The sequence below is a fragment of the Aedes aegypti genome, unplaced genomic scaffold (genome assembly GCF_002204515.2).
Source record: "Aedes aegypti strain LVP_AGWG unplaced genomic scaffold, AaegL5.0 Primary Assembly AGWG_AaegL5_hic_scaff_15_PBJ_arrow, whole genome shotgun sequence".
NCBI classification, from domain to species: domain Eukaryota; kingdom Metazoa; phylum Arthropoda; class Insecta; order Diptera; family Culicidae; genus Aedes; species Aedes aegypti.
Window position 1 is genome coordinate 1 of NW_018735053.1, and position 68,329 is coordinate 68,329.

General features: G+C 40.0%; 1 protein-coding gene and 1 pseudogene across 2 annotated transcripts; both read left to right on the top strand.

Moving 5' to 3' along the window:
- The first annotated feature begins 2,384 nt into the window (after window positions 1-2,384).
- Window positions 2,385-5,196, top strand: LOC5572714 (annotated as a pseudogene).
- A 5,841-nt stretch (window positions 5,197-11,037) lies between these two features.
- LOC5572710 lies at window positions 11,038-39,449 on the top strand. Of its 2 annotated transcripts, none has more exons than XM_021856375.1 (6): window positions 11,038-11,216; window positions 11,282-11,384; window positions 11,451-11,721; window positions 16,235-17,197; window positions 38,836-39,126; window positions 39,187-39,449. In XM_021856375.1, the coding sequence occupies exons 2-5, from the start codon at window positions 11,295-11,297 to the stop codon at window positions 38,919-38,921; spliced, it is 1,410 nt and encodes a 469-aa protein (XP_021712067.1). In that variant the 5' UTR covers window positions 11,038-11,216; window positions 11,282-11,294; the 3' UTR covers window positions 38,922-39,126; window positions 39,187-39,449. The 2 variants fall into 2 exon arrangements, with proteins under 2 accessions (XP_021712067.1, XP_001660530.2); XM_001660480.2 differs by having other exon boundaries at window positions 11,285-11,384.
- The last annotated feature ends 28,880 nt before the right edge of the window (window positions 39,450-68,329 follow it).

The window sequence follows — 68,329 nt, forward strand, 5'->3', positions numbered from 1 at the left end:
TGAAGAAAGACAGGCTTTGTCCCAGTTGGGACGTAACGCCAGAAAGAAGAAGAATGCACAGGGCGGAGGCATAGATGCGCACTATATCGAATTGCCTCGTGACTCGGCGAAGTTTGTCAAAAATTTAACTTCGCACGATGGTTCACCCATTTTTAGTCGCGAAGCAGTATATTATTCACAACATTGTCAATTCCTATTTCTCAGTACAGTGGGGATTCACTCGTTGGGGGCCCGCTACATGGAATGACTCGATGGTTGGATGTTCGCTGGTTGGAAAAAAAAATCCAACTAAAAAGCACTCGAATGTCAGGAGAAGATGTCAAAACTAATTTTGACGTCTGACTACCGTCGCATTGAAATCTCCATTATAGAACAAATGTGTATGTAGATGTGCGTTTCGTGAGATTTGCGCTCCAGATGCGTTAAGGCCGGTTTGCTACTAACAAGAAAAGGAATCGCCTATCTCGATGCGTGGAAAATTTCTCCAAAAAATAGTCAAGAAAATCACTTTTTTCTGATCGCAGTACGCAGTTGTGAAGAAATGTCACTTCAAGTCAAGGAATTTCTTTACTTTTCTTGAGCGAAACAGCATACTTAGCTTTAAAGGCCCAAACGCAATGACAGCGGAACGGCAACGGAAAGCGGAACCGGTTCGCCAGTATGAACTATAGTATGCTAGTCGACTCAGTGTTGGTTCACTTTCATTCATTGACAGTTCAGTCGAGATGGTGTGATTCATGCTGGCGAACCGGTTCCGCATTCCGTTGCCGTTCCGCTATCATTGCGTTTGGGCCTTAAGGCCGGTTTGCTACTGACAAGAAAAGGAATCGCCTATCTCGATGCGTGGAAAATTTCTCCAAGAAATGGTCAAGAAAATCACTTTTTTCTGATCGCAGTACGCAGTTGAGAAGAAATGTCACTTCAAAGGGGGCTCTCTGTAGAAAATTTCTTGACCCTTTCAGTCAAGGAACATCTTTACTTTCTTGAGCGAAACAGCATACTTAGGCCCCAAGCACAATGTGAACGACAAAGCGGTACAACGGCAGAACGGCATGCCCTTTTTGATCTACACTTTACTTATCAATCCAGTGTTGACTAAATCCTTTTCAATATTGACTTGACTAGTAGAGTGTAGTTCAAGATGGGTTTGCCGTTTTGCCGTTGTACCGCGCTGCCGCTCACATTGTGCTTGAGGCTTTAGCTTAATCCTTTATAAGAGAGATTCGCGGAAGCTGACATTTCTGTCAAAGTGTAAGCCAATCGAGCTGCGAGAGCTGTCAAAGTGTGAGCCAAACAAACATGCGTTATGTTTGTTTTGAACTTTTCTTGAGGAGTAATGCAATCCACTTGAAATTCTAGAATGATTCGCGAATCAGGCGAAACTGACAAAATGTACACAATTTAAGAAAATATACGTTGAAATTGTAGCTCGATTGTCTATTCACTGCACTTGAACTTTTCCCATATCGATAATTTAACTATTCAAAAAACGCAAATTTGTAGAAGACGAAACTTCACCTCATGCCAAACCACACACTTTACTGGTTACGCCTGTGTTGTTGTTTATCAAAGTGATGGGCGCATCTGAAATCGAAATCAAAACACGGCGAGAGTAAACGGCGACACTGCAAACAAAAAAAATAAACAAGGCGTACATGGCGGGCTTAATTGAAACCAGAATATAAACACGGCGCAAAAGTAATAGACGACACTGAAAATAATATCGATTACAGGCTCATAACATTGGGCGATACTGGCATTCTCGAGTACGTTTTAGGCGAAACCTTTAAAGATTTTTTGAGTACGAAACAGCTAGGGAAATTGTAGGAGATGTGTGTGGTATTGATGAGGTTTTAAAACTTGGTTTATGAAATATGTTTTAATGTGAAAAGTTAAAGTTTGAGTATATTTTCTCCAATTGGGATTTAAAATTGCACATGAAAGTTTCATTGATTATTTCCTCATTGTAATTGGTTTGTCAGATAGGCCCTAATCGCGAATTCCTCTAGAATTATTTCGGTAAAAGTAATTTTGCATAAAGCAAAACAATAAAAATATATTTTTCTTTTTTAAATATTTGACAATGCGACTTTTAGTTGTTGATTTTTTCGGCTGTTTATTTGTTTGGATATGTAGCTCAAAGATCTATAACGAAACAAAATACACTTTTTAGCAAAGAGGAAGTCATGTCCGTGTTACAATATTATTCTCGACGCCGAGCAATATCAGCACTGCTAGTCTGTTGCCAAATCATTCCATTTTACTTCCACTTATCTCTCTATAAAGGATCACTACTTTTAAGTAGATTTGAACGAGCGTGCATATGAAAACATGTTGATGATTCCATGATGATGATGATGATGATGATGATGATTTTTTGCAGTGCAAATTCTGATGTAAATATTTATTTTTATCAGTTGCTCTTCCAAGATTTTATGAGATTACAGAAATTAATCTTATTAGATAAAAATGGTGTTCAAGTGCCAGGAGGACAGTTTTCTAAAGGAATACATCGCTAAGGTGGTAGCTTGTGAAAAGGTCGTCAGTGGCGGATTCCAAGTTACGTTCGAAGACACCGTACTTTTCCCGGAAGGCGGCGGCCAACCCTCGGATCACGGTTGGCTGAACGGAACTGAAGTCCGGAATGTTATCCGTAAGGGAGCGACCGCAGTACACTTTCTGGATGGGGAGGAATGCCATTTCAAGTTGGTGAAGAAGTTCACCAGAAGATTGACTGGGACCGTCGATTCGATCACATGCAGCAGCATTCCGGCCAACTTTGATTACAGCCATTTTCGACCGGGAATTCGGATACAGCACCAAGTCCTGGTGGTTGGGATCGGAAGATTCCTTTGTGGATTTGGATACCAAGGACGTTACCAAGGAGCAACTGGTAAAGTGGAGACAATTTGCAACCAACTAATAGTGGACTGCACCCCTGTAGATGTTAAAGTTTATCAACGGATGATCCAGCTTTGAAGTCGGAAGCGACTCGGACTCGTGGGCTTCCGGAGGACGTTAGTGGGCCTCTTCGAGTTGTGACCATCGATGGAATCGAAAGCAACATGTGCTGTGGCACACATGTAAAAAATCTAGCCCAGCTTCAAGCAATTAAATTTCTGAACGTTGAAAAAAGCAAGGGCAAATGTCTGGTTCATTTTCTTGTCGGAAATCGTGTCCTGAAGAAGCTCGGAGATTGTTACGAGCGAGAAATTCAATTCAACACTTTGCTAAACGGAGGACCACTGTCGCACGTGGATCTCATTAAGAAAATGCTGACAACGATCAAAAACTCGCAGAAAGTTTGCAAAAAATTCACAAATGAACTTGCTCTAGTAGAGGTGGCAAAAGTAAATGCTTTGAACCCTAAACCCAGATTCTTCAGCGTTCATCGTCTGGACGGAATGGACTCGGACTTCATCGGCACCTTTTTGAGAAATGTTAACATGTCGGAGTGCTTCTTCTTCCTAACAAATGGCGATGAAACCCGAAAAGGTCAGATGGTACTCCAGGGAAAGCCGGATGATATTGCCAAGATAGGAGACGCAATTTGCAAAGCTCTGGATGGAAAAGGTAGTGGCAAAGGTACCAGATATAATGCCAAAGTTCTCAGCTTAGTGTTCTTGAGCACTTCCACAGTTATTAACTGAGAGCTTTCTTTGCCGATTGACCATTTTTGCATGTGTACATCGTGTGGCAGGTACGAAGATATACTCTATGCCCTGGGAATCGAGGAAATATCCTTTACGAAAAGATCCTCGACCAGCGGGACTTGAACCCACGACCCTCAGCATGGTCATGCTGAATAGCTGCGCGTTTACCACTACGGCTATCTGGGCCCTGTGTATTATGCGCACTATTGAGAATCGAGTTGCGACACGGCGAAGTTAGTCAAAAATCAAACTTCGTACGTTGGTTCACCCATTTTTAAGCTAAGTATGCTGTTTCGCTCAAGAAAAATAAAGAAATTTCTTGACTGAATGGGTTAAGAAATTTCCTACAGAGACCCCCCTTTGAAATGACATTTCTTCTCAACTGCGTACTGCGATCAGAAAAATGTGAATTTCTGGACCATTTCTGGGAAGAAATTTTCCACGCATCGAGATAGGCGATTCCTTTTCTTGTCAGTAGCAAACCAGCCTTTAGTCGCGAAGCAGTATATTCAAATCGAATTTTATCAGAGTCAACGATCCGAGAATTAGCCCTTTCGAATTGTTACGCGAGATATATGAAAATACTACTCGGTAAAAAATCAGCACGTTCGATTGAATGGATGACTTTTACTGTGCGCCGTGTGTTGGTGCTGTCTCGCTCTCTCTCACTAGGCAACTTGAAAACAGGGTGCACAAAAGCCAAACATTTTATAGCATGCATAGGCTCATATACAGTGCGCCTTTGTTTTGATGCGGTGAGCACTGGCAAAAACTACCGTTCAATGAACCATTCAAAACACTTATCACCATGACTTGAAGAGTTCTAACTTGGGATATGCTCTACTTTCTGACTTTGAAATGAAAAGTCGTTGATTTTGAACATCATGTTTTTTGTATGATAGCAACCATTGACAGCTTCGTTGTATAAAGTGATTGAGATCAATAGGGTCCTAAAGCCCTGTCTCAAATTTTAGTGCCCAAACGCTTAGGTTTAGGCCAATAACACATGTTTACTCAATTTTCTAATGTTTTCCGTTGGTTTGAGTCCAAAAAACATTTTTTTAGGATTTTGTCACAGCTCCTTGACTTTAACGTCAAATTTGGGTGTATTTTGTTTTCCGTGTCCCTTCCGAAATGTGAGATAGGAACAACCCCAGTGGTAAAACTAAAACCCCTGTGGTGTTTTGTCGACTAAGCGAACGTCAAATATGATCTTAAGTGTCAAGGTTCTTTTATGGACCCTGTTGCTTGACAATCGGACCGGGGGGGAATTCTTTCGTAAAAATAACCTCCAGAGCAAATGTGGCTTAGCTCTGTATTGGGAGATTATAAATTTCCTATATGGAACAGTTTGGAGTAAATGGAGATGAACAAAATGTAAATTTTACAGTCGATGTCAACAGTTTAAGTAGTAGGTATTAAGTCTCATTAGTTTATAGTCTAATTATCTGTCTAACGTCACTTACGTTTAATATTCCTTCTAGTCATATGTCCGGTAGTTCTGTCAAGTCTTGTGTCGTTTTGTGATCAGAGACGGCTGTAAATGTTTTGAGAGTAGGACTATAGAATTTTGAAGATATTCTAGTTTTTCCCATAGAGCTTAGTGACATTTGAACACACGTAGACTAGCATACGCTCGTCATACACAGTTTGTTTTTGTTTTCCTCAAAGAAACTTGCACACGCTTTCCAGACTCATCAAAATGCATATGGAAATATTACCTAATTTGAAAAATTTACACCCGGTTTCTGGGTGTTTTTCGAGACTGAGTGCATATTGTTTTCCTCTAAGGTTCACAACTACATCTACACTAGGGCACCCATACCATTGGGCGTGATAACCACTAATAGACAGATTAGCAGCTTACCAACTGTGCAATGCAAGAGTTCAATATTACAAATTGGGCAAGCTCCGTCACTGGTTGCTCACAAGTATCACGAATGCTGATAAACTAAACTAAATTGTTTTAGGTGATCCTTTCGTTGGAATTCAAAAATATTTCAATTACCTAGCGTTTTAAAGTAATTCACACAATTAGGAAAGTAGTTAAGGTAAAATAATCAATTAATAGTTATAATTCACTTCACTCGATACGATGCTGCATGGATTCCATTTGTTTTTTCTGTCCAATTTTGCTACTCACGGTTGATGACAGTGGCAGCTGTCACTAGAATCCAGGGCTGTCGGTGTTTTCAGATGAAGTTTATGAAAGGGCGCGTGCTGTTCAATAGGGGCAGCCAACAGACCCAATTTTTAAATTAAAGTTTAAACATGATACCGTGCACCCCCGCTAATTTGAACGGTACCTCATGCAAACCATCGGGGTTCATTTTTAATTTGAACTTCTACTCACCCTACGAACAACAGAAAATCGTACTTCTGGTTACCCCTTTGGCTGTTTTGTTTTGATTCTGCATTCCGTTCCACAGCGTTCACTTTGCTCCGTTCCATGAACTGAATGACGTTTGAACCATTTTTAATCTGAACGATGTGCAAATTAGCGGGGTACAAATTAAAAAAGTGTTCAGATTAAATGTGGTCAAACCAACGGGGGTACCCGGTATAGCCGTTTTTTGAGCGGGAAATATTACTAAAGTAATTGCAAGTAAGATGCTCTTTCGTGTTATTGAATAAAAACAAGATTTCATTAAAAATTTTAGGACCCCAATTCAACCCTCTCATCAGATGCGAGTTGGTGTCGAGGTAAGGCTTGCACACCGAAGATTGAGAGTTCAAATCTGGGTTAAAGCCTGAATTTGCTGCTGAACAGGAATGCGCTAAAGAAATTTCTCGCCGATTCCTTGCAGAAATTTTCTACAGCGACTCCCGTTTTGAACTGACATCCTCTTTTTCAACTGCGTACTGCAATCAGAAAAAAGTGCGTTCTTGATCGATTCCTTCCAGGAATTTTCCATGCATCAAGATAGGCCCAAGAAATTACTTGTCAGCAGCGAATCAGGCTTTAGGCGGAAACCTACACTCAAGATAAACTTCCCATTTGATTCATGTGCCAACCCATATGGATTTTTTGCAATGGGGGTTTGCACATACATAGTATGTGCGAAACCAATACATCATCACCAAAATTGTATCTTCATTGAAACCATGATTACTTCAATATGTAATCCATAATAGAAACACATACTTTTTATAGCTGGCTTCAATGGAATATATTGGTCACCTATATCGATGTTTTTCTTTGCATTAAAAGCAAGAATTTCAACTTTTCGTTCCTTGGATCAGAAGTATTTTATCGGAATCACACACATTCATGATTCCAATGAAATAAGATCCAAGAAACATTAAATGATGAACAGTTATGATGAGTAAACGAAATGGAAGTTTATTAAAACAAACTCATATATTACTAAAAGACATGTTATCACGCGGCAATTACATCTGCATATCAACATTCTTGGTGGAACTTGTGTTCGATTTCGGTTTATGGCTTGCAACATTTGGTCTCGCTGCTATTCAGGAATCTCTGCTTCATGGATTCCCCCATCTGCAACAAATGTAAATAAGAGTTGTAAAACCACTAAAACAGTTTTTGTTCTTTTCTAAATACTGTATATTCAATCAAGTCATCGCCGAATATTGCTGTTTGAGTACACCAAGGAGATCACAATCGCGGGATCATTTTTCGGGAGGCCATATTTGTTTACACAATGTGTTCCAGAAGGGTATGAACTTTGCACATACTTTGAATGTTCTTCAAATGACATAGATGTGTTACACAAATACATGGTATTAATTACGAGCATAATGAATATGAGGCACATATACAATTAATGAGAATGAAAATTCGACCAATGTATGTGCAAATGCACCTTTATTTAAGGGGGCTGTTTTCTTGAGTGTAGATATTATCCCACTTGATGTGCCGTCCGAAAGCCAGCTGGAAGGACACTGTCCATATCGGTAATCACCGAAGCGGGACAAAAAATTGAAACGATATGGGCCCCGTTTATAAATTTCATAACGCTGAAAGGGGTGGGTGGGTGTCCCTCGTAGCGTTACAACCCATACAAAATTTTGAAACAGTCTTCCATACCAAAAAGCGTTACGAGGGGGTGGGTGGAGTGGTCGAAAATGACCATTTTTAGCGTTATTATGTATCCGGTTGAAATCAAGACCAACATTTATTTATAATTATTGATTTCTTGGGCCCCGTGCGTCGCAGCTAATATGTGAATAGTGCGCTGTGTTCCATAAAAATCGTAAGAATGCAGCGCCACACTAAAAAACTGATTTCAGAATCGCGCGAGTAGAGGCGCGTCGCGAGTCTCACTGGCGCGATCCGGTTTGGTGGCGGTGCGACAATATGAAGTTTATGAATGAACCCTATCCATAACAGCAAACACGAACTAACGAAATCTGTGCGCTTTTTTCCAAAGGGGCGTAACTGACAAAAATAAACAAAATGAGTTAGCAGCAGAAATGCAATCTGCTTGTTACGTAGTTACAATACAATACCACGCAATTTCAAATTTATATAAATTTTTCATTAATAAAACATAAAAAAAAGATGGGCGCAATTGAACTTTGAGTGAAAATGTCTTAGAGTGATGTTTCGCCCTTTGTTTTGCATACCAAACCAACAGCAGCAAAAGGGCTAATCTGGGAAACCAGTTCATTTTGGGCACTTAGCATTTTTTGTGTCTATTTGCACCAAATATATTCAATAATTGATCCATAAATTGTATTAATGATAGTAAGACCATTGTTTCAATTGTATTGGTAACTGGGGCCCCCCATAATTTCGTTTTTGTGAATAACATCATGAGGTACGTCTGTGCTGCACTTGTTATTACCTCCCACACCTCACCGTACGTAACATAGTAATTATGTATTGATCAATCGTCCCTGAATACCACACAGCAAGAATACGGATTTATCCGATAAATGAGGAATGATTGTCAATACCAAAATGTTGGTGCATTAACATAAATAATCGACTGTTCGATGAGAATGTGCTGAATGGTGTGGGGAGTGATTGGGAGGGTTTTACGGACACTGCACTGCATTTTGGTTTTCATATACCCAAGTAACCACAAGCATTATACCATTGCATTAATTTGGTCGAAAGTCAACATTTTTTGCATTAATAATGTTATCATGCATTTATTCAATAACTGTCAAGCAATGATGCATTTGATTAACATTGTAAATGCTTTGTAGCATTATTTTAATATAGCATTATGCTAAGCGTTTAGAGTGAATATACAGTTATGCTGTCATACAAGATTACATAACCTCATTAAACGCACTCGAATCTGTAATAAATAAGTAAGACGATCGAGCACGTTCGCACTCGCTCATTGCGTTTTGTGGGATATGGAAGAATAATGAAATGACTTTCATTCATCTCGAACCCCCATTTCATGATCTAAGGATATATGTATTCATTCAAAATTGTTGTATTTTATCTATGAGACTCTTTTATTCATAAGGAGCGAGGGGAAATATCGATCAATTTCTCTCCCCGTAAATGTTTTCAATGCGCTAGGGCTTTGTTTTGTGGGTTAAGTTCTGTTATTTCCTCTACGAGAAAGAATGGTGATCAAATTATTTCTATTCATGTTTCATTTGGTGAGGAAAGGAAATCAATCGCCGAAGAGAATTCTTTCTATTCGTACTAACTGGGCGAATAGTAATGTTAACACACACAGTGGCTTCGTTTATAAGGAACTTTTATCCTACCTTATTACATCAGCAGCTTTAGCACAGGACACCAACGCGCCAGGCATCCAGCACACCATCATCCTAGTTTGTGGGTTCGGAATCCTGATTCCAACAAAATAAAATCATTCAGATGGTGAAGAAAACCATTGGAAGGTAGCCAATGGATTCATTGTTTTGTTTATTTTGAACGCAAGCCCTAAACATACATTATTTTAAGCTAATATACATCATGAACCCTAAATATACAAACATAAATGCTTTAGTAGGGCTTGTGCATTAAAAACTGCTTTACCAAGTATTGCATTAATTTGGTTGTTGTGGGGCCCTTTCCCACTTTAATTATGCTTTATAAAGCTCTTAAAGGTTATGTCACTTTAAAACAAAATCTGATAGCATACTATAGAGCAAACATAAAGTATTCATATATAGCTTCGTGGTTACTTGGGTAACAACATACCTATATCATTCAACTACTATATAATGTAGGAGTCTGGAATGCTATTCTCTTGGTCATCGGCCGGAACCCAAAGCTTATCCTCAACAGCAGCAGAACTATCAGAGCGGACTTTTCTAAAGTACCACCAAGATACAGACGTTCATCGTTGCTCTTGGAGGTGCAGACGTTTTTTTCCTTCTCCTTAATTGCTCCACGGTTTGACCTTCGCAGGAAATGAGCACGGATTTCTTTTTCGGAACTTTCCTAGGCTAATAAACACCAAAACGCGAAAAACTAACTTTGCGCAGAAGGGCGCCTTTAACATTGTTGATAGCATGAAGACAAAACAAAGGGGCGACATTGGACAGCTGATATTGTCTGTTTCATTCGCAACAAAACGCGCCGCCAACTTTCGAACAGACTGAAAAAAATCGTCGCCAGCAAAACCAATCGAAGGAGGTGATTTGCCTTTGTGTTGGCAAGACTGGTGAAACGTCAAATGCCAGAAAAAAAATCAAAGGAGGTGATTTGCTATTGTGTTGGTAAGACTGGTAAAACGTCAAATACACAGCGGTTGCTTGCCTGGCGACGATTTTGGCGACGGTTTCACGGGCGACGATTACAAATCGTCGCGTCCGATAGGGTGCAAAATTACAATATTCCAATTGGAATCGACTAGCGGGCTTAATAGGAATCAGGTTTGTCAAAAGGCGGTAATCATAAAGGGCGTAATCAATGCGATGTTCCAAAAAGGACGCAGCGATGTTTTTGTTAAATAAAAGATGTAGAATTTGAATTGAAACTATAGGATTTGGTAAAATTGTTAAGTAACTCATATTGAATGTGTTAGATAAAAATACAGGTCAAAAAATATGTTCATAGGAAATAGCTAATAGATTTTAGGTTGAGAATTTTCAATGGTCGATTTCTCGGTTTCACCAGAATGTCAATTGCGCCCATTTGAAGAAAGTGGCCAGAAATAATTCTTGATCTGTCAAAAATAAGTTTCCTCTGGAGCAGACTTATTTTTGACAGATCGAAATCGGAGGGAAATTAATTTCCGAAGTGTCAAATTTGAGTTCAGATTAATTTTAACAACGCAATTGAGACAGACCCTAAGTCCGCTTAACTTCAAACAGATTTTGCTGAGAATGTATTAATTTTCCCATTCGCCCTAATTCTGACTCTGTATTGAATTTGTTTTTCCGTGTTAGATTTTGGTTAGTTTTACTTGAATTCGAGTAAATCAAAACGAGCGTGTTAGCGTGTGGTCATCCTGATGGTCATCCCATCCGCCCGCCGCCGGCGACCCAAAGGAACAAACAAACAGCGCGAAGTCAGCGCAGAGCTTAAAAACAAATCTCGGAGCACCAAATTTTAACCGTTTAATTCTTGTTTTCAACGATTTAATCGTTTCTGATTTTACAACTGATATAACAAATGTTAGTTTTCTCAAAATAATGTCGAAAATGTTGAAAATCCGATAACTAATTCGCTTATTTTTCAGCAGCTAGGTAATCATGGACTTGCATCGGCCGGCGGATGGCCGTTTCTTCCTGGAATCCCTGATTCAGCGCGGAATGGCCATTCTAAGCACGATGCTTCAAATGGTAAAAAGGCACTTGTTGAGCGATAACAAACTCATAGTTGTATTTATCATGTTTCATCTTCTACAGCTAAATCAATCGCAAGTATCATTGAAGCAACAAATCAACATGATCAACTCGATTTACCGTTTTGTGGAAACGTGGGAAAATGTTCTACCGGCGATATCCTCTCTAGAGGTGGAACGAAATTTGATTGATCTTACCGTAGACAGCAATGCCGCAGTTATAGAACCCAAACAGAACAACTTGGCACTGGTGGCCGATTATCAATCTACGACGTCGAAAATCGTAGAAGCAAAGATGCCTGAATTTGAGTTCCCGGTGGTAGCTTATGATCGATGTGAGTATATATTTTGTAATTTGAACTTTATTATAAACGATAACCTGTTAGTTGAACTTTCATCGGGTCAAGGAAACGTACAGATATTACATTTAGAAACATTGGAAGGTAATAAAAATTTCAAGTTACAATTAAAGCTAAAGTGTACTATTGAAAACTAACAAAAGACAAAAACAATTGAAAACAACTGTATTAAAAAATTAGGCATAGTTGCTTCCGTTAATCCTATTTTTAAACCAAGCTTCGTGACTATACGCGGATATACTACTCCTAGTTTTAAGTGTTTTTTTTTTTTTTTCTAAAAATTCCAAGTATGTTTTTTTTTTGAAATATAAAGCTGGGATTTTCAATGCGAAACCGCTTAAGTTTTTACATTAATTGTTCTATTGATGATGGGAACGAATGTCTTCAAGTCTAGCGGGGCCACTATGGTGCGGATCCCATTTTCCGAATCCTCCAGGGTCAATTTTTGTACGTTAATACTACCTTGACCCCACAGTTATGGATCAAATAGTGTGGAGTCCAACCTATAAAATTCAATAAAACGACATGGAAAACGTAAAATTGTAATTTAAAAGCACGAATTGAATCGTTTCTAATAGGAACTTCGGTTAGTAAACTGTTTTGAGTGTAATATATTTTTAGTACGTAGGCACTAGTTTATTTATCGAGCAATCATCACTGGTAAAGTGCAACTTATTTTCTCTTAATTTTCGTATTCTTCTTAAGTGCGCATAGTAAGGAACCATTTTTCAACTATGTTCCTTACTATGCGCAGCAGTTAAAAAACGTTATTTTCAATATACAATCAATCCTCCAGAGGTTGATATTGTAGGGAACCATCGACTTGTCGACACAATCGAGATATGGAATAGAAATACTTTGGAAAATTGTTTGAGGGGATCATCATAGTAAGGGAAGATTAAAAAATGACGTCCATCATATTTTAAGGATTTCTACACTCCGTCTCCACAATCCTCTGTCGCGATTTTTACAGTACTTATTACATGCATTGTCACATTTTCGTAGACTCCTCCTCCCCTGAACGATGGACGTAATTTTTGAATGCTCCCTAACCATGCAATAAAATAATTTTGATTTTTTGTATAGTTTCATGAGTCAATATCGAGTAATGAAACATCGAGGTTTAATCGTATTTGCTATATAGAAACGCCAATAAAGTACTGTTATTGATATGTAATAGCAATCGTTCATTAATTACGTCACGCTTATACAGAGTGACGATATTTCTCGATTGAGTGATGAACAATACATTAAGAATGGATATACCCTTTCGCTCAAACTATTCTTCGTATTTAGTAGAAATGTTCGGGTTTCACATATAACAAACCAGAACCAGGTTTTTTTTTTTATTTTCTTCAAACCCGAATCCGAGACAATTATTTAATACCAAACCCGGGCCCGAACCGAACCAAAGAAAATTTGGTTTTTATATTTTCTAGTGAAAATACATAAACAGTCAAAGCCAGCCTCCTGACACCGCCCATACAACCCCATTGAAAAATAACGAGCAAACATCTTTGGTTCCCACTGGGAAGTGGTTCCCACTGACAGCTCAATGTTTGTAAACAAATAACCGTTTGAGGAATAACAATCAATGATGGCGAAATCTTTTTCTTCGAAAAATTTCTTTTCCCGCATAACAACAGTTATTCTAACAAACAAACGGTTGTAAACTATTGGATCGCAGTACAGCAAGTCAATTTGGGTTGATGTGATTAGCTAAAAACACATTTTAGTATTGGAGAAAAAATCCCCTAATATGATTAGGCCGATGTGCGTTGTTGCTCTTGAGTTTGATGCTGATCACGAAAACATGGCTGCCTAGCACCGGGTTGGTCAAAGCTAATTTTCCTCTACACGCCAAGGGTGAACGCAAAAAGACGTAGTTTGTACCCTTTTTGTATGCTGGTTTAGATTTTAGAAAACTGAGTTAATTACATGTTTTGGAAATCATATGATGATTTCGACTATTTTGAGAGTTGCACTTAATGGCATTCAGTAACAGTAATTATCATGGATTGAATTATAGATACAATTTACTTCACTTAGTAAACTTTAGAGACATTCCACGCTCCACTGGGGGCGTAAAGCCGTATAAAGCAAGAAAATGAAGATTAATTCAGAGTTTAAATGCTAATAATGTTTTTAGTAAAATACTTCAACTGTTATAAAGAATTTTTCGAGTGCGCAGAAATAGGAACCTAAATGCGCAGAATAATGGGCATTGCAAAAATGAGTGCGCAGAGTTAGGAACATGAACACCTTTGAGAAAAATTAAAAGTTTGCAATAAAAATCATTACTTAGTTTTCCTTATACATAAGATCAATAAGTATTTGCTCCCAAAATTTCAGAGTATTGTGTTTTGTTTTCAATTAATTACAGCTGTTTGATATTTGAAAAGCCTTAAGTGCGCAGAGTATGGGACCTTCACGGTACCTATGTAAATAAAATAAACATTTTCTTGAGAAATCATTGTTCAAAGATTCAGAATTTAAGACAAACCGTTTTTTAATTTTATTTTTGAGACTATGCTTATTTCTTTTTTTGTTCTGGCGTTACGTCCCAACTGGGACAGAGTCTGCTTCTCAGCTTAGTGTTCTCATGAGCACTTCCACAGTTACAGCTGAGTGCTTTCGTTGCCAATTGACAATTTTTGAATTCGTATATCGTGTGGCAGGTACGAAGATCAATTATACCCTGGAAAGTTGAGGACATTTCCCTTACGAAAAGATTCTCGACCGGATAACAATGAAAGAGACATTTAATTTTATAAAAGTAAAAATAAATTAGTATTATTATTATTTTTGAAAACTTTCCACGAGTTGGAGCATAGTTTTTCCGGCTTTTCTTTACGAATTTTATCAACGGTGGAAAATTTTGGGGAAAACTTTTTCCAGTTAATATTTTTTTTTATTCCTGAGAAAATTTGCTTTCATTTTCATAAAAAAAAACTTTGTTTCTACGATGCTTCTTTCTTAAGTTATGATTTTTCAAAGTAAGTAGTGTCAGAGGAAAACAAAAAAAAAATCCAACTGAGTTTTCCGGGAATTTTTTTTATTCATATACAGTCGACTCTCCACAACTCGATGTTCTATAACTCGATATACTCTATAACTCGATAGATTTTTCTGTCCCTTCAAATTTCCATACATCGTGCTCTCCATAAGTCGATATTTCTATAACTCGATATCTCCACTAGTCGATGTCACGTGAGAGGGAAATTTCTCTCCATAACTCGATATTTATTTTAAAATCGTTCTTATTTGGGGAAACATGGTTAAATTCTTATTTGGAGATGAAAAAATACTTGCAAGTTGTAATAAACATGAAAATAAAACAAATATTGTCAGTCAAAATAATGTGATTTTTCGAGCATTTCGTAAAAAGTTTTCAAATAATAGTGTGTAAAGTACAATCAACAGAATAATATTATTTTCTTACAGAGGTGATCATTTATACATTAGAAATACAGAAATTTGTTCCTTCGATTTTGTGATTTTTTGTTTCAGTACATTCTATAACTCGATAATTCTATAAGTCGATGGTCCCTTGAATATCGAGTTATGGAGAGTCGACTGTATTGATGAGCCCTGCCTGTGAAAAAAGTTTCATGAAAATCTGAGACCCTTCGGCCCGCTTATAAATAAAAAAAATCCCCTAAATTGAAAACATTTTTCTCTAATAAGCAGGTGAATCAACTCACCTGTAAAAAATCTGAACTGCTATGGTAAAGGAAATGTAATATGTTGTTAACAAAATGGTTATAAAATCTGAAATTTTGTTTTATAGAATTAGGATGTGTCTTTGATAGTGTTGTCAAACACAGAACACCTAGATATAAGAAATGAATAAAATGTTTGGAATGATACTACCTAATAAAGAAATTAAAAAAAAAAAACATGGAAAATGGGATCCGCGCCACGTAGTGGCCAAGATGGACTACGATTCGTTCCTATCGTTATGGAGCTAATGAATATAAAACAGTTCAGCCGGATTCTTGAATATCACCGTTTTTACAATTGGCCATTTCGAAACACCTATTTTGTTTCTGGAATAACTCCGGCATCATGTGGCCTTTCCTAAAGTTTTGAAGAAGGCATTAAACTACAAGGATATGTGCGTCTTGTAAGGGGCCTTCCTTAGCCGAGTGGTTAGAGTCTGCGGCTACAAAGCAACGCCATGCTGAAGGTGTCTTGGTTCGATTCCCGGTCGGTCCAGGGGCTGCCACACGATATACGAATGCGAAAAATGGCAACTTTGGCAAAGAAAGCTCTCAGTTAATAACTGTGGAAGTGCTCATAAGAACACTAAGCTGGGAAGCAGGCTCTGTCCCAGTGAGAACGTAATGCCAAGAAGAAGAAAATGTGCGTCTTGTATCAAAATTTGGCTCAAAAGTATTTAAAAAAAATAAAAAATATGTGTAGTTAAAACCCTGTTTTTTCAACTTTTGTTTACAGAAAGGTTAAAATTTTATATTTTGTATTGCAGATCAACCTGGCCAGATTGGAATATGTGATATTACATATATCTGCAAGACAGAAGCTGAGTTTTACATGATTGACCAGAGCGCGACCGGTATCAATTTCGCCGAGATTTTACAAACACTTCAAAACGTAGACACGGTATTGGAGGACTTGCCCGAATCGTCTACTCATGTTTTTGGAGTACGTGTTGAGGGAGCAATCTTTCGTGCCATTCGAAGCAAGCAGAGCGATCAACCCTTTGTCAAGCTTCTGGATACAGGAGAAATATTGGTTTTCGACGATTCGCGTATGAGTTTATTGGAGTTGCCGCCTTTCTATGCGAAGCTTTCACCTTTTGCCGTCAAATGTTCACTGGCCAATGTCGAAGGCTGCGCTACGATCAACGACTACCGCAAGTATTTGGATGAGAACCTGTATAATCGACTAGGTTACAAGGTCTTGAATGTCAATGAATCATGGCTCGAAGTTTCACTGATGTCGTTGGCCTGTGTGGAAAAACCACGTCTAATAAAGGAGGAAAAGCTAGAGCAAGAGCACTACAAGGTTTCTCTTGATACTCTAACGCAGGCTCAGTTGGATGAGCTGTATGAAGAACCGCTCAATACGACAAACGTGATGAAAGCAGTACTGGGATATGTACCGAAAGACGACAAGCGGATCTGTCCCTTTTACGATCCAGCAGTTCAGGGATGCTTCAAGGGATCCCGCTGTAGGTTGGAGCATGTGGCAAAGCTATCCGACGGTTGGACAAGAGACAAATCACTGTACAAAATTCAAATCAGAGCAGAGTTGGAGACACCTGTCGTTGGAACGGAGATGCTGGTCATACCTACGTTCATTGTGAATGTCGATGAGTTTTACGCACACATTCCCCGGCAGGATTTGAGCAAGGGCTTGATCGAGCTGCAACTCAAGATGAATGACGATAAAATCATGGAAAACTACAGAGTGCTAAACCACGAGCCACGTGAGTATTATACATATTCAAGGGCTTATTTAAAATTTCTACCCTCATTATATTGCAGTGGGCAAAATGGAGTCCAAAAGGCGACTTAACAGGTTCTTTTCTGTTGATGGGTTTGGACAGATTTAAAACAGTTTGAAGATTTGACTAGTGCCCTAGTCAGCTAGAGGTCCGAAACCAACCTAAAGAAAATTATCATGAGCGTTTCTTTCAGTAATAACTCTAGAATTTCTTCCTGTATTCGCCAGAGTTCTTCAAACGAATCTTCCAAGTAATCCGTTAGGAAATCTTTAGGGTTTTATCTCAGGTATTTATAAAGAGTTTTGGACCCTCCCCATGGTTATGCGACCTTGCCGCGATGGGACGGCACAATCCATTAGCTCATTAGATGGACACCAAAGGCGTAACCTGTAGTGGTGGTATCACATTTTGGCATTTTTGCTTAAGGTGAAGATGAATCGAAGCCTAACTTCAAATTGTCAAGAGCACGAATCTTGAGAACCAAACATCCGTTTGAGCAGAAAACTTAATTGATTGGTCACCACCAGCTAGTGATCAATCGATTAAGTTTTCAGCTTAAACGGATGCTTGGTTCTCTAGATCCGTGCTCTTGAAAATATTAAAGCCGCGTCATAATTTATATAACATAGACGCACTAATATCTCGGATGTGATCCAACGGACGTTCTGCGTCGTTGATAGCATTGATACCCATTTCAAATAATTAATCTATTCAAAGTGGATATCAATGCTATTCGCGACGTTCAGTTTGCCTTTTGCTAACCAGAATGATCCGTAGCCACTCTTACTATTAGCTAGCTAGATACATCATTATCACACAGACAAACAGACGACACACTCTCATCGTAACGACCGATTCAAATATATGGTAGGCGGTCAATCGACCAACCGCAGCGCTTGCATCGTTTTTGTTCGTGTTTGACGTTTACACACTACCGCCATCTGTTGGCCTATCGGCAAAACACAGTGATTTTAGCATTGGGTGTACATGTTCTCACGACCAGTGATGCATTTGAACGCGTTCAGTTCGCGTTCCAGTTCATTTTGTTGAACGCAGCGATCAAGTAGGCTTGAACATTGAGCAATTTAAAAATATGAACCCGCGCGAGCTGAAAAATGAACGCGATCAGTTTTGACTGATTTACGACAAATTCTAGGTCAATGTTATGTTTTTGACATGTATACACGCAGAGAAATGATTTTTAAAATCAATAATATTCTGTATTGAAATCAACAGAAAAAATTATCATTTCTCGGCTAATAATATATTTTTTTGAATTCAACAACAAAACCTTGTTGTTTCAAAAAAATATTTTTTTGTTTCTAGAATCAGTAGTCAACACGAACAAAAATTATGTTTTTAAATTCATAATAAATATATTTGTTAATACAATACCTTATGTTGAAACAAAAAATAACTGTGTTGCTTTAAAAATTTATATTTTTTGAACCAAAAAAAAGTATTTTTTAAAAACAAAAAAGTACGTTTTTGATTCAATATTTAATTTTTTATTTATGTAGGATGTATTTTCATTATTTTCTATTTCATTTGAAATGATCATAAATTAAAAGACTATTTTCTCTCCATTTGGATTTTATTTACATCTGATTTAGAAATAATCACCAGATGAGTTATTGCCTTCCTATAAACTCTGATTAATAAAATTACTTTAGCCATTTATGCATTTTGTAGACGCAGTCAGCAAGTAATTTGCAGTGCACCGTTCACGAGTGATGGATTCAGATTACTTTCTCCTACTACCGGTGATGCGGTTGAATAACAATCTGTGGAAATCTTATGATACATAGAAAAATACAATTATTTGTTAAAACACTTCATCCGTTTATTTATACCTGGTGAAATTCTCCAAGCATTCAATCTATGCATGCAATTCGTCCGGTCAACCAGAAATGGCGGCGATATCAATTCTTCAATTTCCTTCCGTTCCAGGATTTTCAGAATTTCAAGATAGTATTGATTTTCTAGAGAGAAACAATCGAATAATGCGTATAAGTTCGTATATCAGATAGTTACATGGAAACAAGACAATTTCTTACCCAGAAGACGATTGATATTTTTTTCACAGAGAGTCCAAAACTCAAGTCCATAACCAAAACTTCTTCTGTTGAATCCATTTTGAGTTTTGTTTGAAATCATGGAAATGGCGTCTGACAAGCCGTGCGTACATAATAGCGAAAACAAAGCATACACAGTACACACTCTCATATAATAAATATGTATGTGTGTAAGTAATAGGGTTTTTTGAAACCAAAAAACTTTTTTTGAAAACGAAACAGATTATGCCAACAATCAAAAAAATATTTTATTGAATCTACGCAACTTATGTTCCCATCAGTTTGGTGTAAAAACAACAATTAAAATTTTTGGAACAACAAAATTTAATATTTGTATTCAACAAAAATAATTGTAATTTTTAAAAAATATTTCAATAATATTTATTTTTGAAACAAAAAGGTCTGTTTTCTCTGCGTGTAATATCGAGGGCTGTATGATTTCTATTTTCATGATAAATAACGACGATTAATACATTCATTTTTCAAGTGGGACCTCCAATCATTATTGTGAACTGAACGGGCCGTTCTTGAGCAACGGCAAGCTCTTGCTCGTAAGTTCATTGATTACTACGTTCAAGTGCAAATTTGGCTCGGGCTCCGTTCATTTTTGGCTCGCGTTCAGTTCAAAATGCGCCACTGCTCACGACTATGATTTTAATCGCGATTTGGTCTAAGTGTTACGTCTGTCTGTCTGTGGTTATCATATACGACGTAGGAAATATTACTCTGAGAAAAATGACTAGTAGATTCTTTGAGTAGAAATAAGTGGCGACAATCTTATTTTACTATGGTTTTCACATTGCCATAGTAAGAAATACCTCTCTTGTAACATTGCACCACAGACAAACAGACGTAACACTTAGAACAAATCTCGATCAAAATCATAGTCACGAGGACATGTGCGCCCAATGCTAAAATTATTGTATTTGGCCGACGGGCCAACAGATGGCGGTAGTGTGCAAACGTCAAACGCGAACAAAAACGATGCGAGCGCTGCGGGTGGCGGATTGGCCACCTATCATATTTTTGAATCGACCATTAAAAAGGTGGTCGATGGACAATGATGAGAGTGTGACGTCTGTTTGTCTGTGATTATTGGTATAAATAATCTAATTTCAGCTTCATTTTCGCAAAATTTACAAGTAGAAAGTAGGCGTTGTGAAGAATTGCATTTGCCACCGAAAAGTGAATCCTGTACGAGACTGTAATAGAAGCCTAAGGTAACTTTACTCTTAAATATTCACTATACCGTGTGAGATCGAAATCCGTACACCTAAGAAATGAATCTAAATCCGTCCACTTCATACAAAACGCCTACTATTTGTATGAAGTGTACGGATTTTGAGCCTGTACGGATTTCGATCCCCCACTGTAATAATGACTATTGAAAGTAAGACGCTGAGATCGATCATTAGGATACACTTGCTAGTTTCGAGAAATTGATGAACAGGCAAGGAAAGTGACTTTTTCTTTAAGGATATATGAACGTAATGACCAATAAATACTTTTAACAACAAAAAACGAAATTAACTAGAACTACTACTAAACAGCCAATTTTGTTAAGCCTTAACGACAATTGACATTTAAGATTCTAATCTTACGTAAAAGACAGGAGTAATCAAAATAGCACTTAAATGACAAATTATTCAAAACCTTTTCGACTAGCCAGAATTAGTAATGACACTACTACACTACTATTTCGAACAAATTCTGATGGAGCTGCTGATTATCACAATGCTTTCTTTTCTCAGAAGCAAGGTAATATGGGTATTTTTCAAAAATTACCACAACACAATAGGCTAATATTTTCAAAGCTGAACGATCACTTCGACATCTGGTGGCTAGTAGGAGAAACGTCATAAAAGAGGTTGGGTTGAGAACGCACCGTGTGCAGCATAGGAAGGAGCACACATATTACACTTTTTCTCGAAATAGTTATGTTGTAGACGATCAGAGAGCATTGAAAAACATGATAAACTTTTTTTCCTTCCAAAATGTACAGATCCGGTCAGTGCTCATGTACGATTTGTTGGATAAAATTGGAAAATTGGTGTTTGGCTACATAGGTTATAAACATCCGGATTCTTTGTTTGTGGCTAAATTTGTTGTGAAATCATGCGTACCGTGAAATCGGGTGTAATTGATCAGAAGGGTGAAATTGATCATCATATCACACGATTTTATTTATTCGTAATGGAGTACAAATATCAATGTATGCTGCAATAAATGAACGTTGTTTGTCGTAACTATTGTCGAATTGTGTGTTGTGAAGTTTTTTGCGTTAACGAATGTTAATTACTATGAAAATAATGTAAAATTTCAAAATCATGCACGGTGCAGTATTGACAAACACCTATAAACTTCTATTTCTAAGCAAGGATTTGAACATAGTATAAACCTGAAAATTGGTGAGGATGCTCTTTCGTGCTGCCTGTGCGTCGCGCGTCATATATCAGAGCCTCACCGCAGCGAGCTGGTCTTTCAATTAGTAGTCTCTAACTCCAGGAGCTGATTAATTCAAATGAATGACATGGTGGCCCGCATACTTTCTCTATCTTAATTTATTACCTAACAAGTTATATACATTACTATTGCAAAAAATAGGTAAAATTACAATTTGAAACATTTTGATAGATTTCAATGAAATAAAATGAAACGAAGTTCTTACTCTTTCATTTCACCTTTCTTGTTCGCTGCTTTAAATCAGGTAACAAAACGAATGAGTGGTGAAAGAAGAACGAAGCGACGCAGTTGTTCGTCACCATCGAGACGACGCAACCGAGCATTCGTGTTTCACAAAATGCTTTCGAAAATGCACAGCCCTGCTTGAGATACATCCCCAAACCAGATTTCATCACCAAAACTCGTTCCAATTAGCTCAAATGGTTGAAATAATTGAATTTCTGTTAGATATCATTGAATTCCTTAGGAAATTGCATACATTTAGGCGTTTTCCGCATAATTCATGAAATTTAACTCTTCGTTATTTATATAAATATTGCATTGCTAAGAATTTTACAAGCATATTCGGATCCAGGGAGCTCAAATTTATCATGTAGAGTTGTTTTGAAAACTAACAATAATGACATTGACAAGTGATCAATTTCACCCCGAAATGAGATTCCCTGACTTTTTATTTTAGAGATATTTGTTAACACTAAAATGACATTTGTTAGAAAATTTCGGTATATGAGTCGATGAGGCACACCTTCGTACTTGTTTTCCTGCATTTAATTGTTTGGCATTGTTAACATTTTAGAAAACAGACTAGAAAAACCGTGAAAAATGATCAATTTCACCCGAAATTACGGTATCGCAAGAATAAAGGGTCAAAATGATTATGCCAATGGAAAATAGTTTAATAATTAATTGATTATGCGCTAATTTTTGGGTCGAAAAATTGAATTTTGGACGTAAACAAACATTTTCAATTACATTTCTCTCCTTCTTACCTAGCGACCTCTATGCTGGTGTCGCATTAAATTTGCCTATACGAATAAAAAACAGTGTTCATGTGGGCACCATAGCCTAGCCCGTCTGAGTATTGGTCCTGGTAGAGGAGAAACTTGGCAAAAGCCAGACCGAGGGTTCAGCCTTGACAAGTTAAGCTGTCAGGCAGCTCCAACTGAATACCATACAAAAAAAAATAAAAATAAAAAAAAGGTATCTATAAAAAGTTTTGGAGTTTTTCTAGGATTTCTACAGGGATTTTCCAATTATTTCGCAAAATATTCGTCTAAGCATTCCACTAATAGCTCCTGTCGGAATTTATCAACATGCAGCTTTAGATATTTCGACTCTAAATACGGGTCTATCACAAAAAGGCGAATCACAAAAGGCCAAAACCATGTGACGTCGAAATTAGAAAATCAATTTAATTGAAAACCACAAACGTTCATCACAAATCACGAACGTTCTCCTACAATATTTTGGACATTTTTACTGTAGGGCAGGTTAGCTCAACGAACCGCGACTTTTTTCTCATACCTGGCCCGTTCACTGTTGGCTATCTTAACGTTCAACGCTCCGTCATTGTAATCATCGCCATTATCGAAACTTCAAAAGCAGTTTTTCTGTTCTATAAAAAAACTAAAAATTATTCGATGAAAATGTGTTCACTGTGTTTCGGTTCGAGAATAGAATACAGTGAACACATTTTCCTGTAAATTTTCTTGATTTTGAAGGAAAAAACTGCGTTTGAAAATTCCGAAATCAATGATGGATCCTGCCCCCTTAAAGTTAACATACCAAACCTTGAAAATGGTCTGGGGTCAATTGGCATAAGGTCATTTGGCATAACGCCGCTTAGCATAAAGGACCTTTGCAATAACGCCTAACCTTTGCATTATGCCTAATGGTCAATTAACATAATAGTTTATCATCAAGTGCAGCAATCTTTTTGATGGCAGCCCTGCGCCATTCAGCATCGCGCGCCAATCGAGTGTAAAAGGAGCTGACTGAATGAAGCTCAAAAGGGAATGGAAAGGAGGAAATGAATAAAGCTCATTCAAGTGTTTTGCCTCGACCTGTAAAGACGTGTTTTACTGTTCTCTCTGCTAATTTACCCCTCCAATAGGTTATGGGCCTGTGAAGTAGCCATTTTGTTTTTTGTGCAAAGTGAACACGTTCAGACAAGTCGTGGCGTGGTTTGTTGGAATTTTTCCGGAAGTGTTAAATTCAACAAAAATGGAGAAAATTGGTATCGCGAAGTTAACGAACGATAATTACGATTCGTGGAAATTGGAAGTCGAGTTTTTGTTGGTGAGAGAAGGACTTTGGAAGTATGTCTCGCCGGGAGTGAAGCCGGAAGTGGCTGCTTCGGGTTCGAACGTCGCGGAACTGGCTGCCTGGGACGAGGGAGACCAGAGAGCGCGCGCGACGATCGGTTTATTGCTGACAAAAAGTCAACACGGGCATATCCGGAATACGAATTCCGCGAAAGCAGTGTGGGACAATTTGGAAAAGCAGCACCAGAAGAAGACGCTTACGACCAAAGTGCATTTGCTCAAGCGAATCTGCGACATGGAGTACCACGACGGGGACAACATCGAAGAACACCTGATGGAGTTTGAGGATTTGTTCGAGAAGCTGGCTAATGCTGGAACAAAACTAGACGAAGATCTCCAGGTGGTTTTAGTGTTTCGAAGTTTGCCTAGTTCGTTCGATGCCTTGACGACGACGCTAGAGAACCGAGCCGATGATGAGCTAACGATGCATCTTGTGAAAGGGAAGATCATAAACGAAGTGCACAAGCGTCGTGATCCGGCGGTAGTGGATTCGGTTGTTCTCAAAGCGGAAGACAAGAAGAAAAACTCAGTGTGTTTTTTCTGCGAGAAGCCCGGTCATAAGAAAGCAAACTGCAGCTTGTGGCTGAGGCAGAAGAAAGAAGAAGGTGACAGTAGCTCAGCAGTGAGCAGGCACAGCGAAGTGAGAAAAGTGTCGAAAAAGCTCGCGAAGGCGAAGCTTGCGACGTCGCGATCGGAAGAATTTACTTTTCTTGCCAGAGAGTGCGTGACGAATGGTTGTGTCGTCAATTCCGATGTGAACGTAGAACCGAGAAATAGTGCGTTTGTTGCCAGTGAGTGCGCGGCGAAAGACTGGATCGTCGATTCCGGTGCGAGTTCGCATATGTGCGCAAATCGGAAGTTTTTCGTGTCGTTCAATGAACCGCGGATGGACACTCCAAAATCGGTTACGGTTGCCGACGGTAAACATGCAGCGGTGAAAGGCGTCGGATTGTGCCAGATTTTTTGCATCGGAGGTGGTGGCGCAGAAACGCGAATTTTGTTGAGTGAAGTGCTTTTCGTTCCTGATCTCGACATGAATCTCGTGTCCGTTGGCAGGGCTCGTTCAGAAGGGAGCGAGCGTAATCTTCGACAAGAACGGATGTAGAATTGCGAACGGTGATAAGATTGCTGCTATTGCGCCGTCAAGCAAGGGTCTGTTCCATCTTCAAATGGTTGAACGTGCTAGTGCAGTTTCGGATCAGTGTCATACGAAGAACTGCATACACGAGTGGCACAGGAAGCTGGGACATCGTGATACTCAAGCTATCCTGGATCTGGAGCGGAAAGCTTTAGCCAACAGGCATCAAGGTACGTCACTGCTCTGTTCGGTTATTCTTGTGAACCCTGTTTGGAGGGAAAGATGGCAAGGCGACCATTTCCTAAGAAAGTGAGGCGTAAGTCGAAAGCAGTGTTGGATTTGATCCACAGTGACTTGTGTGGCCGATGAAAACGGCTACACCTGGAGGCCGTCGGTATTTTCTTTCGCTGATCGACGACTACAGCCGCTTTACCACTCTATACATTCTTAGGAAGAAGTCGGATACCGTGGACGTTATCCGAGATTTCGTACGTTTGATGAAAACGCAGTTTGGTAGACCCCCGAAGATCATCAGATCGGATCAAGGAGGAGAGTACCGCAGCGCAGAGTTGGTCAAGTTTCTCAAGCAGGAAGGAATTCAGCAGCAGTTTTACGACAGCATACACGCCACAGCAGAACGGAGTTGCGGAGCGCAAAAAATCGTTCGCTGGTAGAGATGGCACGGTGTATGATCATCGATTCTGGGTTGCATTATCGTTATTGGGCCGAGGCGGTTAACACGGCCAACCATCTGCAGAATATGTTGCCAACGAAACCGGTGCAGCAGACGCCCTACGAATTTGGCACGGTACGAAGCCGGACATGAGCATGATCCAGATTTTGGTTCGGAAAGCTTATGTGCACATCCCGAAGGAAAAGCGGACGAAGCTGCAATCGAAGGCGACAAAATTGACGTTTGTTGGGTACTCCCAGCAGCATAAAGCGTGGCGTTTCATCGACTTGAAGACAAACGAAATCGTTTTCAGTCGTGATGCTCGTTTCTTTGCCGTCAAGTGATCGAGAGATTCCGGATGCAGTCGATGACGAAATTTTCGTGGTGCCTCCGGTGAAACCGTCCAGCAACATGGGAGCATGAAGAGTCGGACGAGTCCGATGAAGATTCCGAAGATGAGCGAAGTCAGCGAAGTGACCGATGAGGAAGAATTCCGTGGTTTTTGAAGAAGAATCTTGCGACAATTTGGATATTGGTTTTGAAAATCCAGCAGATCGGAGTGTATATGAAGATGCCAATGGCAGTGTTGTCTCTCGACAGGACGACGAACTAGTTTCGATCCAGAGCATTTGCAGGAGGAGCAAATTCGCCGTTACACCTCGTCGGTCTGGAAGGTCAACGAAAGGTATTCCACCTGAACGTGTACGTGGCGGATGGTAAACTGCTCGGAGTCAGCAGTGTGAACCCCGAAGCTACCAAGAGGCAGTGAGTGATCCTGAGAATGGCCATTGGAAGCGCCATGAACGACGAGCTGACCAGTCATTGCGGGAGTGCAAGGCCTGGGACTTGACGTCGTTGCCGCCAGGAAGCAAGACCATCGGGATGCCGCGTGATCCTATAAGAAAGAAGCAGGATGAGCAAGGTAAACTAGTACGATATAAAGGCGAGATTAGTAGGCGCAAGGTTTCACGCAACGATATGGCCTGGACCTACGACGAGGTATTCGCCCCAGTCGCGAAGCAAGTGACGCTTCGTACACTGCTGACCATCGCTGGACGAGATGAGATGCAGGTCAGGCACGTTGACGTGAAAACTGCATATTTGAATGGCGATCTCAAGGAGACCATTTATATGCGGGTACCACCCGGACTACGAGTGGAAAAAGGACAGGTGTGTCGTTTGCGTAAGAGCCTATATGGTTTGAAGCAATCAGCCAGGGTTTGGAACCAAAAGCTGAATAATGTTATGAAGCGACTGGGATTCCGGCAGGCGGATGCTGACCCGTGCTTATATGTGCGGAAGACGAGCGGCGGCACAGTGTATATCCTGGTGTATGTGGATGATATGCTAATCGCTACATCACGTGATGAAGACTACGAAGGAGTTGTGAAGGGCTTTAGCTAGCGAGTTCCAGATTACAACACTTGGTGAAGTGAAACATTTTTGGGAATAAGAGTGACGCGGAAGAACAACGCCTACTGCTTGGACCAAAAGGCTTATATCGACAAGTTGGTTGCACAGTTCGGACTTGCGATGCAAGGGATCAAGGATTCCTATGACGTCGGGATACCTACAGCAAAAGGAGGAGCTGGAGAGTCTACCGACACAATGAGAAGTTCCAGAGCCTCGTCGGTGGTTTGCTGTATCTATCAGTAAATACCGGCCAGACATCGCTATTAGTACATCCATTCTTGGAAGGCAGGTAAGCAAGCCAACGAATGCGGATTGGACGGAAGCAAAACGGGTTCTGCCTACCTGAAGTCTACGAGTGATTTGAAGTTGGAATTGGCTATAAACAGACAAGAACTTCGAGGATACGCGGACGCAGACTGGGCCGGAAAATGTGAAGGACCGAAAATCGAATTCGGGCTACCTGTTTCAACTGGGTTGGTGGCCCGATTTCATGGTGTGCCAGAAAGCAAATCGTGTGTGGCACTTTCATCGACGGAAGCGGAGTAACATTTCGTTAGCTGAATGGTTGTCGGAGCTGCTTTGGCTGAAAAAACTATTGAAGGACTTCGGGGAGCCTGTACAGGAACCAGTACAGATCTTCGAAGACAACCAAAAGTTGCATCAAGATGTTTGGAGCAGAATGCAGGACTGAAGCGTTCGAAGCACGTGGACCACCAAATACCACTTCGTGAAGGAATTTGGCTGAAAACGACAACGTAAATGTAACTTATTGCCCATCGGCGGATATGTTGGCGGACATTTTTACGAAACCGCTGAACAGGGTAAATTGGAGGACATACGCGAGAGGATTGGATTGCGATCTCTGCGCGATGAGGAGGAGTGATGGCAGCCCTGCGCCATTCAGCATCGCGCGCCAATCGAGTGTAAAGGAGCTGACTGAATGAAGCTCAAAAGGGAATGGAAAGGAGGAAATGAATAAAGCTTCATTCAAGGTGTTTTGCCTCGACCTGTAAAGACGTGTTTTACTGTTCTCTCTGCTAATTTACCCCTCCAATACTTTTGAAAATGCGTAGTATGCACCTGAAACGTAAAGCGCTCAAGTAAAATTTCTCCTTTTTACCAAAAGTAATTTTGACAGCTGATTAGGTATGAGCGAAATGTCACTTTTACTTGCGGAATAATTGAGCGTCACAATTTTTCCCTATGGAAAAGTGATAGCTCCATTTTGATTTGCACAGCAGACGTTACCGACGTTATGAAATCAGCTCTACTTCTCAGCAGCGTACAGCTCAAGTAATTTCGGTACGAAATAATTCCTTGACTGTTTCTTGTCCTATCCTTTTGCACAGTACTTATGATCAGCGTACCATTATGCCAAATGACCGTTGTGCAAAATGATTTGATGCCAAATGACCTTATGCTTAATGGCCCGCTCCCCCTATTCATCGAACATTTTGATCTTTGTCTCGATCTCTCCCTATCTCGATGGTCCCTTCGATATAGAGATGTGGAGAAGTAGATTTTTACATTGGGACCTTCCTTTGCCGAGTGGTTTTGTTTCCGCGGCTACAAAGCAAAGCCATGCTGAAAATGTCTGGGTTCGATTCCCGGTCGGTCCAGAATTTTTTCATAATGGAAATTTCCTTGACTTCCATCGGCATAGAGTATAATCGTACCTGCCACACAATATACGAATGCGAAAATGGCAATTTAGGCAAAGAAAGCTCTCAGTTAATAACTGTGGAAGTGCTCTTACACAGCTAAGAATATGTTGTAAATTTCAGTTTATTTTCATGCACATATTTGGAGCATAAAATAAACTGAAATGTTAACGACAAATAGCTTATTTTGCAGTCGAATGGCCTTTAAATTTACACGATCATGTAACATTCAAGCATCTTTAGTTGAAAAATAATCATGATGCTGTAACAATAGATGAATTTGATTTACTTTTATTATACTCGTCTTTTTACGCTACATTGAAATTTAAATATTTTATCTGTGTAGAACACTACGCTGAGTAGCCTGCTCTGTCCCAGTGGGGACCAAGGCGGGTTCAGCTCCTCCTAAGGTGATACATCATGCTCACTTTGTGGAGAAAATCAAGAAGGGTATGTGAGTAAGGGCTGGCCGTTTTGTTTACAAACATCTAAGACAGGTAGTCGGACAATTGACTTCTGATTGATTGGAGAAACAGTGTTATCAAGAATTATTCTAATACGGTCGCACCTGCTCCATGTGTGCTCTATACTTCTTTCTCTATTTTCTACAATTTCGTCCACACGTATGGCAGCACGGTTAGTTTTAGTTTCAGCATCTTACGGGCCAGGCAGTAATGACTTCTGATTGGTTGAAGAAAAAGTGATGTCAGAAATTATTCTAATGCACTGGATCTGCGCGTAGCGTACTCTACTTTTATTTCTCTTTTTAACTATTTCGTTCGCACTATTGGCAGCATGGTTAGTTTCAGTTTGAGCGTTATCCAGGCCAGGCAGTAATGTTTATAAACAAAACGGCCAGCAAGTTAAAGATGGCTTCCTAGCCACTTTCGCCAAGTCAGATTACCATACTCTGGCTAGAGAGTACAATGAACCAGCCTTAGTGGGGACGTTAATGCCAAGAAGAAAAAGAAGATTTTTACATGAACTACGTGAAATCTTTATCTTTATGAGAATTCTGGACAAAATTTTTAAATTATGCTTTATGGGACTTTGACCATTTTGCCACTCTCTTATGTAAATATTTGGTTGGCAAATACTGAGCAAGGCGTACCATCAGTGTTTGGATTTTGATCCGAATCAGCCAATCGAACCATATTCAGAGAGTGTAACAGTTCGTGGCACATCCAAATCGGAGAGCCCTATGAATGATGATGTTCACTCTCACGTTTGTTTCGTGACGAGAGAGCGTTCTAGAGCAGAAACTCTCACAGACTACAATGGTATCAAGCCACACAGGCGATTTATGTTTTGCCTAAAATTGGTAATAATATTTTCTGGTAATGCAACCTTAAATAACTTAATTATACTCTATTGGATCACCGAACACCCTTTTAATTGCATACGTAGAAACGTGGACGATGCACGAGGAGGACCTGCAAGCACTCGTCAGTTTTCAAACGTCGGGTGCTTAGGACGATCTTTGTCGGTATGCGGGAGAACGATCGCGAGCAACGAGATCGCTGCACTCTACGGCGAAACTACCATCCTGAAGGTAGCAAAAGCTGGATGAATGCGTTAGGCGGGGCATGTTGTAAGAATGCCGGACAACAATCCTGCAAAAATGGTGTTCGCTTCGGATCCGGCAGGTACAAGAAGGCGAGGAGCACAGCGGGCACGATGGGCTGACCAGGTGCTGCAAGATCTGGCGAGTGTGGGCCGCAGCCGAGGCTACTGCAAACCGAGTTGTATGGAGTGGAATTGTTGATGCGGTTGTATTGTAATAACAATGTAATACCAATAAATGAATGAATGTGTCAGGCCCTGCAAGCTAGCCCTTCAAAATCAAGTAACGAATAATCAACGAGAGAATACGAACCGGGATAGTCGGCGAAGTGGAGTGTTTTTGAGATTTTGTTTAAATTTGTATAGTAGCCTACCATTGAGTGGCATCTACATTCATCCAATATAAAGCAGTTTCCATCACCCATCACTAGAGTGATAAGCAGAGTCGATTGGTAACCAAAAAGAGCAGAGAGACGGTAACCAAGATGGACGATCCAACGGGCACGATGATCTCACGGAGTCGGCACGAATGATCTGGGTCACTGACCAGGGCTAAAAGGACAGTGACCCAAGTTTAATAAGATCACTTTACTTACTGAGCAACCACCAACCGATAAGGTTTACTTGAATTAGCTCAAGCAGTATAGAATTTGTGGAGCAGGAAGAGGCGAAGTATGTCTTGTTGAGAAGGACAGTAGGTAACAAGGTTCATCCTCAAAATCCACTCTAGAATCTAACGGCAAATTTCTGGGTGAGCCCCGCTGTTTTGAAAAGAACTTTGGTTAGAAGTTAGAGCAGGTTAAGAAAGTGGAAAAATGAAGGAAGCAAGAGCCGGAAAAGTCTGGGATAAAATGTAGTTTGTGTTTAAACCAATGTTACGTGAATTTTTATGTATGACAGTGCGAACTTTTCCTGCCTCGTGGAAGACTGTAAGGATTAAGCATGCCGACCCTGGGGTGAATGTTTTATAGAGTCTCAGAAAAGGGGCCCAGATAGCCGTAGCGGTAAACGCGCAGCTATTCAGCAAGACCAAGCTGAGGGTCGTGGGTTCGAATCCCACCGGTCGAGGATCTTTTCGAGTTGGAAATTTTCTCGACTTCCCAGGGCATAGAGTATCTTCGTACCTGCCACACGATATACGCATGCAAAAATGGTCATTGGCATAATAAGCTCTCAGTTAATAACTGTGGAAGTGCTCATAAGAACACTAAGCTGAGAAGCAGGCTCTGTCCCAATAGAACACGTAACACCAGAAAGAAGAAGAAAGGCTCCCCTCTGAGCTACCAATAGTTACAGGCTAGAGGATAGAAGCTCGGTACGTGGAATTGTAAATATCTCAATTTCATCGGGAGCACACGCATATTCGCCGATGTGAACACTTGAATGGCGCTGAGAGCACAGGTAATGAAACTCGAGACAACAGAGAAAATGCCTTCGTCAATACTGCGGACGATGGAAACCAATGAGCCCCCACTTTGAGGGAGGTTAAGGATGCCATTTACTAGCTTAAGAACAATAAAGCTGTTGGTAAGGATGGTATCGGAGCTGAACTCATAAAGATGGGCCCGGAGAGGCTAGGCATTTGTCAGCACCGGCTGATAGGCACAATCTGGGAAACAGAACATCTACTGGAGGAGTAGAAGGAAGAGGTAAAATGTCCCATCTAACTAAAAAGTGACAACTTAGATTGCGAGAATTTCTGAGCGATCACCATTTTAATTGGGCCTACTAAGTGTTATCCGTTACTTCCGTCGCCTGTCACCTGTAGCAAACAAGTTCATGGGAAGTTACCCGACCAACCAGTCTTCAGAATTCTTTATAGATCTTTGACCAACGATGGCGATCGCTAACGGTTCAAAACGAATCTATATCGATCGCTATCGAAAATCACTGACTGGTTGACCGGGTATCAAGCCGGCTTCGTTGACGGCCGATCGACAACGGACCAAATGTTTACTGTACGGCAAATCTTCCTGAAATGTAGTGAATACCAAGTCTCACCTTTTCATCAATTTCAAGGTGACATACGATAGTATTGACCGCGTAGAGAAAAATCGACGAGAACAGCTTTCATTGGAAGCTCACAAGTCTGATAAGAGCAACGATAGAAGGTGTGCAAAATAATGTGAAGGTTTCATGCGAACATTCCAGTTCGCTTGAATCCCGCCATGCACTACGAGAAGGTGATGAACTTTCGTGTCCATTGTTCAATATTGCCCTAGAAGGTGTTACGCGGAGAGTCAGGCTCAACAGCCGAGACTCGAGATCCAATCAATTTTTTTTGCTTCGCGGGTGATATGGACATTGTTAGCCGAACATTTGAAAAAGTGGCAGACCTGTACAGTGTACACCCGCCTGAAACGCGAGGCAGCAAAAGTTGGATTGGTGGTGAATGCGTCCAAAACTTTGTATGTACTGTACGTATCTTTGCATGTACTTTACGCTAGCAGGTGGAGCCGAGCACGTCAGGGCTCGAGTAGGAAGCAATGTTACGATAGACGAGGATACGTTCGAGGTTATCGAAGAGTCACGGTGTGTTTCGTAGAACAAGTTTATTACAAAAAAATAGGTAAGTCTGAAACTTCTCCACAATAAAGTCTAGGTTTCTCCCGCTAATTTGCTGCTAAAACCAAAATAATCGGTCGGGGGTCCAGAGTAATTTTTTTTTGTTTGATTTCGAGAGACTTGCACATATGTTTGAATTTGCCTATCTATGTGTTTATGTACATTAGGGCGGTTCAAAATTAGAAAATGTTTGAGAATTCAATCTCACATATGTGCCTTACTATCCTTACTATAAAAATAGTGTTCTGTGAAATTCGCAGCTTTCTTGGTGGTGATTTAAGGTGGCCCAAAGACAATGTAGGTTTATACGGAAATTACTATGAAGAAATTTTGAGGTATGTTCCAAACACGCTTGTACTGTAATGTAAGTACAAACTTATTATCCCATTGTAAAAGCTCATTCTTCAAACCATAATAAAGAAATTTGCTGAAGAGAGAAATCCAATTCGACAGTTAGCAGAAGAGATATTCATGAGTTTGTTTGCTATTATTTAGCTTAACCCCTCTACCGGCAGCTTCATTTTTTCAGCACAAAAATATATTTGAATCGCGATAACTTTTTTGTTTCTCTATATTTTTTCCACCATTTTTTCACAACTTCTCAAAAAACTCTTCTACTTTTGGAATCTTTGTCGGTATTGACCATTGGTCAACTGGTTTTAAAAATATTTCGGTGTTCCTTGGGGGACCGACACTTTCCATATAAAATTTCAATATGATATTTTAAGAAGTTTTCAAGATCTCGTTACGGCTAGAGTGGTACCAAAAACATAAAAGCTCATTGCTCAAAAACAGTTACACCGATTTGTTTAATTTCTTCACAATAGACTTTCATCAAAGTTTAGTTTTGACAAGCGAATAACCGAATATGAGAAAAAATCTGTAGCCAGAGATAATTACGAGAGTTATGGCTATGCGTCGGTCCCCCAAGGAATTTTGGAATATCTCCGAATATAGATGACCAATGATCAAAACCGACACAGATTCTGAAAAAAAGAGAGTTTTTTGAGAAGTTGTGGAAATTTTTTCCAAAAATATTGAGAAACAAAAAAGTTATCGCGATTTGAATAATTTGAAAAAATGAAGCTGCCGGTAGAGGGGTTAATATGGGGTTGTGGTACTGCAAACAAGTACAAAAATCCCAAACCCATTTTAGCCTCATGATGTTAGTTTCTGATCTTTTCATAAGCACTGTGCCATTAAGAAAATAACATAAAAAATATAAGATTTGAAACTTCTCAAATACCATCAAAATAAGCGTATTTTTCAGCACCATGGGGCAAGTATATTACATGCCTTATAACAAGGTTTATCATATGCGAAGCCCTCTACTAGTTAATTCGAATAACTGAAATTGTGTTGTTTGAAAGGCGGTGACCGTTTTTATTTTGGTCCGTTTATCTGCTTAATGACAAAGAGCTACACACTCGGTTATCAATGGTTTTAAGGGTGAATATACATAGAAGCCAAACCTCCAATTTTCAAAAGCACAAGTCTAGAGAAGCAGACAACCGGTAACTCTCTGGTCACTCGTTGGTGGCGACTAATCAATAAAATGTTCAACGCAAAAGGTTGTCAGGTTCTCAAGATACAAATCTACAAACAAGCTCTTGAAAATTCGAGGTTTGATATCGAAGCATCTTCACCTATTAAAAATATTTCCTAATAACTTCTTACATCATTATGACCAATTTAAGTACGATTTTCAAGGTTTTTCGTGGACAATAACTAAAATGACGTTTGAGACAGTTTTGCAATTATGCGTATATCATACACTCCCGTACATAAGTTTGGGTTCACCCCCTAAAAAACATACAAAAGTGTTCAGTCCATATCTCTGAGATTACACGTCCAATTGCATTTTTGCGGAAAAATCTGAAAACTATTCAAAATCAATGAAACAGTCATTCAAGTCATCGTGCAAAAGTTTGGGTTCACCCCTCAGTATGGTGTGTCGTGCAAAAGTTTGGGTTCATCTGAACTTACTTAAAACACGAAAAATCGGTGAAACATCAAACCAATCATGTACGCGCCATTATTTGCGTTTGAATAAGCTATGAATTATTAAAATCGGTTAAAAAACGGCTGAGATATTGAGAAAAATGATTTGCGTGCAGCTCAGGTGAACCCAAACTTTTGCACGATTTGCATCATATCGAGGGGTGAACCCAAACTTTTGCACGATGACTTGAATGACTGTTTCAATGATTTTTAATAGTTTTCAGATTTTTCCGCAAAAATTTCGTGAGCGCTCTTCAGAGAATATAAAATTACGATTCTAATAACACCTTGTTTTAAAATTTTGGTCGATCCAATGCTGAGGAAATTACAAATGTTTTTTCAGTGTGTTTTTTTAAAAATGTCACAACTTTAATTTAAAATTTAGCATATAAAATTCAAAAAATGTTTTTGGAAAAATACATACGAAGTAAGAATAACTCTTTGCCTTTTGAATGCGGCTTAGAGAGTTTCAATTGGACGTGTAATCTCAGAGGTATGGACTGAACACTTTTGAGTGTGTGAACCCAAACTTATGCACGGGAGTGTATGTCATATATGCTTATTACAGCTCTTCTGAGCATGAATAACTTTACCTTCCAAGCCAAGGTGTTCAAATGGTTTGATCTTGCAGTTTGTTCCGTATCTATGTTCAACGCAATGTGTGTCGGTAAAAAAAATGTTCTGGACCCCCCGACCGATTATTTTGATTTTGGTCGCAAATGAAAGAGCAAAGTCTAATTGTTTTTAGTTCGAAATTTCAGGCTTACCTATTTTTTTGTAATAAAGTTGCTCCACAAAGACACCGTGAGAGTTCGTCTACCTTGTATCCTTGCTGACGGCTGATAATATTTTTAGCCTTGGAATATGGAGACGCATCATCAGTCGAAGCCGGGCCTATTATGGCCTACAGAAGAAGCTGCGGTCAAATCCTCTATATGGATATGAAACGTGGCAGATGCTCGAGAAGGATCTGCAAGCACTTGTAGTCTTTGAACGCCGTGTGCTTTGCTCCATCTTTGGACGTGTGCAGTATAAGGGTGTGTGGCGGCGAAGATGAACCACGAGCTTGCCCAACTCTACGGTAAATCAAGTATCCAGAAGGTGGTCAAAGCTGTATGGATACGATGGACAGGGCATGTTGCAAGAATGCCGGACAGCAACCCTGCAAAGATGGTGTTCGCTTCAGACGCGGTTGGAAGAAGAAGGCGTGTAGCGCTGCGAGCTAGGTGGTAGAGATGGTGACATTTTCCAAACCCGAACCCGACCCGTACCCGACTTATTTTATTTCTTTAAACCCGGACACGAGCCAATAATTGAAAAGCAAACCCGGACCCGACCCGTACCCGAAGAAGTTTCGTTGTTCAAACCCGAACCCGACCCGAAACCCGAAAAATTTTTGCTAGAAGAACCCGAAAAATTCCGAGTTTAAAAATATGTATGATAAATTCATTGTTTCTGATGAATACAGAAACTTTCATGTTGTTACTCTGTTCACAACTCTCACCAAACCCGAACCCGACCTGTAGCCGATAATTCTGTGCTTCTGGGCAGTGCGTCAAGAAAGCCCGAGCAGTCGTCAGTTGTTTTCCCTCTCGGGTCGCGCGCCTATTTTCTCTGAGTGCTTTTATATAGCCGAGCAAACGAGTGAAGCTGAAAGTGGATTGTTGCTGCCCAAGGATGACGGATCAATTGATGAGCTCGTTTCATGCTACTATTTCTAATCTATAAAATATGTATGACTGCACCTTTCATTGTTACAACGGTGAGACGTAAATATGATTTTTCAATAAACTTTGAAAGGTTCGTCACTGTGAGTGTCGACATAAACTCTGATTCATAAATTATTTATGACGAAACTTTTTTTTCAAAACTCCTTTTTCTTTTTACCTTTATTTTTGAAATTAAAAAAAAAACTTTGAATGGTTCGACACTACAAGTGTAGACTTGCGAAAGGTTCACTTTATTCAACACACTTTGAAAGGTTCGTCACCTCAAGTGTCGGCATAATTTTTCTTTACATAGATATTGTTCATATCAAATGAAAATATTATATTTACATACAAGCATGTTTATATCTCACAAATAATTATTTATCATGGTCTAATCGCTTATCAAAGTGAATCCTGTGACCCAACGATCCTCCCCATTAACAAACATCCCTCCCAGTAACCTCACAAATTAGATAGCTTTTTTTTATTTTTTTTATTAGTATCATTCCAAACATTACATTCATTTCTTATATCTAGGTGTTCTGTGTTATTAGACAACACTATCATCCTAATTTGGTAAAACAAATTTAAGATTTTATTAACATTTTGTTAACACATATTACAGATTTTTTACAGGTGAGTTGATTTCACCTGCTTATAAGGCTGATACAAATATCAAATTTCTTTTATGTCCGAGACCTTTTGGAAGGTACGAGGGGGGGGGGGGATAAAAATAAATAAGGAACAAAAAAATAAAAATGAAAAAAAAGTTATTTTTTCGAAATTTTAATTTCTAATGATAGTTGTTAAACTGTTTTTAATCATCCTATGGATCATTATTTTACGCTCTCACACTGAGCAGGTAGGAGAGTGCTCTGCTGTTGGTCCAGTTGATTTCCATAAGCCATAGTCCATTGCTCTTGCGGTGGTTCGTTTTGCCGTGTTCCTGAGTCGTTTGAGGCTAGCTGCCTGCGAAGTGGGTCAGTTTGTCTCAGTCACCATCTGATACTGACGGAGGATGGATTTGCTCCCTAAGCACGGTCCTCCATGCGGCGTCTTCTGGTGGCTGGACGGGTTATTTTTTGGAGGGGCTGGGAATTGAATCCATGACCTTCCGCTTATGAAGCGAAAGCGTAACCTCAAGGCTACGGACCCCCCTATTATTTTACTTGTTTTTTACTTTGTAAATTGAAAAAACCTAACTGATGTCAAAAAATTATGAATCTTTTTTTTCTCCCCTTCACAATTTTCGGATTTTTGAAGGGGGGTGACATAAAAGAAAATCAGCCTAAGAGAGAAAAAAAAACGCTTTTAATATACTTAACCTAACTTAACCTAAACATATAACGCATTAATCGCGGCAATAGAAGATTACAACGATTTTGCCTGAAATTAAAAATGATTTTATTTGACATTTGTTCCAATGTTCCAACATTGGATATTCTATGTAACTCAGTGGTACTATACCAGGGAGGAAGCCTCAGAATCATTTTCAAAATTTTATTTTGAATTCTCTGCAGAGCTTTCTTCCTGGTATTACAACAGCTAGTCCATATTGGTACAGCATACAACATGGCTGGCCTGAAAATTTGTTTGAATATCAAAAGCTTGTTCTTAAGACAAAGTTTTGATTTTCTATTAATAAGGGGATAGAGACATTTCACATATTTATTACATTTGGATTAAATGCCCTCAATGTGATTTTTGAAAGTTAAACTTTTATCTAGCATGAGCCCTGGATACTTAACTTTATCTGACCAATTTATTGGAATCCCTCTCATCGTGACAACATGTCTACTTGAAGGTTTCAAATAAAGAGCTTTTGGTTTATGTGGGAATATTATTAGTTGAGTTTTGGAGGCATTAGGAGAAATCTTCCATTTCTGCAAGTATGAAGAAAAATCTCCAAACTTTTTTGCAATCGACTACAGATGACACGCAAGCTTCATCCTTTGGCGTCACCTATAGCATCAATTCCAAAGTAATAATGCTATATGAGAGTTTAATTAGCATCGTTTAGCATTCATACCTATATCTTTAATAAATCATTATATCATTAAACTCACTAACATTTTTTCAATCTCGTTTTTATTAGATTTTCGTGAATTGGTCTTTGCCAAGTATTCGGAAGACGATCTATGGTACCGGGCACGCGTCGTGGAGTTTTACAACCCGAGCTAATCACGGTGTTCTATGTCGATTACGGAAACACTGCCGTTGTAAGCCTCAAAGATTTACGCTGCTGGGACGATCAGTTTGATTACCTGCCATTCCAAGCGGTACACTGCCGGATCGCAAACGCACAACGCCTCCGTGATGACCATACCGAAGCCATACGGCAGATGTTCAAGGACATCATTAACAAGGTCATGAAAATACAAATATTGTGAGTCGCGAAATGATGCCTGTATGATTATAATTTTTTAGAAATTCTGTTTTTTTGCAGGGACAATTTGTCGCCGTGGGAAGTGTTGTTGTTTGACGACGAAGATAACGACATCGGTCAGTTCTTGGTATTGACGAAGCTGGCTTTGCCTCGGTTGCCACTGGTGATGGACAAACGTGGAACTAACTTCATCCCAGGATAGCACCACACGTATGTGGAAACGGTTTTCTTTTTTCAAAAGAATGTTTCCTTCATTTATTATTACCTTAATGTAAAAATGCATAACAGTGGCTCTGCACAGATGCTGAATGAGCTATTTTGAAAAAAAAAAAAATCAAATCAAGGTTTTGTTATTTTGATTTGTGAAAGATATATGCATCAACATTGACTAAGTGGTTTGTTCAATTATATTTCAAGTCGCCTTCTACGTTCTCGGGCTCTCTCGTTACGTTGTTGATAATGCATCTGTCTAACAATATGGAAATCATGTGTTCGTCTCATCTCATTTCATTTCATTGCATCATTTCATGCAGATGCATCATTAGTGTGCAAGTGTCGGAGTTTCCATTCTTTGTACTGAGCAATACCGACACCGACTGCTTCCGAATGCATCAATTTTGGATGAGGAAAAATGTTGACGGTAACACGTTAAGGGAGCCGTTAAGTCCTCTGCACTTCCTCGAGATAACCCTGAGAGTTTGGAAAATGGTGGAATTGGAGTATTCGTCTTAGTAAACGAAAAGCTTGACTATAAGGGCTCTATATCTATAATACATAATTTAACGGAGCACATAGTTGAGGTCTTGATAAAGTCAATACGTGGGATACTATCCAAAATTCAAAGAAAATGCAGCTCAAATTTTCCGTGAAAATTATGTCTATGATTTTGTGACAATCTCAATTAAAGTTTTGTAGAAAAATCTGACTATTTTTGTGACAACCCTACACAAAATTTTGCTTAAACCCCTTCAAGATTGCGTTGAATTAAAGACCAGAATCCAGGTAGAATCCAGTCCAACTTTTAGTCATGCTTGATATAATTGCAGTTTTGTCTGTCCATTAGTGAAGCAAGTCTTGGGAGAGAAAACATTCTAGTGATCTTAAAAAACTCCTATGATCTATGATCAACAACTATCAACTCCACCCTGGTTCCTGTTAAACTCTTTCTGTGTCCTTGGTTCCTGTTAGATTTTGGTCCTTTTTAAAGTTGGCAAGAGGTCTCTAAAGAGCCTAATTTTCAAAGGACTCTAAATCGCTTACCCAGCGCTGATCAATCAGTCACTGATGGCGTTAGTAGTTGAATTAAGATTCTATCTTTAGGGTGTAAAATTTTTACAGTTTAACTGTTTTCAATACAAAATAGGCCCACGCCCCTACATTTTTGTTAAAGTGTTTAATGTTAGGTATAGAAATGTAACGTTGGAAGAAGAGAGAGTGTTTTTTTCTAGTTAGCATTAATTCTATATATATTATTCTAATATTCTATTAAGAATTTGCTAGTCAAGATAGGGTAATAATATCTTTCATGTGCTTATTGATTTTTTAAATTTACTTCTCCAATTTATTTTATTAACGCCTTTCTTTCAGAAAACAATATATCGAGGAAGTTCATTTCGTTGCGCTTCTGCTGGCCTCAACGAGGTTCTGTGTGAGAAAAACGTTCAATCATCAGTGAACTATACTTCATTTCATCTGGAGTTGGAAGGGAAAAAGCAAAACGATCTTCTTGTCTTCTGGTTTCATCGAAGTTGATGAATTCGTGACGCACGTTTAGACGGATGTGTGAATTCAAAATCGAAGTGCAACGTGTCATGGAACGCAAATCGCTTCAGATCATTCTGTTCAAAAGTTCGGGTAAGGATAACTCGCGGCGATGGCGGTGACGCGTCTAGGAAAATAATGAACAATTTAGCTGTTACATACTGGAAAACAAATTTACGATAAACAAACCCCTAGTGGAATTAAATGGTATAGTAACTAAATTCGCTTTTTTTCATCTTACTTTTTCGAACAAATCTTGTATACATTTAGGACAACATCCTAAAAGCCCATTGCCATAGGTCCCAAAAGCCATAATCTAGGAAGACAAACATAATTTGCACTTAAACCTTACTGTTCTAGATATTGGTATTTTCAGTCAAGTTAGCTCAAAAACAAAGTGTTCAATAATGCACCTAGCTGACTGTTACATAACATCGCAGTTTTTGAAAGAAAGGTAAGCATAAGTCATATAGGAAAAGTTGGTGGTAAAATGAAGAAGCAGAGGAAAAAACAAATTTGTTTGAAGTTTTTTTATCACGCACGGACGAATAAGAGGAATATAATCAAAGTGTTCGGGTTGATACGAAGGTCAAATTGAAGTGAAAAATGTCAATGAAAAACTAAGAATTTTACAGATAACCCTACGTTTGAAAATTTAGAACTGACGTAATCATTTAGTTAGGAAGTCTTGAAGGTTTTATTCAGGTGAGGTCAATATCGTTATGAAAATGATGTTAAATCTTATGCCGATTACATTTCATTTTGAGTGGTGTTACAATCATTAATGGATATATTTTCGGGAATGTAAAAATGTTTCTCAAAAAATATTTGTTTTTACTCACGTTTTTTTCGCCATGAATATTCATGTTACCACCAAATAGCTGTTCATTTTATCCACATACATGCAAGGTAAAATGAACGTTTGCATCGTGTTTGCTAGCGATAATAATGTGGTGAAAATTTCACTACTATTTCAGTCTAATTCGTGTCGCTGCTAATAATAACATCCCTTTTTTCATGTTGTGCCAATAATAACTAAATAAAATCCCGTTTTTTCTATCAGAAAACAGGATGATATTCTTAAGCGTGTTTCATTTTAACCACCCCTTTCCCCGACTTGTAAAATCAGTATTAAATCATACGCACAGAAACATGTTTTTTCATTGAAAAGGTTGTAAGGCAACTTGTAATCATTAAACCTTACAATGAACTGTATTTCACACAAAATATTTTCAATGGATCATCAAAATACTTTTGTAATACATGCATTCATCTAGCCCGAATAGCAGGAATTAAAATTGTAAAGCAAAGTGTCACTGTATTAGGCGCAATTTCAAACGGCGAAAATTCTCTCTTTTTCGCTTTCAAATAAAACTTGAAACAATGCACATTAGTTCCTCAAAGCCATATTATGCGTGGCGCGAAAATTCTCGCGCCGAACATCTTAAAAAATCGCTTGTTGCCGGCAGGTACTTCCAAATCGTGTTGGTGTCTTCTGCGCGATCATGCCTTGGACAACAGGAATAATCGCGCAGAAGACATTAAAACGATTGAGTACCTGCGGCGATCTACATGCAATTTAGAAAGTTTTCAAATGATGCCGTTCGCGATATAACAATCGCGCAATGCACAGTATCTAGGAAGACAAAAAATGATGCGCCTAAACCTCATTTTAGATATATGGTGTCTTCAAGCAAAGTTCTCATATTTACCGCCGGTGTACTTCCAAGGTTCAAATCCTGGGCCCGATGTTAGGAATACAAGGTACAATAACGTACTGAGACTGCCTCTCCTACGGGTTTTTAAGATTTTTGGCTCCGCCGAGATATCAACCTAGTGATTTTGGCGAATCGATGGAGGAATGTAGAGTTACGCAGACGCACTCTATTTCCATAGTTGAGGGAGGAATGGACGAGGTCTAGGAAAACTAGGAGTGGTCCATCACAAGAACTGAGAGTGACAAGCAACCGCAAGTCTGAGCAACGGGCGCTATCTCGGGTAGGTGATTGCACCATAGAGTCCCAAGCGATCCCTAGGGCATCTTGGAGTAATCAATCGATGAAACAATCTCAGCAAAACACACGCAAGCTCCGGCAGCGTGGCGCTATCCATACGAGGTAAAGGAAGACCAATCGCGCTTAGAACGAAAACCTAAAGACGGTTGGATAAGCTACGTTTAGGATCAATGTGCCTTAAGAGTAGCAAAGGGCATACCGATCGTTCTATAAGAGGCCGTGTGCATCATATGCCGGGTTGAACGTTCCAAATGCTTCACACCAAAGAGATCAGGTATAGAGGTAATCAGGTATCAGAGGCCGGCTTCCAGAGGCACGTTCCCCGCCAAATTTGGGAGATTTTGTGCCATCGCCATATTTGAGCCTATTTCATCATAATACCGAAGGAAGAGCTATCAACAGCTATCACACCGTACACAAATGTATCAACACACTGAATATTTTGCCATGTGAGTCCGCAGTGGCCAGTCAAGGTTGTAACCCAAAAGAGACTGCAAAATTCTGCTTTGAACAGTTTTTGTTACATACTAAGCCACCTTTGGGATGCTCAGTAATGTACAATTTGTTTGACGATAGGACTCAAATTATTCAAATATTGCTGGTGCTGAGATGCCGCCCAAGAATTTCTGAAGCTAAACCCAGCAGCTCGAAATTGGGAAAGCTTGCCTGAGGGCAATAAAGTCATGCGATGCTCCAATTGCGAGCTATATATCATAAGCCCAATTCATTCCTACTAAATGGAAGAATAGCAAGGACCCAATAAAGGTTTAACAGAGTTGACTGATATCAGTTCCCTCAAATTGAAGTCGAACGTGCGATAACAAAAAGCTTAGCCTGAGTTGGCCCAAGCAAGCGCTTTAAAAGCAGCCTCAGATAGTCAGGCTGCTTCATATATTCCATACAAATAGCCGACGCCACTGTCCCGCCGAGGAGTTGTGAAAGAACAAAGTGACAAAGCAAATGTGGGATCACTCGAAGCAGGACAATTGTGTCCCCAATTCACTGGAAGTGGAAACATTCTCAAAAATACTAGGATTTTCAATGAAAATGGAGAGAAGTCTAGAATTTTGGTACAAACAAATTCTCAAAGTTTGTGTGAGCAAATGCAAAGTCTGCAAATTTACATTCATATTTCATATAGAGAGTAGCGATGATCAGATAATGATTCATTATCTGAATACATGCCCAAATTCGTCAACTCGTGACTGATTCTGTCAAGCCAGAGCATTATGTCTAACACTTCTTCTCTAGCAGTATACCATGAAGGTGGGCGATTCCCTGAAATAAGTAAATCCAAGATTTGAACTACTTGAGCATTCCATCAGACTGGAGTTTCTCAAATTGAATATCTGAGCTGCTCCAGATGATGTGATGAAAGTATCAGCATCAACTAACCGCACAATTCAGCAGAAAGCCTTTTCATAGCAGGCCATTGATAACAACTCGCTTGAAATCATCCATTGGGGATGGTTATCATGTGGTAAATACAAAACGAAAGACGTAGGGTGCGATGTACCAATAGCCGCAATAGCTAAGAACAAATATTTCGGTATAAATCGAAATAACGCTAGCGTCATTATTTTGCATCATCTGAAAGCTTTTTATCTTAGTTTTTGTAGGAAAAAATAATGAAAACTAACAAACTCATATGTTTGGTATGTATTATCGCTTGTGCCACTAAAAGGAACCATGTGCCTATAGTAGCCAGCTATTTTAAATTTTTGTTCCTAACACCAAACACGGACGGTTGGCAAAATATAAATCAAACCGTATTTTTAACAAACTTTTATATTTTTCCTTAAAGTGTGGATCAAAGCTTTCGTTGATGTATAAAAAGTCTTAATTCATCAATAAATTTCGTATAAACTAAAAAATAGTTCCTCAAAGTAGTGCTACTATAAGGAAACAATACGGTTTACTATAGCTCAAAAGGAGCTCAATTTTAAGCAAAACTAATTATTTCGATCATTTTTTGAAAAAAATCCAAGCTGTGTATCAATGGTACTTAGATAAATAGCTCGCTTCATGTCAAAAATATTCGAAACGATTTAAAAGCGAAACGCGTAGCCACTAGTGCGACTATAGGGACTGTCTACTAAGTGGAACACTGACCCTATTTACCATTGAGGTCACCAAACAGAAACCCATCATTAATCGCGGAACATTACAAAGGACCTATGTATTGGGAAAATTGTCTTTCAATAACGGAAACTAGTACAGCGATAGAAATACTGTAGAAACACAAATTAACTTTATTCAACCAAATAAAAACACGAGAAATGAATTCTAAAACGAGTTTCACACTTCAATGGCGCCTTTTCACTTATGAATGAGAGTGGGAGAATGGCGCGCTGGGATGCGCTTAACAAGCTTTTTCGCCATCACATGTAAGGTGATGCTTCGCGTGTTGCCTGATGTGCCGTCAACAGTTTGACAGTCACAGCCTTGTTGGTAAGAGCCATCTCGATCGTTGCTCCTCCAATACTCCTCCTCAAACGATCACCACCGGCCAAACCGAGCATACTAGCGAACTTCCGAAGCTTCACCTGCCCAAAAGTGCCCTTGGTGAGGTATATCCGCAACCATCTCCTCTGTGGAACAAGTAAAGCAGCTCCAAAACTCTTCGCTTCACATCAGCTCCTTCACGAAGCACTGACGAGTCTCGATGTGGCCTCGATCGCTCGTTGTCCGTCCGAACTGACGAACTTGATGCAGCTCTGGTTATCTTCCCAAAGTGTCACTGGCTTGAACGTTGGCTCACCGAAATCCCTCAAACAAATCAGACAGCCAAACGGCCCCTCTGGTCGCCTCGCTCAACGCCACGTATTCACGATTCCAATCGACGGAGAGTGTGACGAAAAATCTTGCAAGACGCTTGTCACGAATCGCTTCCTCCGCATACATGAACACGATACCACTTGGACTTGCGAGACTTCAAATCCGCCGCCCAGTCCGCGTCCGAGTATCCAACATGCTGTTGTTGGATACTCGGACGCGGATGGGCGGGCGATTTGAAGTCTCGCAAGTCTACAAGTGGTATCGTGTTCATGTATGCGGAGGAGCGATTTCGTGGACAAGCCGTCTGCAAGATTTCGTCACACTCTCGTCGATGGAATCGGAATACGTGGCGTTGAGCGAGGCGAGCCAAGAGGCTGTTTGGCTTCTGCATTGTTTGAGGATTTCGGTGAGCCAACGTTTCAAGCCAGTGACACTCTGGGAAGATACCAGAGCTGCATCAGTTCGTCAGTTCGGAACGGACAACGAAGCGATCGAGGCACATCGAGACTCGTCAGTGCTTCGTGAAGGAGCTGTGTGAAGCAAGAGTTTTGGAGCTGCTTTACTGTTCCACAGAGGAGATGGTTGCGGATATACTCACCAAGGCACTGGCAGGTGAAGCTGGAAGTTCGCTAGTATGCTCGGTTTGGCCGGTGGTGATCGTTGAGGAGGAGTATTGGAAGGAGCAACATCGAGATGCTCTTACCAACAAGGCTGTGCTGTCAACTGTGACGCACATCAGGCAACACGCGAAAGCATCACCTACTGTGATGGCGAAAAGCTTGTTAAGCGCATCCAGCGCGCCATTCATCCCCACTCTCATTCATAAGTGAAAGCGCCATTGAAGTGTGAACATCGTTTAGAATTCATTCTCGTGTTTATTTGGTTAATAAAGTTAATTGTGTTTCTACAGTATTTCTCGTGTACTAGTTTCCGTTATTGAAAGACAATTTCAATACATAGGTCCTTAGTAATGTTCCGCGAGAATTGATGTTTCTGTTGGTGACCTCAATGGGAAATAGGGTCAGTGTTCCCTTAGTAGACAGTCCCTATAGTCGCACTAGTGGCTTACGGCCGTTTCGCTTTAAATCGTTTCGAAATATTTTTGACATGAAGGTCAGGAGCTATTTATCTAAGTACCATTGATACACAGCTTGATTTTGTTCAAAAAATGATCGAAATAATTAGTTTTGCTTAAAATTTGAGCTCCCTTGAGCCTATAGTAAACCTATTGTTCCTATAGTAGCACTACTGAGAGAAACTATTTTTTATTATACGAAATTATTGATGAATTAAGAACTTTTTATACATCAAACGAAAGCTTTTGATCCACACTTTAAAGGAAAAATATAAAAAGTTTTGTAAAAATACGGTTTTGATTTATATTTTGCCAACGCCGTGTGCTAGGAACAAAAATTAAAATAGTGCTACTATAGGCACATGTGTTCTTTAGTGGCACAAGCGATAATAAATACAAACTAATGAGTTTGTAGTTTTCATATTTTTCCTACAAAACTAAGATAAAAAGCTTTCAGATGATGCAAAAATAATGACGCTAGCGTTATTTTTCGATTTTATACGAATATTTGTTCTTAGCTATGCGGCTATTGGTACATCGACCCTACGTCTTTCGTTTGTATTTACCACATGATGAACCATCCCCAATGGATGATTTCAAGCGAGTTGTTATTCACTGCCTATGAAAAGGCTTTCTGCTGATTTGTGGGTAGTGATGCTGATACTCATCACATCATCTGGAGCAGCTCAGATATCAATTTGAGAAACTCCAGTCTGATGGAATGCTCAAGTAGTTCAAATCTTGGATTACTTATTTCAGGGAATCGCCCAACCTTCATGGTATCTGCTAGAGAAGAAGTGTTAGACATAATGCTCTGCTTGAACAGAATCAGTCACGAGTTGACGAATTGGCATGTATCAGATAATGAATCATTATCTGATCATCGCTACATCTCTATATGAACATATGAATGTAAATTTGCAGACTTTGCATTTGCTCCACAAACTGAGAATTGGTTGTGACCAAATTCTATGAATTCTCTCCATCATTGAAAATCCTAGTGATTTGAATGTTTCACTTCCAGTGAATTGGGACACAATTGTCCTTGCTTCGAGTGAATCCACAATTGCTTGTCACTTTGTTCTTCACAACTCCCTTCGCGGGACGAGTAGGCGTCTGGCTATTTGTAAAGGAATATATGAAGCAGCCTGACTATCTGAGGCTGCTTTTAAAGCGCTTGCTTGGCCAACTCAGGGTCTAAGCTTGTTATCGCACGTCGAACTCAATTTGAGGAACTGAATTCAGTCAACTCTGTAAACCTTTTATGGGTCCTTGCTATTCTTCCATTAGTAGGAATGAATTGGCTTATGAATTAGCTCGCAATGGAGCATCGCATGACTTTATTGGCCCTCAGGCAGCTATTCCAATTTCGAAGTGCTGGGTGAAGCTTCAGAAATTCTTGGGCGGCATCTCAGCACCAGCAATATTGGAATAATTTTGAGTCCTATCGTCAAACAAATTTTACATTACTGAGCCATCCCAAAGGTGGCTAGTATTAAAAACAAAACTGTCAAAGCAGAATTGCAGTCTCTTGGTTCAACCTTGACTGGCCACTGCGGACTCACATGGCAAATATTCAGTGTTTGATACATTTGTGTGTGATAGCTGTGATAGCTCTCCTTCGGGTATATGATGAAATAGGCTCAAATATGGCGATGGCACAAAATCTCCCAAATGGCGGGAACGTGCCTCTGGAGCCGGCCTTCTGATACCTGATACCTCATACCTGATCTCTTTGGTTGAAGCATTGAACGTCAACCCGGCTATGATGCACACGGCCTCTTTAGAAACCGATCGGTATGCACTTGCTACTCTTAAGCACATGATCCTAAACGTGCTTTCCAACCGCTTTAGGTTTCGTTCTAAGCGCGATTGGTCCTCCTTACCTTCGTATGGATAGCGCCACGCCTGCCAGGAGCTTGCGTGTGTTTGCTGAGATTGTCATCGATGATTACTCCAAGATGCCTAAGGGATCGCTTGGACTCTATGGTGCAATCACCTACCGAATAAGCGCCCGTTGCTCAGACTTCGGTTGTTGATCACCTCAGTCTTGTGATGGACCACTCCTAGTTTCCTAGACCTCGTCCATTCCTCCCTCAACTATGGAATAGAGTGCGCTGCTGTCAACTCTACTTCCTCCATCGATTCGCCAAAAATCACTAGGTTGATATCTCGGCGGAGCCAACAACTTAAAACCCGTAGGAAGAGGCAGTCTCAGTACGTATTGTACTTCGTATTCCATAACATCGGCCAGGATTGAACCTTGAAGTACACCGGCGGTAAATATGGAGAAACTTTGCTGAAGACACCATATATCTAAAATTGACGGTTTAGGCGCAATCATTTGTCTTCCTAGATACTGTGCATTGCGCGATTGTTTATCGCGACGGCAATCTTGAAAACTTCTAAAATTGCATGTAGATCGCCGCAGGTACTTCAAATCGTTTAATGTCTTCTGCGCGATTATTCCTGATTGTCCAAGGCATGATCGCGCAGAAGACACCAACACGATTTGAAGTACCTGCGGCAACAAGCATTTTTTTAAGATAGTCGGCGCGAGAATTTTTCGCGCCACGCATAATATGGCTTTGGAACTAATGTGCATTGTTTTCAAGTTTTATTGAAAAGCGAAAGAGAGAGAATTTCGCCGTGAAATGCCTAATACAGTGACACTTGCTTTACAATTTTATTCCATGCTATTCGGGCTAGATGAATGATGTATTACAAAAGTATTAGATCCATTTGAAAATATTTTGTGGTGAAATACAGTCATTGTAAGGTTTAATGATTACAAGTTGCCTTACAACCTTCAATGAAAAAACATGTTTCTGTTGCGTATATTTAATACTTTGATTTTTACAAGTAGGGGAAGGGTGGTAAATGAACACCTTAAGAATATCATCCTGTTTCTGATAGAAAAACGAGGATTTTATTAGTTATATTGCACAACATGAAAAAAGGGATGTTATCTATAGCAGCGACACGAATTAAGACTGAAATAGGTAGTTGAATTTTCACACATTTTTATCGCTAGCAAAACACGATGCAAACGTTCATTTTACCTGCAGTATGTGGGTAAAATGAACAGCTATTGGTGGTAAAATGAATATCATGCGAAAACGTGAGTAAAACAAATATTTTTGAAAACATTTATTACATTCCCGAAAAATATATCCATTAATGATTGTAACACACTCAAAATGAAATGTAAATGCATAAGATTTAACATCATATCATAACGATATTGACCTCACTGAAAAACCTCAAGACTTCCGAACTAAATGTTACGTCAGTTCTAATTTTCAAACGTGGTTTCTTAAAATCTTAGTTTTCATTGACATTTTCACTTCAATTGACCTTCGTATCAACCCGAAACCTCTGATTTATCCTCTTAATCGTCCGTGCGTGATAAAAAAATCAAACAAATTTGTTTTTTCTCGCTTTTCATTTTACCACCACTTTCCTATATGACTTATGCATTACTTTCTTCAAAATGCGATGTTATGTAAAACGTCAGTAGTGCATTATGAACACTTGTTTGAGCTAACTTGACTGAAAATACCATATATCTAGAACAGAAGGTTTAAGTGCAAATATGTTTGTCTTCCTAGATATGGCTTTGGGACCTATGTGCAATGGCTTTTAGATGTTGTCCTAAATTATACAAGATTTGTTCGAAAGTAGATGAAAAAAACGAATTTAGTACTATACCATTTAATTCCACTAGAGTTTGTTTATTAGATTTGTTTTCCAGTATGTAACAGCTAAATTGTTCATTATTTCCTAGACTGCGTCACCGCCATCGCCGCCGAGTATCCTTACCCAGACTTTGAATCAGAATGATCTGAGCGATGCGTTCCATGACACGTGCACTTCGATTTTGAATTCACACAACCGTCAAACGTGCGTTCGACGAATTCATCAACTTCGATGAAACCAGAAGACAAGAAGATTCGTTTTGCTTTTTCCCTTCCACTCCAGATGAAATGAAGTATAGTTCCACTGATGATGCAACGTTTTTCATCACACAGAAACCTCGTGAGGCCAGCAGAAGCAGCAACGAAATGAACTTCCTCGATATGTTTCTTGAAGAAAGGCGTAATAAAATAAATTGAAGAAGTAAATTTAAAAATCAAATAAAGCACATGGAAAGAATAATTATTACCTATCTTGACTAGCATCTTAATAGAATTATAGAATAATATTATATAGAATAATGCTAATAGAAAAAAACACTCTCTCTTCTCCACAGTTACTTTCTAATACCTAACATTAAACACTTAACCAAAAATGTAGGCGTGGCCTATTTTTATGAAAAAACAGTCAAACTGTAAAAATTTTACACCCTCAAAAGAAGAAATCTTAATCAACTACTACGCCATCAGTGACTGATTATCAGCGCTGGTAGCGATTTAGATCTTGAAAATAGGCTCTTTAGAGACCTCTTGCCATTTAAAAAGACCAAATCTAACAGGAACCAAGGACACAGAAAGAGTTAAACAGGAACCAGGTGAGTTGATGATCATAGATCATAGGAGTTTTTTTAAAGATCACTAGAATGTTTTCTCTCCAAAGACTTGCTTCACTAATGGACAGACAAAACTGCAATTATATCAAGCATGACTAAAAGTTGGACTGGATTCTACCTGGATTTGGTCTTTAATTCAACGCAACTTGAAGGGGTTTAAGCAAAATTTTGTGTAGGGTTGTCACAAAAATAGTCAGATTTTTCTACAAAACTTTAATTGAGATTGTCACAAAATCATAGACATAATTTTCACGGAAAATTTGAGCTGCATTTTCTTTGAATTTTGGATAGTATCCCACGTATTGACTTTATCAAGACCTCAACTATGTGCTCCGTTAAATTATGTATTATAGATATAGAGCCCTTATAGTCAAGCTTTTCGTTTACTAAGACGAATACTCCAATTCCACCATTTTCCAAACTCTCAGGGTTATCTCGAGGAAGTGCAGAGGACTTAACGGCTCCCTTAACGTGTTACCGTCAACATTTTCTCTCATCCAAAATTGATGCATTCGAAGCAGTCGGTGTCGGTATTGCTCAGTACAAAGAATGGAAACTCCGACACTTGCACACTAATGATGCATCTGCATGAAATGATGCAATGAAATGAAATGAGATGAGAAACGAACACATGATTTCCATATTGTTAGACAGATGCATTATCAACAACGTAACGGAGAGAGCCCGAGAACGTAGAAGGCGACTTGAAATATAATTGAACAAACCACTTAGTCAATGTTGATGCATATATCTTTCACAAATCAATAAATAACAAAACCTTGATTTGATTTTTTTTTTTTTCAAAATAGCTCATTCAGCATCTGTGCAGAGCCACTGTTATGCATTTTTACATTAAGGTAATAATAAATGAAGGAAACATTCTTTTGAAAAAAGAAAACCGTTTCCACATACGTGTGGTGCTATCCTGGGATGAAGTTAGTTCCACGTTTGTCCATCACCAGTGGCAACCGAGGCAAAGCCAGCTTCGTCAATACCAAGAACTGACCGATGTCGTTATCTTCGTCGTCAAACAACAACACTTCCCACGGCGACAAATTGTCCCTGCAAAAAAACAGAATTTCTAAGAAAATTATAATCATACAGGCATCATTTCGCGACTCACAATATTTGTATTTTCATGACCTTGTTATGATGTCCTTGAACATCTGCCGTATGGCTTGGTATGGTCATCACGGAGGCGTTGTGCGTTTGCGATCCGGCAGTGTACCGCTTGGAATGGCAGGTAATCAAACTGATCGTCCCAGCAGCGTAAATCTTTGAGGCTTACAACGGCAGTGTTTCCGTAATCGACATAGAACACCGTGATTAGCTCGGGTTGTAAAACTCCACGACGCGTGCCCGTACCATAGATCGTCTTCCGAATACTTGGCAAAGACCAATTCACGAAAAATCTAATAAAACGAGATTGAAAAAATGTTAGTGAGTTTAATGATATAATGATTTATTAAAGATATAGGTATGAATGCTAAACGATGCTAATTAAACTCTCATATAGCATTATTACTTTGGAATTGATGCTATAGGTGACGCCAAAGGATGAAGCTTGCGTGTCATCTGTAGTCGATTGCAAAAAAGTTTGGAGATTTTTCTTCATACTTGCAGAAATGGAAGATTTCTCCTAATGCCTCCAAAACTCAACTAATAATATTCCCACATAAACCAAAAGCTCTTTATTTGAACCTTCAAGTAGACATGTTGTCACGATAGAGGAGATTCCAAAATAAATTGGTCAGATAAAGTTAAGTATCCAGGGCTCATGCTAGATAAAAGTTTAACTTTCAAAAATCACATTGAGGGCATTTAATCCAAATGTAATAAATATGTGAAATGTCTCTATCCCCTTATTAATAGAAAATCAAAACTTTGTCTTAAGAACAAGCTTTTGATATTCACAAAATTTTCAGGCCAGCATGTTGTATGCTGTACCAATATGGACTAGCTGTTGTAATACCAGGAAGAAAGCTCTGCAGAGAATTCAAAATAAAATTTTGAAAATGATTCTGAGGCTTCCTCCCTGGTATAGTACCACTGAGTTACATAGAATATCCAATGTTGGAACATTGGAACAAATGTCAAATAAAATCATTTTTAATTTCAGGCAAAAATCGTTGTAATCTTCTATTGCCGCGATTAATGCGTTATATGTTTAGGTTAAGTTAGGTTAAGTATATTAAAAAGCGTTTTTTTTTTCTCTTAGGCTGATTTTCTTTTATGTCACCCCCCCTTCAAAAATCCGAAAATTGTGAAGGGGAGAAAAAAAAGATTCATAATTTTTTTGACATCAGTTAGGTTTTTTCAATTTACAAAGTAAAAAACAAGTAAAATAATAGGGGGGTCCGTAGCCTTGAGGTTCGCTTTCGCTTCATAAGCGGAAGGTCATGGGATTCAATTCCCAGCCCCTCCAAAAAATAACCCGTCCAGCCACCAGAAGACGCCGCATGGAGGACCGTGCTTAGGAGGCAAATCCATCCTCCGTCAGTATCAGATGGTGACTGAGACAAACTGACCCACTTCGCAGGCAGCTAGCCTCAAACGACTCAGGAACACGGCAAAACGAACCACCGCAAGAGCAATGGACTATGGCTTATGGAAATCAACTGGACCACAAGCAGAGCACTCTCCTACCTGCTCAGTGTGAGAGCGTAAAATAATGATCCATAGGATGATTAAAAACAGTTTAACAACTATCATTAGAAATTAAAATTTCGAAAAAATAACTTTTTTTTCATTTTTATTTTTTTGTTCCTTATTATTTTTATCCCCCCCCCCCCCCTCGTACTTCCAAAAGGTCTCGGACATAAAAGAAATTTGATATTTGTATCAGCCTTATAAGCAGGTGAAATCAAACTCACCTGTAAAAAATCTGTAATATGTTTTAACAAAATGTTAATAAAATCTTAAATTTTTTTACCAAATTAGGATGATAGTGTTGTCTAATAACACAGAACACCTAGATATAAGAAATGAATGTAATGTTTGGAATGATACTAATAAAAAAAATAAAAAAAAGCTATCTAATTTGTGAGGTTCTGGGAGGGATGTTTGTTAATGGGGAGGATCGTTGGGTCACAGGATTCACTTTGATAAGCGATTAGACCATGATAAATAATTATTTGTGAGATATAAACATGCTTGTATGTAAAATATAATTTTCATTTGATATGAACAATATCTATGTAAAGAAAAATTAGCCGACACTTGAGGTGACGAACCTTTCAAAGTGTGTGAATAAAGTGAACCTTTCGCAAGTCTACACTTGTAGTGTCGAACCAATTCAAAGTTTTTTTTAAATTTCAAAAATAAAGGTAAAAAGAAAAGGAGTTTTGAAAAAAAAGTTTCGTCATAAATAATTTATGAATCAGAGTTTATGTCGACACTCACAGTGACGAACCTTTCAAAGTTTATTGAAAAATCATATTTACGTCTCACCGTTGTAACAATGAAAGGTGCAGTCATACATATTTTATAAATTAGAAATAGTAGCATGAAACGAGCTCATCAATTGATCCGTCATCCTTGGGCAGCAACAACCACTTTCAGCTTCACTCGTTTGCTCGGCTATATAAAAGCACTCAGAGAAAATAGGCGCGCGACCCGAGAGGGAAAACAACTGACGACTGCTCGGGCTTTCTTGACGCACTGCCCAGAAGCACAGAATTATGGCTACAGGTCGGTTCGGTTTGGTGAGAGTTGTGAACAGAGTAACAACATGAAAGTTTCTGTATTCATCAGAAACAATGAATTTATCATACATATTTTAAACTCGGAATTTTTCGGGTTCTTCTAGCAAAAATTTTCGGGTTTCGGGTCGGTTCGGGTTTGAACAACGAAACTTTTTCGGGTACGGGTCGGGTCCGGGTTTGCTTTTCATTATTGGCTCGTGTCCGGGTTTAAAGAAATAAAATAAGTCGGGTACGGGTCGGGTTCGGGTTTGAAAAATGTCACCATCTCTACCACCTAGCTCGCAGCGCTACACGCCTTCTTCTTCCAACCGCGTCTGAAGCGAACACCACTTTGCAGGTTGCTGTCCGGCATTCTTGCAACATGCCCTGTCCATCGATCCATACAGCTTTGACCACCTTCTGGATACTTGATTTACCGTAGAGTTGGGCAAGCTCGTGGTTCATCTTCGCCGCCACACACCCTTATACTGCACACGTCCAAAGATGGAGCAAAGCACACGGCGTTCAAAGACTACAAGTGCTTGCAGATCCTTCTCGAGCATCTGCCACGTTTCATATCCATATAGAGGATTTGACCGCAGCTTCTTCTGTAGGCCATAATAGGCCCGGCTTCGACTGATGATGCGTCTCCATATTCCAAGGCTAAAAATTAATCAGCCGTCAGCAAGGATACAAGGTAGACGAACTCTCACGGTGTCTTTGTGGAGCAACTTTATTACAAAAAAAATAGGTAAGCCTGAAATTTCGAACTAAAAACAATTAGACTTTGCCTTTCATTTGCGACCAAAATCAAAATAATCGGTCGGGGGTCCAGAACATTTTTTTTACCGACACCATTGCGTTGAACATAGATACGGAACAAACTGCAAGATCAAACCATTTGAAACACCTTGGCTTGGAAGGTAAAGTTATTCATGCTCAGAAGAGCTGTAATAAGCATATATGACATACACTCCCGTGCATAAGTTTGGTTCACACACTCAAAAGTGTTCAGTCCATACCTCTGAGATTACACGTCCAATTGAAACTCTCTAAGCCGCATTCAAAAGGCAAAGAGTTATTCTTACTTCGTATGTATTTTCCAAAAACATTTTTTGAATTTTATATGCTAAATTTTAAATTAAAGTTGTGACATTTTTAAAAAAACACACTGAAAAAACATTTGTAATTTCCTCAGCATTGGATCGACCAAAATTTTAAAACAAGGTGTTATTAGAATCGTAATTTATATTCTCTGAAGAGCGCTCACGAAATTTTGCGGAAAAATCTGAAAACTATTAAAAATCATTGAAACAGTCATCAAGTCATCGTGCAAAAGTTTGGTTCACCCCTCGATATGATGCAAATCGTGCAAAAGTTTGGGTTCACCTGAGCTGCACGCAAATCATTTTCTCAATATCTCAGCGTTTTTTAACCGATTTTAATAATTCATAGCTTATTCAAACGCAAATAATGGCGCGTACATGATTGGTTTAATGTTTCACCGATTTTTCGTGTTTTAAGTAAGTTCAGATGAACCCAAACTTTTGCACGACAACCATACTGAGGGGTGAACCCAAACTTTTGCACGATGACTTGAATGACTGTTTCATTGATTTTGAATAGTTTTAAGATTTTCCGCAAAAATGCAATTGGACGTGTAATCTCAGAGATATGGACTGAACACTTTTGTATGTTTTTTAGGGGTGAACCCAAACTTATGTACGGGAGTGTATGATATACGCATAATTGCAAAACTGTCTCAAACGTCATTTTAGTTATTGTCCACGAAAAACCTTGAAAATCGTACTTAAATTGGTCATAATGATGTAAGAAGTTATTAGGAAATATTTTTAATAGGTGAAGATGCTTCGATATCAAACCTCGAATTTCAAGAGCTTGTTTGTAGATTTGTATCTTGAGAACCTGACAACCTTTTGCGTTGAACATTTTATTGATTAGTCGCCACCAACGAGTGACCAGAGAGTTACCGGTTGTCTGCTTCTCTAGACTTGTGCTTTTGAAAATTGGAGGTTTGGCTTCTATGTATATTCACCCTTAAAACCATTGATAACCGAGTGTGTAGCTCTTTGTCATTAAGCAGATAAACGGACCAAATAAAAACGGCATCGTCACCGCCTTTCAAACAACACAATTCAGTTATTCGAATAACTAGTAGAGGGCTTCGCATATGATAAACCTTGTTATAAGGCATGTAATATACTTGCCCCATGGTGCTGAAAAATACGCTTATTTTGATGGTATTTGAGAAGTTTCAAATCTTATATTTTTTTATGTTATTTTCTTAATGGCACAGTGCTTATGAAAAGATCAGAAACTAACATCATGAGGCTAAAATGGGTTTGGGATTTTTGTACTTGTTTGCAGTACAACAACCCCATATTAACCCTCTACCGGCAGCTTCATTTTTTCAAATTATTCAAATCGCGATAAACTTTTTTGTTTCTCAATATTTTGGAAAATTTTCCACAACTTCTCAAAAAACTCTCTTTTTTTTCAGAATCTGTGTCGGTTTTGATCATTGGTCATCTATATTCGGAGATATTCAAAAATTCCTTGGGGGACCGACGCATAGCCATAACTCTCGTAATTATCTCTGGCTACAGATTTTTTCTCATATTCGGTTATTCGCTTGTCAAAACTAAACTTTGATGAAAGTCTATTGTGAAGAAATTAAACAAATCGGTGTAACTGTTTTTGAGCAATGAGCTTTTTGTTTTGGTACCACTCTAGCCGTAACGAGATCTTGAAAACTTCTTAAAATATCATATTGAAATTTTATATGGAAAGTGTCGGTCCCCCAAGGAACACCGAAATATTTTTAAACCAGTTGACCAATGGTCAATACCGACAAAGATTCAAAAGTAGAAGAGTTTTTGAGAAGTTGTGAAAAAATGGTGGAAAAATATAGAGAAACAAAAAAGTTATCGGCGATTCAAATATATTTTTGTGCTGAAAAAATGAAGCTGCCGGAGAGGGTTAAGCTAAATAATAGCAAACAAAAACTCATGAATATCTCTTCTGCTAACTGTCGAATTGGATTTCTCTCTTCAGCAAATTTCTTTATTATGGTTTGAAGAATGAGCTTTTACAATGGGATAAATAAGTTTGTACTTACATTACAGTACAAGCGTGTTTGGAACATACCTCAAAATTTCTTCATAGTAATTTCCGTATAAACCTACATTGTCTTTGGGCCACCTTAAATCACACCAAGAAAGCTGCGAATTTCACAGAACACTATTTTATAGTAAGGATAGTAAGGCACATATGTGAGATTGAATTCTAAAACATTTTCTAATTTTGAACGCCCTAATGTACATAAACAATAGATAGGCAAATTCCAAACATATGTGCAAGTCTCTCGAAATCAAACAAAAAAAAATTACTCTGGACCCCCGACCGATTATTTTGGTTTTAGCAGCAAATTAGCGGGAGAGAACCTAGACTTTATTGTGGAGAAGTTTCAGACTTACCTATTTTTTTGTAATAAACTTGTTCTACGAAACACACCGTGACTCTTCGATAACCTCGAACGTATCCTCGTCTATCGTAATTCTCTCCTACTCGAGCCCTGACGTGCTCGGCTCCACCTGCTAGCGTAAAGTACATGCAAAGATACGTACAGTACATACAAAGTTTTGGACGCATTCACCACCAATCCAACTTTTGCTGCCTCGCGTTCAGCGGGTGTACACTGTACAGGTCTGCCACTTTTTCAAATGTTCGGCTAACAATGTCCATATCACCCGCGAAGCAAAAAAAATTGATTGGATCTCGAGTCTCGGCTGTTGAGCCTGACTCTCCGCGTAACACCTTCTAGGGCAATATTGAACAATGGACACGAAAGTTCATCACCTTCTCGTAGTGCATGGCGGGATTCAAGCGAACTGGAATGTTCGCATGAAACCTTCACATATTTTGCACACCTTCTATCGTTGCTCTTATCAGACTTGTGAGCTTCCAATGAAAGCTGTTCTCGTCGTTTTTTCTCTACGCGGTCAATACTATCGTATGTCACCTTGAAATTGATGAAAAGGTGAGACTTGGTATCACTACATTTCAGGAAGATTTGCCGTACAGTAAACATTTGGTCCGTTGTCGATCGGCCGTCAACGAAGCCGGCTTGATACCCGGTCAACCAGTCAGTGATTTTCGATAGCGATCGATATAGATTCGTTTTGAACCGTTAGCGATCGCCATCGTTGGTCAAAGATCTATAAAGAATTCTGAAGACTGGTTGGTCGGGTAACTTCCCATGAACTTGTTTGCTACAGGTGACAGGCGACGGAAGTAACGGATAACACTTAGTAGGCCCAATTAAAATGGTGATCGCTCAGAAATTCTCGCAATCTAAGTTGTCACTTTTTAGTTAGATGGGACATTTTACCTCTTCCTTCTACTCCTCCAGTAGATGTCTGTTTCCCGATGTGCTATCAGCCCGGGCTGACAAAATGCCTAGCCTCTCCGGGCCCATCTTTATGAGTTCAGCTCCGATACCATCCTTACCAACAGCTTTATTGTTTTAAGCTAGTAAATGGCATCCTTAACCTCCCTCAAAGTGGGGGCTCATTGGTTTCCATCGTCCGCAGTATTGACGAAGGCATTTTCTCTGTTGTCTCGAGTTTCATTACCTGTGCTCTCAGCGCCATTCAAGTGTTCACATCGGCGAATATGCGTGTGCTCCCGATGAAATTGAGATATTTACAATTCCACGTACCGACTTCTATCCTCTAGCCTGTAACTATTGGTAGCTCAGAGGGAGCCTTTCTTCTTCTTTCTGGTGTTACGTGTTCTATTGGGACAGAGCCTGCTTCTCAGCTTAGTGTTCTTATGAGCACTTCCACAGTTATTAACTGAGAGCTTATTATGCAATGACCATTTTTTGCATGCGTATATCGTGTGGCAGGTACGAAGATACTCTATGCCCTGGGAAGTCGAGAAAATTTCCAACTCGAAAGATCCTCGACCGGTGGGATTCGAACCCACGACCCTCAGCTTGGTCTTGCTGAATAGCTGCGCGTTTACCGCTACGGCTATCTGGGCCCCTTTTCTGAGACTCTATAAAACATTCACCCCAGGGTCGGCATGCTTAATCCTTACAGTCTTCCACGAGGCAGGAAAAGTTCGCACTGTCATACATAAAAATTCACGTAACATTGGTTTAAACACAAACTACATTTTATCCCAGACTTTCCGGCTCTTGCTTCCTTCATTTTTCCACTTTCTTAACCTGCTCTAACTTCTAACCAAAGTTCTTTTCAAAACAGCGGGGCTCACCCAGAAATTTGCCGTTAGATTCTAGAGTGGATTTTGAGGATGAACCTTGTTACCTACTGTCCTTTCTCAACAAGACATACTTCGCCTCTTCCTGCTCCAAATTCTATACTGCTTGAGCTAATTCAAGTAAACCTTATCGGTTGGTGGTTGCTCAGTAAGTAAAAGTGATCTTATTAAACTTGGGTCACTGTCCTTTTAGCCCTGGTCAGTGACCCAGATCATATCGTGCCGACTCCGTGAGATCATCGTGCCCGTTGGATCGTCCATCTTGGTTACCGTCTCTCTGCTTCTTTTGGTTACCAATCGACTCTGCTTATCACTCTAGTGATGGGTGATGGAAACTGCTTTATATTGGATGAATGTAGATGCCACTCAATGGTAGGCTACTATACAAATTTAAACAAAATCTCAAAAAACACTCCCACTTCGCCGACTATCCCGGTTCGTATTCTCTCGTTGATTATTCGTTACTTGATTTTGAAGGGCTAGCTTGCAGGGCCTGACACATTCATTCATTTATTGTATTACATTGTTATTACAATACAACCGCATCAACAATTCCACTCCATACAACTCGGTTTGCAGTAGCCTCCGGCTGCGGCCCACACTCGCCAGATCTTGCAGCACACTGGTCAGCCCATCGTGCCCGCTGTGCTCCTCGCCTTCTTGTACCTGCCGGATCCGAAGCGAACACCATTTTTGCAGGATTGTTGTCCGGCATTCTAACAACATGCCCGCCTAACGCATTCATCCAGCTTTTGCTACCTTCAGGATGGTAAGTTTCGCCGTAGAGTGCAGCGATCTCGTTGCTCGCGATCGTTCTCCCGCATACCGACAAAGATCGTCCTAAGCACCCGACGTTTGAAAACTGACGAGTGCTTGCAGGTCCTCCTCGTGCATCGTCCACGTTTCTACGTATGCAATTAAAAGGGTGTTCGGTGATCCAATAGAGTATAATTAAGTTATTTAAGGTTGCATTACAGAAAATATTATTACCAATTTTAGGCAAAACATAAATCGCCTGTGTGGCTTGATACCATTGTAGTCTGTGAGAGTTTCTGCTCTAGAACGCTCTCTCGTCACGAAACAAACGCTGAGAGTGAACATCATCATTCATAGGGCTCTCCGATTTGGATGTGCCACGAACTGTTACACTCTCTGAATATGGTTCGATGGCTGATTCGGATCAAAATCCAAACACTGATGGTACGCCTTGCTCAGTATTTGCCAACCAAATATTTACATAAGAGAGTGGCAAAATGGTCAAAGTCCATAAAGCATAATTTAAAAATTTTGTCCAGAATTCTCATAAAGATAAAGATTTCACGTAGTTCATGTAAAAATCTTCTTTTTCTTCTTGCATTAACGTCCCACTAAGGCTGGTTCATTGTACTCTCTAGCCAGAGTATGGTAATCTGACTTGGCGAAAGTGGCTAGGAAGCCATCTTTAACTTGCTGGCCGTTTTGTTTATAAACATTACTGCCTGGCCTGGATAACGCTCAAACTGAAACTAACCATGCTGCCAATAGTGCGAACGAAAATAGTTAAAAAGAGAAAATAAAAGTAGAGTACGCTACGCGCAGATCCAGTGCATTAGAATAATTTCTGACATCACTTTTTCTTCAACCAATCAGAAGTCATTACTGCCTGGCCCGTAAGATGCTGAAACTTAAACAACCGTGCTGCATACGTGTGGACCGAAATTGTAGAAAAATAGAGAAAGAAGTATAGAGCACACATGGAGCAGGGTGCGACCGTATTAGAATAATTCTTGATAACACTGTTTCTCCAATCAATCAGAAGTCAATTGTCCGACTACCTGTCTTAGATGTTGTAAACAAAACGGCCAGCCCTTACTCACATACCCTTCTTGATTTTTCTCCACAAAGTGAGCATGATGTATCACCTTAGGAGGAGCTGAACCCGCCTTGGTCCCACTGGGACAGAGCAGGCTACTCAGCGTAGTGTTCTACACAGATAAAATATTTAAATTTCAATGTAGCGTAAAAAGACGAGTAAAATAAAAGTAAATCAAATTCATCTATTGTTACAGCATCATGATTATTTTTCAACTAAAGATGCTTGAATGTTACATGATCGTGTAAATTTAAAGGCCATTCGACTGCAAAATAAGCTATTTGTCGTTAACATTTCAGTTTATTTTATGCTCCAAATATGTGCATGAAAATAAACTGAAATTTACAACAATTCTTAGCTGTGTAAAGAGCACTTCCACAGTTATTAACTGAGAGCTTTCTTTGCCTAAATTGCCATTTTCGCATTCGTATATTGTGTGGCAGGTACGATTTATACTCTATGCCGATGGAAGTCAAAGGAAAATTTCCATTATGAAAAAATTCTGGACCGACCGGGAATCGAACCCAGACATTTTCAGCATGGCTTTGCTTTGTAGCCGCGGAAACAAAACCACTCGGCAAAGGAAGGTCCAAATGTAAAAATCTACTTCTCCACATCTCTTATATCGAAGGGACCATCGAGATAGGGAGAGATCGAGACAAGATCAAAAATGTTCGATGAATAGGGGGAGCGGGCCATTAAGCAATAAGGTCATTTGCATCAAATCATTTTGCACAACGGTCATTTGGCATAATGGTACGCTGATATAAGTACTGTGCAAAAGGAATAGGACAAGAAACAGTCAAGGAATTATTTCGTACCGAAATTACTTGAGCTGTACGCTGCTGAGAAGTAGAGCTGATTTCATAACGTCGTGACACGTCTGCTGTGCAAATCAAATGGAGCTATCACTTTTCCATAGGGAAAAATGTGACGCTCAATTATTCCGCAAGTAAAAGTGACATTTCGCTCATACCTAATCAGCTGTCAAAATTACTTTGGTAAAAAGGAGATTTTTACTTGAGCGCTTTACGTTTCAGGTGCATACTACGCATTTCAAAGTATTGGAGGGGTAAATTAGCAGAGAGAACAGTAAAACACGTCTTTACAGGTCGAGGCAAAACACTTGAATGAGCTTTAAATTCATTTCCTCTTTTCCATTCCCTTTTGAGCTTCATCAGTCAGCTCCTTTTACACTCGATTGGCGCGCGATGCTGAATGGCGCAGGGCTGCCATCACTCCTCCTCATCGCGCAGAGATCGCAATCCAATCCTCTCGCGTATGTCCTCCAATTTTACCCTGTTCAGCGGTTTCGTAAAAATGTCCGCCAACATATCCGCCGATGGCAATAGTTTACATTTACGTTGTCGTTTTCAGCCAAATCCTTCACGAAGTGGTATTTGGTGTCCACGTGCTTCGAACGCTTCAGTCCTGCATTCTTGCTCCAACATCTTGATGCAACTTTGGTTGTCTTCGAAGATCTGTACTGGTTCCTGTACAGGCTCCCCGAAGTCCTTCAATAGTTTTTTCAGCCCAAAGCAGCTCCCGACAACATTCAGCTAACGAAATGTACTCCCGCTTCCGTCGATGAAAAGTGCCACACACGATTGCTTTCTGGCACACCATGAAATCGGGCCACCACCCAGTTGAAACAGGTAGCCCGAATTCGATTTTCGGTCCTTCACATTTCCGGCCCAGTCTGCGTCCGCGTATCCTCGAAGTTCTTGTCTGTTTATAGCAATTCCAACTTCAAATCACTCGTAGACTTCAGGTAGCGCAGAACCCCGTTTTGCTTCCGTCCAATCCGCATTCGTTGGCTTGCTTACCTGCCTTCCAAGAATGGATGTACAATAGCGATGTCTGGCCGGGTATTTACTGATAGATACAGCAAACCACCGACGAGGCTCTGGAACTTCTCATTGTTCGGTAGACTCTCCAGCTCCTCCTTTTGCTGTAGGTATCCGACGTCCATAGGAATCCTTGATCCCTTAGATCCGCAAGTCCGAACTGTGCAACCAACTTGTCGATATAAGCCTTTTGGTCCAAGCAGTAGGCGTTGTTCTTCCGCGTCACTCTTATTCCAAAAAATGTTTCACATTCAACCAAGTGTTGTAATCTGGAACTCGCTAGCTAAAGCCTTCACAACTCCTTCGTATTTCATCACGTGATGTAGCGATTAGCATATCATCCACATACACCAGGATATACACTGTGCCGCCGCTCGTCTTCCGCACATATAAGCACGGGTCAGCATCCGCCTGCCGGAATCCCAGTCGCTTCATAACATTATTCAGCTTTTGGTTCCAAACCCTGGCTGATTGCTTCAAACCATATAGGCTCTTACGCAAACGACACCACTGTCCTTTTTTCCACTCGTAGTCCGGGTGGTACCCGCATATAAATGGTCTCCTTGAGATCGCCATTCAAATATGCAGTTTTCACGTCAACGTGCCTGACCTGCATCTCATCTCGTCCAGCGATGGTCAGCAGTGTACGAAGCGTCACTTGCTTCGCGACTGGGCGAATACCTCGTCGTAGTCCAGGCCATATCGTTGCGTGAAACCTTGCGCTACTAATCTCGCTTTATATCGTACTAGTTTACCTTGCTCATCCTGCTTCTTCTTATAGATCCAGCGGCATCCGATGGTCTTGCTTCCTGGCGGCAACGACGTCAAGTCCCAGGCCTTGCACTCCCGCAATGACTTCAGCTCGTCGTTCATGGCGGCATTCCAATGGCCATTCTCAGGATCACTCACTGCCTCTTGGTAGCTTCGGGGTTCACACTGCTGACTCCGAGCCAGTTTACCATCCGCCACGTAACGTTCAGGTGAATACCTTTCGTTGACCTTCCAGACCGACGAGGTGTAACGGCGAATTGCTCCTCCTGCATGCCTCTGGATCGAAACTAGTTCGTCGTCCTGTCGAGAGACAACAACTGCCATTGGCATCTTCATATACACTCCGATCTGCTGGATTTTCAAAACCAATATCCAAATTGTCGCAAAGATTCTTCTTCAAAACCACGGAATTCTTCCTCATCGTCACTTCGCTGACTTCGCTCATCTTCGGAATCTTCATCGGACTCGTCCGACTCTTCATGCTCCATGTTGCTGGACGGTTTCACCGGAGCACCACGAAAATTTTCGTCATCGACTGCATCCGGAATCTCTCGATCACTTGACGGCAAGAAACGAGCATCACGACTGAAAAACGATTTCGTTTGTCTTCAATCGATGAAACGCCACGCTTTATGCTGCTGGGAGTACCCAACAAACGTCAATTTTGTCGCCTTCGATTGCAGCTTCGTCCGCTTTTCCCTTCGGGATGTGCACATAAGCTTCCGAACCAAAAATCTGGATCATGCTCATGTCCGGCTTCGTACCCGTGCCAAATCTCGTAGGGCGTCTGCTGCACCGGTTTCGTTGGCAACATATTCTGCAGAATGGTTGGCCGTGTTAACCGCCTCGGCCCAAATAACGATAATGCACCAAATCGATGATCATAACACCGTGCCATCTCTACCAGCAGAACGATTTTTGCGCTCCGCAACTCGTCTGCTGTGGCGTGTATGCTGTCGTAAACTGCTGCTGAATTCCTTCCTGCTTGAGAAACTTGACCAACTCTGCGCTGCGGTACTCTCCTCCTTGATCCGATCTGATGATCTTCGGGGGTCTACCAAACTGCGTTTTCATCAAAACGTACGAAATCTCGGAATAACGTCCACGGTATCCGACTTCTTCCTAAGAATGTATAGAGTGGTAAAGCGGCTGTAGTCGTCGATCACGAAAGAAAATACCGACGGCCTCCAGGTGTAGCCGTTTTCAATCGGCCCACACAAAGTCACTGTGGATCAAATCCAACACTGCTTTCGACTTACGCCTCACTTTCTTAGGAAATGGTCGCCTTGCCATCTTCCTCCAAACAGGGTTCACAAGAATAACGAACAGAGCAGTGACGTACCTTGATGCCTGTTGCTAAAGCTTTCCGCTCCAGAATCCAGGATAGCTTGAGTATCACGATGTCCCAGCTTCCTGTGCCACTCGTGTATGCAGTTCTTCGTATGACACTGATCCGAAACCTGCACCTAGCACGTTCAACCATTTGAAGATGGAACAGACCCTTGCTTGACGGCGCAATAGCAGCAATCTATCACCGTTCGCAATTCTACATCCGTTCTTGTCGAAGATTACGCTCGCTCCCTTCTGAAACGAGCCTGCCAACGGACACGAGATTCATGTGGAATCAGGAACGAAAAGCACTTCACTCAACAAAATTCGCGTTTCTGCGCCACCACCTCAGATGCAAAAAATCTGGCACAATCCGAACGCCTTCACCGCTGCATGTTTACCGTCGCAACCGTAACCATTTTGGAGTGTCCATCCGCGGTTCATTGAACGACACGAAAAACTTCCGATTTGCGCACAATATGCGAACTCGCACCGGAATCGACGATCCAGTCTTTCGCCGCGCACTCACTGGCAACAAACGCACTATTTCTCGTTCTACGTTCACATCGGAATTGACGACACAACCATTCGTCACGCACTCTCTGGCAAGAAAAGTAAATTCTTCCGATCGCGACGTCGCAAGCTTCGCCTTCGCGAGCTTTTTCGACACTTTTCTCACTTCGCTGTGCCTGCTCACTGCTGAGCTACTGTCACCTTCTTCTTCTTCTGCCTCAGCCACAAGCTGCAGTTTGCTTTCTTATGACCGGGCTTCTCGCAGAAAAACACACTGAGTTTTCTTCTTGTCTTCCGCTTTGAGAAACAACCGAATCACTACCGCCGGATCACGACGCTTGTGCACTTCGTTTATGATCTTCCCTTTCACAAGATGCATCGTTAGCTCATCATCGGCTCGGTTCTCTAGCGTCGTCGTCAAGGCATCGAACGAACTAGGCAAAACTTCGAAACACTAAAACCACCTGGAGATCTTCGTCTAGTTTTGTTCCAGCATTAGCCAGCTTCTCGAACAAATCCTCAAACTCCATCAGGTGTTCTTCGATGTTGTCCCCGTCGTGGTACTCCATGTCGCAGATTCGCTTGAGCAAATGCACTTTGGTCGTAAGCGTCTTCTTCTGGTGCTGCTTTTCCAAATTGTCCCACACTGCTTTCGCGAATTCGTATTCCGGATATGCCGTGTTGACTTTTTGTCAGCAATAAACCGATCGTCGCGCGCGCTCTCCGGTCTCCCTCGTCCCAGAGCCCAGTTCCGCGACGTTCGAACCCGAAGCAGCCACTTCCGGCTCCACTCCGGCGAGACATACTTCCAAAGTCCTTCTCTCACCAAAAAAAACTCGACTTCCAATTCCCACGAATCGTAATTATCGTTCGTTAACTTCGCGATACCAATTTCTCCATTTTTGTTGAATTACACTTCCGGAAAAATTCCAACAAACACGCACGGACTTGTCTGAAGCGGTTCACTTTGCACAAAAAACAAAATGGCTACTTCACAGGCCCATAACCTATTGGAGGGGTAAATTAGCAGAGAGAACAGTAAAACACGTCTTTACAGGTCGAGGCAAAAACACTTGAATGAGCTTTATTCATTTCCTCCTTTCCATTCCTTTTGAGCTTCATTCAGTCAGCTCCTTTTACACTCGATTGGCGCGCGATGCTGAATGGCGCAGGCTGCCATCAAAAAGATTGCTGCACTTGATGATAAATCATTATGTTAATTGACCATTAGCATAATGCAAAGGTTAGGCGTTATTGCAAAGGTCCTTTGCTAAGCGGCGTTATGCCAAATGACCTTATGCCAATTGACCCAGACCATTTTCAAGGTTTGGTATGTTAACTTTAAGGGGGCAGGATCCATCATTGATTTCGGAATTTTCAAACGCAGTTTTTTTCCTTCAAAATCAAGAAAATTTACAGAAAATGTGTTCACTGTATTCTATTCTCGAACCGAAACACAGTGAACACATTTTCATCGAATAATTTTTAGTTTTTTTATAGAACAGAAAAACTGCTTTTTGAAGTTTCGATAATGGCGATGATTACAATGACGGAGCGTTGAACGTTAAGATAGCCAACAGTGAACGGGCCAAGTATGAGAAAAAAGTCGCGGTTCGTTGAGCTAACCTGCCCTACAGTAAAAATGTCCAAAATATTGTAGGAGAACGTTCGTGATTTGTGATGAACGTTTGTGGTTTTCAATTCAAATTGATTTTCTAATTTCGACCGTCACATGGTTGGCCTT

Bases quoted from the DNA above. Each gene is read 5' to 3' on its own strand.
- LOC5572710 (XM_021856375.1), top strand. From the start codon at position 11,295: ATGGACTTGCATCGGCCGGCGGATGGCCGTTTCTTCCTGGAATCCCTG. The intron at 11,385-11,450 runs GTAAAAAGGCAC...CATCTTCTACAG, and splicing joins TAAGCACGATGCTTCAAATG to CTAAATCAATCGCAAGTATC. The intron at 11,722-16,234 runs GTGAGTATATAT...TTTGTATTGCAG, and splicing joins GGTGGTAGCTTATGATCGAT to ATCAACCTGGCCAGATTGGA.